At 37.7% G+C, this 72,089-nt stretch overlaps 2 protein-coding genes across 2 annotated transcripts; both read left to right on the top strand.

The window, feature by feature from the left end:
• Window positions 1-15,342: 15,342 nt before the first annotated feature.
• Window positions 15,343-19,579, top strand: LOC131911000 (prolactin-3C1-like). Its single transcript, XM_059262991.1, has 4 exons — window positions 15,343-15,495; window positions 17,042-17,125; window positions 18,509-18,688; window positions 19,376-19,579. Exons 1-4 carry the CDS (start codon window positions 15,343-15,345, stop codon window positions 19,577-19,579), a joined length of 621 nt encoding a protein of 206 aa, XP_059118974.1.
• A 22,373-nt stretch (window positions 19,580-41,952) lies between these two features.
• On the top strand, window positions 41,953-47,634 carry LOC131910418 (prolactin-3B1-like). Its single transcript, XM_059262346.1, has 5 exons — window positions 41,953-41,983; window positions 43,214-43,371; window positions 44,833-44,940; window positions 46,181-46,360; window positions 47,446-47,634. Exons 1-5 carry the CDS (start codon window positions 41,953-41,955, stop codon window positions 47,632-47,634), a joined length of 666 nt encoding a protein of 221 aa, XP_059118329.1.
• The last annotated feature ends 24,455 nt before the right edge of the window (window positions 47,635-72,089 follow it).

Below are 72,089 nucleotides of genomic sequence, written 5' to 3'. Positions count from 1 at the left end.
TAGCAGTTTCTTCCAAGGTTAAAAGTTTGTATCTTGCAAGGAAGCCAATTGAAACAAGGGATATTTACAGGGAAGTAAAAGAAAGGAATGTTCCAGGGGAGGTAAACTTTCTGTCTCACAGGGAAGCATATTATTACAGGAAGTATATAACTCAATTAGCTTCAGAATTTCCATGAAATTGAGCATATTCCCTAAGTACCTACATCCACAAGAGTATATAAGCTGGAAAGCAAACCTGTCTATGGAAGACAGATTAGTCAAGCTACTTGAAATACACAGAGAGGAACCAGGCTATGTGTAATAGTCACAGACCAGCTAAACTTTGTGAAGAGCTCAGACAAAGTGCAAATTCTGAAGAGGATACACTCCAACCCATTGAGCTGCTTGAAGGTTAGATAGTATGCTTCATTGTTCCAGCTTTTGTGAAATGTCGTACATGCCAGGATTGGTTATGGCGGTTTGTTCTTTGACTCATTTCTGCTCCTGTAAGCATCACTTCATACAGATTCCTATAGGTAGCCACAGTGAAACTCATTCATTCACCAAGTTAGACTTTGGTGCTATCCCTACTTTAGTCTGTCATTGGTGAATAGATGTCTATTCAAGTATCCCTAGGAATAGTACACACAACACAAATAAGATACACAAATCTGAAGATTCAAAGCTAATATTCACAAATGAGAGAAATGAAATGTTTGTGGTTTTGGGTCAGGATTAACTCATTAAAAGATGTTGTTTCTAGCTCCATTCATTTACCTGCAAATTTTATTTTTCTAAACTGCTAGATAAGATTACATTGTGCCCCAATTCAGGTCATCTCTCCCCATACTCTCTCTCCCTGTCCGCTCCACACCAACCTGATTTGGGCGATGATGTGGAAACCTAGTGCAGTGCAAAGATCCTGATATCTATGAGGGCAGTCTTAGCAAGGACTTCTAGCAATGAAGAATATGGAGCCTGAACCTGCCATCTTTTCTAACTAGGCAAGTCTTCCAATGGTGGGACTGAGATACCAAGCTAGTCATCAAACCTTCAACCTACAACTTTCCTGACTGCAAGTTGTGCTGGGGCAATGATGGATCAGAACTTGTGGGAGTGACAAACCAATGACTGGTCTAACTTGAGGCTGACACTGTGAGAGGAAGCCCGTGTGCACCACTGTCTGGATGTCCAAGATCCTGAAGCTGGATAGCTCAGAGACCTAAAGGAGAACCAAACAGGACTGGCAAAAGTAAATAGAATCAAATTAAAAAGTCAAGGAGATGATCCCTAATGATATTCTTCTGTAGTCATAGATCTGTGCCTACCCTAATCATCAACAAAGTGCCTTCCTCCTATAGCTAATGGGAGCAAATGCAATGACCCACAACCAACCATTAGGCAGAGGTCAAGCAATCTCATGGAAGATAGGGAGGAAGGATAGTAGCAGTCAGAGGGGTCAAAGACACCAGGACATGGCCCACAAAGTCAACTAAGAAGGGCCCATAAGGGCACACTGAGCCTGCAGGGATGATCGAGGAGCCTGCACAGGTCTGCACTCAGTCCTTGCATACATGCTATAATTACTTAGGTTGAGGTTTTTGTGGAACTCCTAAAAGTGGGTGTGGGGCTTTCTCTGACTCATTTGCTTGCTCTCAGGACCCTTTTCCTCTTATTGAGTTGACTCTTCCAGCCTTGATCTGAGTATTTGTGGCTAGTCTTACTACATCTTCTTATGTTGTTTTTGGCTGAGATTCCTGGGAGGCCTGCTCTTTCCTGAAGGCAACCAGAGGAGCAATGCATCTGGGGACAGTGGAGGTGGCAAGGAGACTGGGAGGAGTGGAGAGGGGGGAAACTGCTATTGGAATATTATATGAGAAAAGAATGAAAAAGGAAAGAAAGAAAATTATACTCTCTAAACATGCCTAGTTTTCAATATTCACACACATGTTGATGTACATCCAGGGTGTTTGCATGTCTTGCGTAGTGAATAGGGCAGCACTGACATGGATGAGTAGATATCACTATTGTAATTGTAAGACATACAGACCTTTTGCTATATGCTGTAAGAATTGTACAGTAGCTTCATGTGGGTTTTCATGGGTTTAGTGTGTGTGTGTGTGTGTGTGTGTGTGTGTGTGTGTGTGTGTGTAGAATGCATTTCAAAGTTTTCATCTGTGTTGTGGCTTTTAAATCTACATCCAGATCTGCACATTTATTTTGAACAGTTTGTTTTATGTTCAGGTATTTTGTGAAGTCACACTCTATTCTTTTTTTTTATGTTGGGACCTAGCTCTGAATCAGAACTATTTGCTTCTGGTGAATTTGAGTGTTACTGGGTTCTATGTATTACCTGTATCTGTGCTCCACAAACTCCCTATCTGATCACCAGAGTAGACCAGCTCAGGCCATCGCTGGACCATTGCCAGTAGTCTATAGTGGAGGTATCTTTGCGGATTTCTGGGGACCTCTCTAGCACTCTGCTTCTTCCTATTCCCATGGGGTCTTCATTTATCATGGTGTCTCTTTCCTTGTTCTCCCACTCTGTTCCTGATCCAGCTGATACCTCCCACTCCCCTAAGCTCACTTTTCCCCGACCCTTGCCCTCCATTACCCTCACTCACTCCCAGTTTGCTCATGTAGATCTCATCCATTTCTCTGTCACTGGGTGATCCCTGTGTCTTTCTTAGTGTCTTCTTTACTAGGTAGCCTCCCTGGAGATGTAAGTTGCAGTCTGATTATCCTTTGCTTTACGTCTAGTATCCACTTATGAGTGAGTACATACCATGTTTGTCTTTCTGAGTCTGGGTTACCTCACTCAGGATAATATTTTTGAGTACATACCATGTTTGTCTTTCTGAGTCTGGGTTACCTCACTCAGGATAATATTTTCTAGTCCATCCATTTGCCTGCAAACCTCATGATATCATTGTTTTTCTCTGCTGAGTAGTACTCCATTGTGTATATGTACCACATTTTATTTATCCATTCTTCAGTTGAAGGGCATCTAGGTTGTTTTCAGGTTCTGGCTATTACAAATAATGCTGCTATGAAGTACTAGCCAGAGCAATAAGACAATATAAGGAGATCAAGGGGATACAAATTGGAAAGGAAGAAGTCAATCTTTCACTATTTGCAGATGACATGATAGTATACATAAGTGATCCCAAAAATTTGAAAAAGGAACTCACACAGCTTATAAACACCCTCAATAATGTCGTAGGATGCAAGATTAACCCAAAAAATCAGTAGCCCTCCTATATACAAATGACAAACGGGCTGAAAAAGAAATTAGAGAAATATTACTCTTTATAATAGCCACAAATGATATAAAATACCTTGGGGTAACTCTAACTAAACAAGTGAAGGACCTGTATGAAAAGAACTTTAAGTCCCTGAAAAAATAAATTGAAAATGTCAGAAAATGGAAAGATCTCCCATGTTCATGGATAGGTAGGATTAACATAGTAAAAATGGCAATCTTACCAAAAGCAATCTACAGATTAAATGCAGTCCCCATCAAAATCCCAACACAATTCTTCACAGACCTGGAAAGAACAATTCTCAACTTCATATGGAAAAACAAAAAACCCAGGATAGCCAAAAGAATCCTGTACAATAAAACAACCTCTGGAGGCATCAAGATCCCTGACTTCAAGCTCTACTATAGAGCTACAGTAATAAAAACAGCTTGGTACTGGCATAAAAACTGACAAGTGGACCAAAGGAACCGAAATGAAGACCCTGACATTACTCTGCATACCTATGAACATATAATTTTCAACAAAGAAGCCAAAACTATACAATGGAAAAAAGAAAGCATCCTCAACATATGGTGCTGGCATAACTTGTTGTCAACGTGTAGAAGACTGCAAATAGATCCATATCTGTCACTGTGCACAAAACTTAAGTACAAGTGAATCAAAGACCTCAACATAAATACAGTTACTCTAAACCTGATAGAAGAGAAAGTAGGAAGTAGTCTTAAACACAATGGCAACGGAGATCATTTCCTAAATATAACACCAGTAGCACAGACACTGAGAGAAACAATTAATAAATGGGACCTCTTGAAACTGAGGTGCTTTTGTAGGGCAAAGGACACAGTCAATAAGACAAAAGGACAGCCTACAGAATGGGAAAAGGTTTTCACTAACCCCACATCTGACAGAAGGCTGATATCCAGAATATATAAAGAACTCAAGAAATTAGACATCAAAATACCCAACAGTCCAATTAAAAAATGGGCTATAGAGCTAAACAGAGAATTCTCAACAGAAGAATCTCAAACGGCTGAAAGACACTTAAGGAATTGCCCAACATCCTTAATCATCAGGGAAATGCAAACCAAAACGACTCTGAGATACCATCTTACACCCATCAGAATGACTAAGATGAAAAACACTGAAGACACCTTATGCTGGAGAGGATGTGGAGCAAGGGGAACAATCCTCCACTGTTGGTGGGAATGCAAACTTGTACAGCCCCTTTGGAAATCAATATGGCGTTTTCTTAGAAAACTGGGAATCAATCTCCCTCAAGACCCAGCTATAACACTCTTGGGCATATACCCAAGGAACGCTCAATCACACCACAAGGATGCATGCTCAACTATTTATACTTTTTATATTATTAATCCTATCAATCAATGAGCATGAAGTTCTTTCCATTTTTGAAGTTTTCCTTAGTTTTTTTTTTCTTCAGCATCCTAAAGTTACTATTATAAGAGTCTTTCAGTTGCTTAATTAGACATTTTTTTCTGAGATTGTTTTGAAGCTATTGTGAAAGATATTGCTTCTCTGATTTCTGGTTTAATATGTTTGTCATTTGTATATATGAAGGCTACTGATTTTTGTATGTTAATTTTCTATCTTATGTTTTGATAGAAGCTGTAACAGTTTCTGGTAGTGTCCTCAGGGTTTCTTCTGTATAAAACTACGTCATCTGTAAATAAGGATTCTTTGAATTCTCCCCTTTTATTTGTATCACCTTGATCTCCTTCAATTGTTGTATTGCTCCAGCTAAGACTTCATACATGGTATTGAACAGGTATGGGCATCTTTGTCTGGTTCCTGATTTTAGTGGAAAAGTATTGAGTTGCTCTCTTTTTATAATCATTTTGGTGGCAGGCTTGCTGTCATTTTGCTTCTTTATTTTGAGATATGCTTTGTGTATCCCTCATCTCTCTATGACATTTTATCATAAATGGACATTGAACTATAAAAGGATATAGAGGAGATTAGAAGCAGAGTAAAAAGAATGAGGTATGTGAGGACAATGGGATAGAGAAGGAAATAAGAGTAGATATAATTAGCAGCAAAAGCCTTTTGAAAAGCCATATGTAAACTTACTACTGTATAAGTGTCCTCAAATTTATACATATATAAAAGGAGCTTAAATGAAGGGATTAATACCCCAACTAGATATTATGTAATATCACATAAAAATGTCATTACCAGTTATTTCTTATATATTTTTGAATCATTGGCCAAAGAGTTCCCATAGACCATCCAAACATTACAGGATAATTGTCAATGCTATTAGAGACTTACACAATCTGATAGTAAGACTCCAGTCTTTAAGACACCATATATTTACATCATAGAACTTGTAGAATTGTAGTGGGTATACAAGTGGAAGCTTCACCCCTAACATGTTATATTTATAATGTTTGCAAGTATTACATATGCCATCAAAGCAGAAAAATAATTATCAATCTCATTCAACTAGGAATCCAGTGAATTAAAATAACAACCTGTTTCTAAGACATGTCTTCTTGTGCAATAATGGAAAAAATGTTTTATAAGAAACAAATTACATTTTTCTTGAACCAAAGGCCTACTCTATGAGATAAAACCCATAACTATTAATGAATCCAGGAACCTGAGAGTATATCAGTCATGTGTCCAAGAGAAAAACATACTACAATTTTTCTGCTAAGAAAGCATAACAATGAAGTGACTCCTAATGACGCTGCTATATTCATACATCTGTATGTCACTGAACCCTCTTTAGAGAAGCTTCTTGCTGTAAGAGATGGTAGTTAACATGAAAATCCACATCTGGATATTGAACACAGTGTGACAGATTTTGGAATTATCAGCTCTAAATGGGATACCTATATCATACTAATCCCATCAGGATTTAAGACTTATGCATAAGAAGGACCAGAAATGCTGTATTAGCCAGAGGTTGTGGTTGACTCAAGGGAATCAAATTATTCCAAACACAACAGGGAAAAGAGACTCCTGAAATCACAGACTCTCTATTAACAATACCTATAGAAGATAAAACAAGACAAAATATCAAAACAGAGGAGGGGAAATGGGCTCAACATACCATACTCAGCTAAGAAAATACTTGATAATTGAAATTGATAGCTGCTGAGAGAGGGAAAATCAATTTTCTTCAATTGAGTGACCCACAATATGTCAACCATTCTTCAGGACAATCTCCATGCTTAGGAGGAGTTGGCCAACACAAATAAGACATGTATTTTGTTATTTTTTTCTTTACTTTATTATTTTCTCCAACATAATATTCCTATTGCTTATTTGGGAATTTCATACAATGTACCCTGATCACACTCACTTCTCATTCCTCCAAAGGCTACCCACCCACTCTTACACCCTCCTCCCTTCCTCAAGAAAAAAAAAGAAAGAAAAAGAAATACACCATGGTCCAATTTGTGTTAACCATATATTCACTGGTGCATAGTCAAACTCCTAGTGGCCAGACCCTTAGAGATAATTGAGTCCTTCCCCCGCACTCCTGCCAGAAGTCATTAACTGTGAAGAGCACCACCTCAGCATCTTTGTTATAACCTTTGTGGACTCCTCTCAACAGCCTCCTGTCTGGACTGTTTCCCTTTTTATTGGGGGAGGATGTCACTGTCTCTCCTTTTCAATCATGAGTGTACAGTCATCTATATGACTGCAAAAGAAGCTTCCTCCCCCTTACCAGCCAGCAGCAGCATGGATTATGGATTCCATTTGGTTTCTTATGGCAGCATGGACCACGGATATCCCCATGGCCTCAGATGGCAGCACAGAACATGAACCTCAACATGAGTCCCTGGCAGCAACATGGACTACGGATTTAAATATGGAACAGAGAAAGAACATGAAGTTGAATGGAGAGGGGATTTAGGGGGACATGGACAAAGGGAAAGTAGATAAGCAAAATAATATGTTTGTAACCATCAAAGAGTAAATAAATAATTATTTTATTTTATTATTTTTATTTGTTTGTTTGCAATACATCCTGACTTGCTCCACTCTTCCTAGTCCCCCACCCTCACCCCATCCCCATATCCCCTCCTCCTCAGTTTCCCTTTAGAAAAAAAGAAGGCCTCCCAGGGATATCAACTGAACATAGATACTAAGATACAAGGCTAGGCACAAACACTCACATCAAGGTTGCCCAAGGCAACCTAGTAGGAGGAAAAGAGTCCCAAAAGAAGGCAAAGTTACCAGAGATGCCCCAACTCCCACTGTTAGGAATTCCACAAAAACACCAAGCTAACAATCATAACATGAATGTGGAGGACCTAGGTCAGACCTGTGCAGGCACTGTGATTGTTGCTACAGTCTCCGTGTACTCCTATGAGCCCGACTTAGTTGATTCTGTGGGACGTGTTCTCCTTGTGTTCTGGACCCCTCTGGCTCTTACAATTCTTCTTCCCCCTCTTCCATGGAGTTCCTCAAACTCCAGGATATTTTTAAAATAAAAAATTTTAGATATCTGCTTCTAAAATAATATTACAGTTTAGTCACTGCTTAAACTTGAGAACTTTTCAAGTTCTTCAAAACAAAGCATCTCTAGAAAGCTGACTCATTTTCAGCAGCTTTCCAAAATGCCCAATAACATCCAGATATACCCATTCTTTATGAAAATATGTCCCAACCCCACAAAACTGATAGGAAAGCAAAAGTGTCCCATAGGGTTTTCTTCCCAATTTCATGTGTCCTGCTTTAAATCACAGAGTACACTAAATGCAGCCTCTATGTTATATGGGATAGGATCAACTACTTGAGCATGGGTAGCCTCTCAAAGGCTTCATACTTGTAGAAAATTCACTCTACTTACTCCATCAGGCATCAACTGCTAATAACTACTCATATGTGGCTATTACTTAGTGAGCTTCTCTCTCATCGTTGATTTTATAATGACAAGCTTGATTTCTTTTTTGCATGTTTTTTGAGACAGGGTTTCTTCGTGAAATAGTACTGCCTTTTCTGGAACTCACTCTGTAGACCAGGCTGGCCTTGAACTCACAGAGATCCACCTGCCTCTGCCTCCTGAGTTCTGGGATTAAAGGTGTGCACCCCCACTGCTCAGCAACAAGCTTGATCTTATGCAGATCTCATGCATACATTCATAGCTGCTGTGAATTAATGTGTCCAATTGCCCTGTCATGTCCAGAAAACACTCTTGAATGATGTCCACTACCTATTGCTCTGACAATGATTCAAGATCCTCTTCTGTGATGGTCGTTGAGCCTTGTTGGGAGATACAGATGCCCCATTGGAAGCTGAGCAATCTATAATCTTTTAAACTCTGCATGCTTACCTGTTGTTAGTATTTGTGTGAATCACCATATAATGCATAAATTTGCTTCTTTTATAAGAATGCTGTTTGAGAAATGCACCATTCTATGTGTTTGAAGAAAAGTATTGAGAGGGAAATTCGTTACTATAAACACTGAACAGAATAAAAATATTATGTTTTTCCTTAAGACCTATAACACACCCATATATAGAGTTTTGACCGTATTAATGGAACTAGGAATGAGTTGATAAGTATTATAGAGTGGACTTTAAATACCATCATAATGTTACTCCCATACATCCATGTCACTATTACAACAGTTGGCAGACCATGTTTGGCTAGTCAATATAAAAACTGATTGGGTTAATAGCTGGGTAAGGATGTTGATGACCTTTTGGTACATGAAATGAGCCTTTATTCAGTTTGAAAGCTAGCAAGAAGGGATAAAAATTCAGCTTTGATACTGACAACCAGCCTAATGGAAACATCAAAATCCAAGATAGATTTGAGACCCTGAATCATAAAAAATGAAGGTGAAGAACAACAGAGGAAGATACTTTATATTCACATTTTCTCTACACACACCTTTATGTACTGGAAATATATACACACATATAAGAATATTATTCTTCTGGATCTTTAACCCCCTTCAAAAAAAAAGTACCAAAACCTTTTATTCAAATTTAAGGTATTTGAGATATTGCTGTATAATGTTAGTCCTTGGAAGAAATGAAAGCATGTTTTTCACACAAAATAAGGAAATGACTATATGCTAAGGGAAAAATATCCAAATTCCACTAGAGTGAACCAATGCTTTCATCATGGCTACTTACAGGAGTGTGGGTGAAGGGTTACGTAGCGTAGGGGGAAGTTTGCTTAATGACAGCTAGCTGCATCACCAGAAGGTCAGCCCAGCATGAGTGAAGGCTCAGGAAACATGGAACACAGTGTACAAGTTGCCATCAGCTCAAAAATTTGGTTATTCTACTTTCCAATTACCCTAAAGGTTTTAAGTATCTTCTGGTTTTCTCAGTTAGGTCTCTTCCTCCTCAAGGGAGCACAGCTGGTTTCGTGGTCTTTTAGGACCCTCATCTGCCTAAAAGAGTACTCATCTGTCTGAGAGTCTGTCTCATCAGTCTTTACAACTTACATAAGCTTTATATATGCTTGGATTATATATATATATATATATATATATATATATATATATATATATATATATATGGAGAGAGAGAGAGAGAGAGAGAGAGAGAGAGAGAGAGAGAGAGAGATCAATTTCCATTTCTTAGACTTCCTGAAGCTGTTCAATTGTTTACTGCCTGAGTTGGATAAACTTCCCAGAAAGATGGAATATTTCACCTTCCCTTAGAGCACCCTATTCTTTCACTTCCCTTTTACATCCTTCATCTTCATGAGCTACTCTCTAAGATGGAAGGCTTTAATCACAGATGAAACTGCTGAACAACAGGTATTTCAATTCATAATACTCTATTCAGAAGAGTCATCTAAATTGAATCCATGGGGCTTTAACAGCACAAATGAGGAGACAAAGATTAAACCAAAGTCTAAACACAAGTATGCCACAAAAGGCTCATGAGAATCCCAACAAACATATGCTGTATTACACGAACCTGAACAAAACACCTATTGAGCAAATGGCATCGATTATTAAATGTACATTCTTTTAAAATGTCACAAAGAGCACAAAACAAATTCAGGTTCAGACCAAGAAAGTGCTCTATATCTCTCCAAACCATGAAATTTAACAATCATAGCATTCTTTATAAATGAGATCAGAAGTCTCTGCTGATAAAGTGTTTGTCATTTAAGCATGGAGACCTTAGTTTCATCCCCAGAACTAAAGTAAAGATCCCCAGCACAGTGTCATGCACTTGAATTCTGTCACTGGGGAAAGACATAGGAATCCTTGAGTCAATGATCAGCCACTTTAGTCTAAGTGGTGATATTCATATCAGTGAGACAACATGAAATAAGGTCTATAGCATTAGACCTGAGAATGAAATCAAGTATGTTCTCTGGCATCTGTATCTACACACAGACACACACACACACACACATACACACAAGCACACATGCACACATGCACGTACATGTTTACATGAACACACACACAAAGACTTAGAAATAAGAGACCATGTCAAAATCAAATGACCCTGCCTTATTTTTCCCTACTTTTTTAATATACATTTACATATAGTTAAGCACCTCAGCTCCACATCAGAACACCAGGGAAAATCTATCATTACATAGGAGTTCAGTGTATCTGACTATAGAGAAAATTGTCCATGAATTTTCCTCATTGGTGATTTAGAAGATGTTATACATGGAAAAGTGGATCCCTTAAGCCATAATATAAATTTCTATGATTTGCACACAAACCAGGAAAAAAAAACATGGTAAAAGAAAATGGAATTGATTCTCTGCCTTCTGACTGAACTGGGGAACAGACAAATTGTAATTTTCTTCTTGCACCCATGCCTTGTGACCATCTTACATTTTAAAAAAGTTTGTAAGACACAGTCATGATCGTATCTAAGTCTGACTCTGAGTCAGAATAAGCAGACCTTTCCCAAGGGTGAGGTGCTGTGGGCCCCAGGCTGTCCCTGTTCTGTACTCTAGATGCCTTTTTTTATGGTAGATTGTAAACTCATACACTGTGGATTTACAGACATTTTTCTCTTATAGCCCCAAAAAGATAATTTCTCGTCATTTTTTGGAATGAGCTATAGATCTCCAGTACGGAAGAACTTACAGAAATATTACAGTCTATTGTGAAAATATAAAGTGTGCAGCCTGACAGCCAAAGGTGGGACATACTGTTCAGAATGTACCCTCTGCTGTTAGAACTCAACCACAGGATGATCTGAGTGATGACGGTTGGTGATGTTTTGATGATCTGAGTATTAGAGCAATCACGATTGGATGAGCAAAGGAAAGTCAGATACTGTGCTCATGGAGGCTAGATGGTAGTTGTTTTTTTAGAATTAAGCAGGTACTAAGGGTGTACTTGCATCAGTATACTATAAAAATTTCTCTCTTTATGCATGAATAATAAAAATTGATGAGTTATAGAGATTATGTTTATAAAATATTTGGGGATGTTTGTTTCATTGTAGATCGTAAAACAATTTCATATAATGTGGGAAATGAAAGACAATGAGAAGTAAATTGCTCATTCATCTGTGTGCCCTTTGAACAAAACAGATTTGGTAAATAAACAACCTGTAATCACCAGACCCATTGACTACGTACATGTCAGACCCCATGAGGCAACTATAGGGGTGAGGGGTAGTGTGTCTAGCATAACAGAATAGGATGTGATCATACTTTACCTTTTAGTGGTCTGAGAGGCACCTCAAATGACTCCATCTGGTCAGAGTGACAATACCGTGCAATATGCTAGGGAGAGGTAACTGTAGGAAAGACAGAATGGCGGTAGACTATAGAAAATTAAACAGAGTAGCATCTTCCATCCATGTTTAGATGTTTGACTGCTTATCTTAGAACTTGATAAGGCTTGAGGTCTTTTCATTTTGTGTGAAAATCTTTGTACACTCTAGATTCTCCATCTTGATTACAATTGCATTTGCTTGAAGCTGTCTTCCATCAATAACATTCCATTATATAAGGCTAAGCTCTCCATGATTTTTTATTTAAAAAATAACCTGGAAAAACAATTAAGATGGTAGTTAAATAATTTGTGTAAAAGTACTCAGCACACATGTGAAAAGACATTCCTGGTGTTAGTAATTTATTGAATCAGATGATAGTGCCTTGGGTCAGGTTTTTTTTTTTTTTTTTCGTTTATGCGTTTGGGGAAAGAGAAGCACATGATACTAGTTACTGTACATGCTGTTGATTGCACATCAGAAGTATATAGTTTGGGCCTTAATACTGAATAAGCTCCATACTGTGGTTCAGTAACATGAAAAATTCATGTTTGCAGTAATGATCTAGAAGCTTCCACCATGTGGCACTGAAAAGACCAAGCAGACGCCATAACAGGCTGCTCAGTCTTCTCTCAGAGATCAAGCCTCAATTTCAGTTTCCTGAGACTTGAGCAAGCTGTAGCTCCTTTTCTGCACGTACTCTGACTGCTCAAAGTTCAGCCAGTTATTTACTGTCTGGGACCCCTCGCCAACTTAGAGCTATGTGCATGAGTCAAGGACAGAGCCTAGACCACTGAGCCAGCCCCCACAGTCAGTACATGCTAGACCAGCCAGCCCCCATGGCAGCTCAAGGACAAAGCCTGGGATTTGTCCAGAACTGCCCCCAAAATGATAATCGTAACCCCCAACCAGTAAATTCAAAGTTTACATATGCTTACCCAATTAAAAGAGAACAGAGACCTTCAAAAATAAAAATAAACCAATCCCAGTTGCACCCAAGCCAAACCCCCAACTGCCCTGAAGGGCTTGTGGTTTTTGCCTTTAAATGGCTAGCCTCACAAAGAAAGAGGAACTCCTCCCAGCCTCACTGTCTTGGGTGTAGGAATGAGTTCCCTGCCTAGGCTTGTATCTATAGAATAAACCTTGCTGTTGCATTCTGAACATCCTCAGTCTTCAGTGGTCTCTTTGGGGTCACAATCTGGGCATAACAGCATCATGGTACCAAAACATACTTTACTATCTGTGTCCCAGAAATTGTCAACAACTGTATTATTCAGCCACGTGAGAAAGCCATAAGAGACTCTGTTGATGTATAACTAATAGTAAATCTAGAAATATAGCCTTACAGTTAGAGGTGAAATCATGGCCTTGCCCAGCAATTGTCAACAACTGTACTGTTCAGCCACATGGTAAAGCCATAAGGGAGTCTGTCAACGTGTATCTAGTAGTAATCTAGCCCACTAGTTGAGTTGTCATCAAGAGCTCTCACATTTGATTAAAGGGCAACCCTGAAGTTCCAACTCCACATGTTATAACAGTGCAAAAACATGTTCTATCAAGGAGGGTATGACTGTTTCTTTTGTTAAATGGATGTGATGTACCTGAAAACAGAGCTGCTAAATATCTGTATTTAGACTTATAGGTTACTGGAACCATAACCAAAATTGTTGAGAGGAGCCTTTTACAATGTTTGGTGGTCACTGTCATAGATTCATGTTTTGTTACGTTTATGAGAATAACTGACTCCTTTTGTGATATGAAAACTCAAAGCTAAGAAAGAATGGAGTGTATTTAACACCACATGAAAGGTGGCAGAAAAAGCACAGGAACCTGAACTAGGAAAACATTATTAGGGAATAAGCACATTACTCCTGACAGAAATGACTATGAGTCATTATGGAACAGAGAAGTCTTTGATATGCAAAATTACTTGAACCCTAGAGATAGCATGACAAAACAAAAACAAAAACAAAAACAAAAGAAACCACATTGAAGTAAGACTGTGGTAAAAGTAGAGTTAATACTCCCTGAAGGAAGAGACTCACTGTGCTGCAGACATTGTTCATCTTGCTCCTTATAATCCCCCACCAAGCTCTGCTTGGCTGTGGGTACAGTTTGTTAGTATATATAGGAGGTGAAAACCTGACTAAGGCAGCACTCAGGTGAGGTAGCTTTCCTGAGCTGGAGGCCACATCATTGTGGTGGAACTTCTTGGAGATGCAATTGCCATTGACTCAACCATGCTCCTGTAAGTGACATTCATCTGTGTTCCTCTAAGTAAGCTTTATCAATGCATTATTTGGTACACATGGGTTTGTATATTATCTTTCCTTTGCTCTTAACATTGCTGTAGTCTGCAGAGAACTGATGTTTTTTTCAGGTCTCACTTAAGATTCAAGGTGAGGGAGCTGAGGATTTTATAGAACGGAATTGTTCAGTGGACCTTGAAATAAGTGGTTCTCTAAGGGGATCCTTCATCTCTGTTGATATATGACAATGCCCAAAGTCATTTGCATTGTCTTCTGTTTTTACTTGAAGATAAATGGAGAGAATGTTGTAGGTATCTAACTGGTACCTGCTCTGAACCATCTTTCAATGCACAGGTTATCTTTCAGAACCATAAACAGGCCAATACCAAATGATCAGTTTCTGAAGTTTAGAACTTGGACTTTATTAAAAATAAGATTAAATTGTCTTATTGCCCCCAATCCAGACAATGATGGCAAGTTTGATTCTTTACCATTTTGATGTATACCAAATAAAATGGCAAAAGAAAAAAAATTGCATGTTCATGACAATCACCTTAAATCTTGGGTGATATTTCAAAGAAAAATGAATTAGTTACAGACATAAGATTTATTAAATAAATGGAAAATGAACTTACATTCCCAAGACATTAAAATATGCAAAGTCCTAGCTAGGCGGTGGTGGCACACACCTTTAATCCCAGCACTTGGGAGGCAGAGGCGGGAGGATCTCTGTGAGTTTGAGGCCAACCTGGGCTACAGAGCGAGATCCAGGAAAGGCACAAAGCTACAAAGAGAAACTCTGTCTCGAAAAACAAAACAAAACAAAACCAAAAAAAAAAAAACAACAAAAAAAACAACAAAAAGCAAAGTCCTGAATTAAAGACTCTAGCTTTGAATTCATCTCTGCTCCAAATGTTTCCAAGTTTTGGAAGTTCTTCCAGAGCAACCAAAACTGAAGGATCACATACCCCTCAAGGTGTGAACTACCAAAATGTATCTTCCTATATTCTTACAGTGGAAAGAGCATATGTACAACTTCACTTGTACAGGACTGAGTTGGTACAGGACATTAGAACAGATAGTGCTTACTATACAGGATAGCTCTTGGAACCTCATTTGAAAAGATCTCAGAATCATTTCTCTGAATAGCAGGGATGAGCCTGTTGCTGCTGATATCAAGTCTGCTCCCTTGGGAACATGTGATCTCCACACCAGATGACCAGATGTTCAATGAAGAGCTGTATAACAAATTGATTTCCATTTCTCATCGCACTCATATAGTTGCCCGAAAAATGTATAAAAATTTAGTAAGTACCTCACTTATTTCAGAATTCTTCCCTAAAGTGAAAGTGATAAAACTGTACTGTTTTAACCATAAAGGATCATGAGTCAAATATCAACTAGTATGTTTTATATGTAGTAGAAAGAATCAATTATTAAAGTGTAGATGAGGGAATATAGGATATTTCATGAAATAGCGAAGATTTATAAAGAAGGCAATGATTTTTTTTCAGTTTTTCTTCTAATAAACCTTAAAAATAAGCATTTTTGTTTTGAACTTCCACTTTGAACACTAAGGCCAGAAAAAATCTCCAGGGAGGAGCTATGATTTCCTGATCTTGTTTGAAGAATGCCTCTGTGGGCATTATTCACATAGGGCTTTACAGATATCTAATATAGGAGCACTGCACTGCAGTGAATAAATTGGAGAAAATAAAACTAAACTGATCTGTAACCATGCAAAGTGGGAAACAACAACAAAAATAGCTGTTCAGAAAGTTCCAAATGCTAAGAATCATTGATTAAGATTTCTATCAGGGAGTGGCTGATTACAGTAGGAGTATTGGTGTGGAAAGGAGTATTTTCTTTCTTTCTGGTGGAGATAATTTTTTTATTTTTTGATTTGTTTACAGTGAGTCATTGTTCTCACTTACGTTCCCAAGACATTAAAATATGCAAAGTCCTAGCCAGGCGGTGGTGGCTTTACATTGAGTCATTACAGTGAGAACAAAAAAGACAGTGCAAACTGAGGAATATGAAGCATATGTCTGTAGAATTGTAGTGACTATGCCTTTCCATTGTCATTTTCATTCATTAGTGATTCTTTCCTTCCAACCTCTTCACTCATAATCTTGCAAATGCAGTGTTCCTAAGGATCCATTAAGCTTTTATAAATTTGTCGATTGTTAATAATTAATTTATATTTGAATTACTAAATAACTCAAGTAAACATAACCTTCAGTTGATTGACATAGTCACATTAAATGCTGTTTTGTGATTTTTATCCTCATTCATTGCTAAATATTTCTTAAAAAAATATCCAGATTAATTTGATGCCATCAATACAACTGAATTACAAATTTACCATGAAGTTAGTATGTTCCAGCTATAACTCCATTTTGCTTGAGAAAAAAGGTAGATATTTGCTGTTATCTACTTAACAGTAGCACATCAGCTTGAATCAATAGGAAAGAAGTTGTTCATAAATATCAATACAAAGGCACTATTTGATGGCACACAACTCAAATCCTCCAGAGTTCTGATACTTAAAACACTAAATGTTTTTGGGTTAGTGTTTTTTATGACTTACTTTCAAACAATAATTTTTAGGAATTGCAAAACAACAAGGGCACTGTAAAGAAGAGAAGTGTGTGTGAGGCCAGGACATCTGACTGCTTATCTAAAGGGAAGAAAGAGCACACATGCAATATTCGCTTCAGTCCTCTATTTCAATTTTAATGCAGTCCTTATGTGATAAAATTGAACATCTATCAAATACATTAATAATCTGGTCATGGATGTGTTGGTTATATTCTGAAACTACAAATACTTGAATCATTTCATTCCCTCCAGGATGTAAAGTTATCCAAGGGAAGATGGTTTAAAAACAGTGGAAACAACACCTGCCGCACTGCTTCCATCCCTACTACAAAAAAAGTAGGTTTTTCTCCATATTATTACCAAAACAACTTCAGCATTTCTCTAGTTATCTGTGCTGTCTGTGATTACTGGGCCTATTGCAGTTACAATAATCTCAGGTCCAATAGAGTGAAGAAAGAAGCATCAAGCAGAAAAGCATCATACCACACGGTAGGGAACTTGCCCACTAATCAAAAGCAAGCTTACATTATAGCAGAAGCCTAAGATGCCCATGTATAAGATCATTTTTCCAGCAACTTGCTAATGGGCTTAAATTTTTTTGTCTGAATTGGATATTAATGGTTGAATATATATCCAAACACATGTGGAAGAAATCAAATACAGTAGTGTTTATGATATAATCCTAAAGACTCCTCCTCTGTCAGCAGGCTACTTAAATCATCAGTGTGCAGTTTATTTTTGAATTTTGAAAATCCCTTGGTCTTATTTCCATTTCATTATATTGTTCAGTACTCCCTGAGTCTACCTTATCCTGTATCTTAATTGAAAATCAGCTTAATAAGAAGGTTCTCTGCATACTATAGTATGTATCTCAGGATAACCTCTAGTTTGCTGGTGTTTATATTTCTCAGGAGCTCTAATATGTGATTGTTTCATCTCTCCTTTCTGATCCCCAGTCATAATCAATCTTCTGTGAATTAAACTTAAACTTCTTAGGTGTAGACCTCTCATATATATTATGTGTTCTATAAAATTTTATCACTATCATCTATGTAAAACTATTCTTATTTAAATGTGACTATAATAGTGGAAATTAAAAAAGAGAGAATTTTTACACAGAGTTACATACCTAGACACTTTCAAAAGCAGGATGTTGGCACTGATACATGCATTAGACACAAAAAATTTCTCTAACATGAGATACTATTAGAAAAGTAATGAACTGAGGTTCAGAAAATTTACAAAGAACTTGTACCTCTTGCATGTCAAGTAAGAATGTGTAGTTGGGCTACATTTCACTAGTGTGAAAACAATTTGGGTGATATTCCATTGTCAGTGTTGGCATTGCTTTGGTCTCAGGCAGATCTGGTGATACCTACTGAGTAAGAGCCAGCAAATCTTTGATTATCATAGACAAGGAATGCAATTAAATAAAAAAAAATCTCACCATAAGCTACATGTTCACATATAGAAAATAAAAAAATTATGATCAGTATATATCATTAGGAAAAATATATTCAGACATGATTAGTTTTATGTTAACAAACTATATTTCAATGGCTTAAATTTCACATGTCTACAATGTGTATCATATTCCAACAAACATTTTTATGTATTTATGACTTAAAAATAGGTATTGCATCTTTTGTCTTTGTGTAAAGACACAGTGTATCTACTCTATTTTGCTTATTCAATGCAATGTTCAATCTGATTACTTAGACTGAAGTTCTTCTGAAAGTGGTCGCCAATGTTTCAAATGCCTGGAAGTACCCACTGAAGCTGCTGACACCTGCAGTGTTGACTCATTTAGGGTCCTATGATGGTATGCTGGCAAGAGCTATACAGGTTAAGAATGGATGTGAAGCAATTCTGGAGGGAGCAAAAGTTTTGCTCAGCAGGGTGAGCCATTTCTTCACATTTCTTTGATCATGTCATGTGTGAAAAAGAAATTAATTTTTAAAAACTTTATTTTCAAGGCTATCCAATATGTTCACAATCTTTCCAGTAAGGGAATCACATATAAAACCAACCACTCATAGAATTCTTTATTGAGAATCAGAAACACAAGTAATCTCAATAGAAAATAGCTGCTCTTCAAAGAAATTTGGGCAGAAGCTTTCCTGGATAGGATAGATACACCTGCATAACACAGAAGACATTAAGACAGTCATGTTTGTGTCTCTTGCACCTTAACTCATTAAAGGAAATATTCATCATGTCTAAGGTTTAGGAAAAATATATAATATGGAGAATAGATTTAGTTGAAAGGCAAAAGAGATCAGGACACTCTACTAGAATCTATAAAGGTATGAAGGACAGACCAAGGAAAGTACTGAGGACATGTTAAAGTCCACAAAGTTAAAGAACTGCCCCCTTCCCTCCAATGTCCTTTGGTTAAATCCATATCTAATGTCACATAGCAATTTGCTGGTTCTCCAATGCGTATTTCTTATTTGACTATAGCAATACATGTATGTAACTAAGTTCACACACACACACACACACACACACACACACACACACACAAGGAATAAGGACCAATCATACCAATGAAGTACATATAATACTTGTCCTTTTGATGTTTAGGTTCAGCCTGGATTTGAAGAAAATAACTACCCTGACTGGCCAGAATTAAAACAATTGAGGTCTTCCAATGAAGACACTCACCTTTCTGCATTTCATACACTCTTCTACTGCCTATACAAGGATATACAAAAGGTTAACCGTTATCTTAAAATTCTGAGAGGCCGAGTCATCAAAAAACAACAAATGCTAAGTATAAAGCCATGACATCTGCTTCTGAGATGGCCCTTGATGAATGAACCAGACCTTCAGGGCTTTGAAAAGTTTAATCTACTAGATTTCTTTTTATAAAATAAAATATGATTCCTTAGAAATGTCAGTTTGGAAGTGAACGTTTATCAATTTCTTGTGTCCATGTAATGTAAAAAAGAACATAGTATTGCATTGTTTCTTTGTAATTTTTACAAATGATCAGGTTTTAGAAAGCAAGCAAGATGGCTGACAAATTACTTTAGAATTAAAGTAAGTAAAGATGAACAAGTTATTTTTTAAAATACCAAGATATTACTATTAATCAGAAGAAATAAGATGGAAATGTACTGCTTTGTTTTGAAATCAAACCACTCTTTTTGAGAAAAGTTTCATGATACAAGGACAGATGAGGTAAGTGCTATAGTTTTGCACTATCCCTAGATATAATGTTTCAAACTTTCTAAAAACATGTTAGGATGCAAGTATGAAATGTATCTAGATTTCTCCAATGAAAATCTTCAACTGTGGTCTTCATAGCACCAATTTAGAAAGATTGCATATACACTGTAGTCTATAGAACAACTAATTCGACAACACTTCATCTCATATTCAAGTTATTCAATACCCTGGCCACACCCTCCAGTTATTAATTTCAGACAACAGGGAACCAAAATTTCATCCATTCTTACAATGTTTCTGCCATTCCCTTTTTCTGCTTATCAGTGTCTGTGACTTTTTCAGAATTCAGCAGATAAGGACAAATGTAAAATGGTGACAAAACAAAGCTGATAAGTAGAGTATTACTGACTAGGGCTAAAGTTAAAAATCTTCTGAGAATCAGGTGTTTCTTCCATGATGCACACTAGTGTGGTACAAACACACCTTTGGGCATACATAAAAGGGTGGTGTCTATCAAGAGCCATGCACTATCTAAATTCCCTGTATCCTTCCCACAGTTACACCATCTATACCCTCCTTTTCAGCTTTTATTTCTGGTCCTCTCATCCTAAGGCATGGTATGTCAGAATATATATATATTATTTTGCAATACAGTTCAATTCTATATATCAGCCACGGATTCCCTTGTTCTCCCCCCTCCCGCCCCCTCACCTTCCCCCCAGCCCACCCCCTATTCCCACCTGCTACAGGGCAAAGCCTCCCCCACAGACTGAGATCAACCTGGTAGACTCAGTTCAGGCAGGTCCAGTCCCCTCCTCCCAGGCCGAGCCAAGCGACCCTGCATAGGCCCCAGGTTTCAAATAGTCAACTCATGGAATGAGCACAGGACTGGGTCCCACTGCCTGGGTGCCTCCCAAACAGATCAAGCCAATCAACTGTCTCACCCATTCAGAGGGCCTGATCCAGTTGGGGACCCCTCAGCCATTGGTTCATAGTTCATGTGTTTCCATTCCTTTGGCTATTTGTCCCTGTGCTTTATCCAACCTTGGTCTCAACAATTCTTGCTCATAAAAACCCTCCTCTTTCTCACTAATTGGACACCCAGAGCTCCACCTGGGGCCTAGCCATGGATCTCTGCATCCAGATCCCTCAGTCGTTGGATGGGGTTTCTAGCTCGACAATTAGGGTGTTTGGTCATCCCATCACCAGAGTAGGTCAGTTCGGAGAAAATAGGCGGAAGGCTGCTTTTCATCAAAGTCTGACACAAAGTCTCATACATTAGACCTACTCCATCAGTGGAGCAGCAGCAGCCTTGGGTCTCCAATGACAACTTCCTCCTGTATACATTCTCTTGTATCATTATAGATCCCAAATGGAAAAGAAAGTCAAATTCATTATCATACATTTATTGTAGGAATGTACATCTATTATTTCCTTCTTTTGAACTCCAAGAGTCATTTTCTCTATTGACAGTCATCTGAGGGTGTGAATGTATCACAGTGCCTTAAACTAAAACAAGAACAACAACAACAACAACAATACATTCTATTCATTCCATCTAGAGAAAAAAGATTGGGTCAATGTAACTGAGTTTGTTGACTGCTTCTAAGCAATGTAGGACATGGATAATTTCATAGCCTTCTCTCCTTAGAAGTCAGTGGGCTTGCCAACCTGTCTCACTTATAAGAGATTTTCAGATACTCATAGACAGTAGATGCTCAGAAATGACCGAATTCAATTTTTATAATCAATGTCCAAACCCATTGCTCTTTGATTTCGGTAACATGGCTAGCTACTAAGCTCTAGGGACCTGCCTCTGTGCCCTGCTAGCTTTCTCATTCCAGAACCTCAACATTTGTTAATGTCTTTGTCTTTGTTTTGTTTTTGGTGGGGGTTGTTGTTTTGTTAGTTTGTTCGATTTTATTTTTGACATTGCTTGGTTCATATTTTGTTTATTATATATTCAGACACTACAATTATGTATAGTATATGCATATATACACAAAAAACATATGTTCTTAAATTAATTTAATTTTACATATCAGTCATGGATTCCCCTATCTTCCCTCCTCCCACCGCCAGCACTCCCCCCCAATTCACCCCCCATTCCCACCTCCTCCATGGCAAGGTCTCCCCTGGGGATTCAGCTTAGCCTAGTAGATTCAGTTGAGGCAAGTCCAGTCCCCTCTTCCCTACACCAAGGCTGAGCAAAGTATCCCAGCATAGACCCTAGGTACCAAAAAGCCCGCTCATGCACCAAGGACAGGTCCTGCTCCCACTGCCTGGGGTCCTCCTAAATAGTTCAAGCTCATCAATTGTCTCACTTATCCAGAGGGCCTGATACAGTTCCATGGGGGTTCCTCAGCTATTGGTTCATAGTTCACGTGTTTCCACTAGTTTGGCTATTTGTCCCTGTTCTTTTTCCAATCATGGTCTCAATATCTCTTACTCATATAATCCCTCCTCTCTCTCACCAACTGGACTCTTGGAGCTCCACCTAGGGCTTGGCTGTGGATCTCTGCATATGCTTCCACCAGTCACTGGATGAGAGATCTAACATTACAGTTAGGGTGTTCGGCCATCTGATCACCAGAGTAGGGTCAGCTCAGGCACTCTCTTGACCATTGCCAGTAGTCTATAGTGGAGGTATCTTTGTGGATTTCTGGGGACCTCTCTAGCACTCTGCTTCTTCCTATTCCCATGGGGTCTTCATTTATCATGGTGTCTCTTTCCTTGTTCTCCCACTCTGTTCCTGATCCAGCTGGGACCTCCCACTCCCCTTAGCTCTCTTTCCACTGACTCTTGCCCTCCATTACCCCCTCCCCACGTCCAGTTTGCTCATGTAGATCTCATCCATTTCTCTGTCGTTGGGTGATCCCTGTGTCTAAAACAACAGCCTACAGAATGGAAAAATATCTTCACCAACCCCACATCTGACAGAGGGCTGATATCCAGAATATACAAAGAACTCAAGAAATTAGACATCAAAATACCCAACAGTCCAATTAAAAAAATGGGCTATAGAGCTAAACAGAGAATTCTCAACAGAAGAAGCTCAAATGGCTGAAAGACATTTAAGGAATTGCTCAATATCCCTAATCATCAGGGAAATGCAAATCAAAATGACTCTGAGATACCACCTTACACCCATCAGAATGACTAAGATCAAAAACACCGATGACAGCTTATGTTGGAGAGGATGTCAAACAAGGGGAACACTCCTCCATTGTTGGTGGGAATGCAAACTTATACAGCCACTCTGGAAATTAGTATGGTGGTTTTTCAGAAAATTGGAAATCAATCTACCTCAAGACCCAGCTATATCACTCTTGGGCATATACCCAAGGAATGCTCAATCATACCACCAGGACACAAGCTCAACTATGTTCATAGCAGCATTATTTGTAATAGCCAGAACCTGGAAACAACTTAGATGCCTTCAACCATAGAATGGATAAATAAAATGTGGTGCATATACACAATGGAGTACTACTCAGCAGAGAAAAACAATGGCATCATGAGTTTGCAGGCAAAGGGATGGATCTAGAAAATATCATCCTGAGTGAGGTAACCCAGACTCAGAAGGACAAACATGGTATGTACTCACTCATAAGTGGATACTAGATGTAAAGCAAAAGATAACCAGACTGAAACTCTTTTTTATTAAAATTTTTTTATTCATTTTACATACAAATCTCCCTCTCTTCCCTCCTCTTGCTTCCTCCCAACCTCTCCCCTCAACACACACATTCCCTCCTCCAAAAGGTAAGGCCTCCCAGGAGGAGTCAGCAAAGCCTGGTACATTCATTGAGGTAGGTCCAAGCCTCTCCCCCTGCATCAAGGCTGTGCAAGGTGTCTGACCATAGGTAATGGGCTCCAACAATGGGTAATTATTCTTAGATAAATTGTCCATTCATACTTACTCAATTTTTCTCTTGCTTTCCCCCAACACATCAAGTCCAGCTTGCATTGTTTGTACATTCATGGATATGTGACCCTCCACTGGAATATGGTGAACTTTCCAAGGACAATACTCTTAAAGAATATTTCCTCTCCTTTTCTCAAGAATTATCTATTGACAATAGCTCTTCAGCCAGTAGTGGACATGTTGTCCAACTTGTGTATCCATGTTATGATTTGGTTTGGGTTAATCTTGCATGGAGTGCATACATGCTTTCATAACTATTGTGAATTCATATGTACAATCACCCTGATGTTCCCAGAGGTCATAGTTGGTTTTTTCTTTAAATATTCATTCAACACTTCAGGTTTTTACAGTATGCTCCTCCACGCAATTATCTCTGAGCTGTCTATATTCTCTTATATGTGTGTTCACATATCTATGGGAGCTTCTATAGTCCTATGTCAGCTTCCATACAACTCTTTTGAGAGGTATTTCAGGTTATTTATCCCTGTCCCTATTCCTTCTCCTACCCTCTCTCCCATGCCTGACTCCATTATAACCCTTCCTATTTCATTACACCCCCCATTGATTTTTTATTTCAGTACTTTCTATACCAGATTTTTGTGTCAGTGCTGTGGATCAAAACTTTGATCCTGATGCCCATAGAGTAAGAACTTTACTGACAGAGATATCTCCCCATATAGAAATCCTTAGATCCTGAATGCACATTCCTTTCTCATGTACTCCTTTTCTCCTCCTGAAACTTTCATCCATGTTACAAGGATTCTTTAACTTTGTGTACACAGTATCAGTGGCAGTATACATAAGGATAACTTCAGGTTTCTGCAAGTGAGAGCTCAAGACATTTGGGGTGGGAAGTTCTTTATTTTTCATTTAAAAACAAAACCAAAACAAATAAACATCAATTGGCATCCATTTATAGAAACACATTGTAGGAGACTAGCATACCAGCCTAATCCCTCATAGCCACAGCAGCTTTTCCCTGAATTTCTTCTTGCCACTGAGACTGCCAAATTGTTCAGAACAGAACAATTGAGTTCTTTTCACCAGATCAATTTATTATCATGTTTATTCTTTATGAATGTATGTCAGCTTCTTTCATCTTTCAGCATTCTGGAATGCTATATTTTATATTTTTTAAAATAAGTAATTATCCAGCATGCATTATTATAACTTCATAGATAGTCCTGAAAGAGATTTGGCCCATATCAGGAGTGAAAATGGCAATAAATGAGAGTAAAAATCTATGGAGTATAAGTTACAGAGAATGTATTCCAACAGTGAATTTAAGATTTGTAAGCCGGGGCTGGAGAGATGGCTCAGTGGTTAAGAGCACCGACTGCTCTTCCAGAGGTCCTGAGTTCAATTCCCAGCAACCACATGGTGGCTCACAACCATCCGTAATGAGATCTGGTGCCCTCTTCTGGCCTGCAGGGACACATGCAGGCAGAATACTGTATACATAATAAATATAATAATTTAAAGCCGGGCGGTGGTGGTGCACGCCTTTAATCCCAGCACTCGGGAGGCAGAGCCAGGTGGATCTCTGTGAGTTCCTGTGAGTTCAAGGCCAGCCCGGGCTACCAAGTGAGTTCCAGGAAAAGGCGCAAAGCTACAGAGGAGTAAGTGGTAATATGCTTTGCTTGATAGTGATATTCAAGCTCAACTTTCAATTATTCAAGCAAGATAAATGTTGAGAAGAAACGTAAATGTTGTATAGTGTATCCAAAGTGAATGGAGAAAAGATACTTATGAAGAATCTAACAATTACTTACCAACCAGGAGTCCATTTTCATTCAACTATGTCTATGGTATCACTCCTTGTAAGAGTGTATTTGAAGCAATGGTCTTACCATAGCAAATAACTACAGTAATGTCAAAACATAAACAAGCCCCATAGATATAGGTGATTGATACACACTAAATGAATAATAAGATAAGGGAAAAATCCATCTTCTATGTGTTTTCACTGAAAATGTCAGAGATACATAAACATACAAACTGCTACACTAAAGTCATTAAAATAGATGATGTTAAATGAAACATAAGCTGGGCAGTGCTGGTACATGCCTTTAATCCTAGGACTCAGGGAGGCAGAGGCTGGAGGATCTCTGTGAGTTTGAGGCCATCCTTGGAGTGAGTTCCAGGACAGCCAGAGCTACACAGAGAAATCCTGTCTCGAAACAAGCAAACTAACTAACAAACAAAATATTAATGAATAAATTTAATCCAACAAAAGATAAATGGAGATGGAAAGCTGAGTTTCAAATTCTGATAGTTTTGAGGTACAGTTCTGAAGGTACAAAGATCACTACCAGCTAAAACAGAATGACAGTATAGCTATCTATCTACAATATTTTAGAATATCTTATAATATAGACCTATCATATATCTTTGAAAAACTTGATACATTCATATATAGTCATTTTAAAGAACTGGTAAATAATCAATGGTCATTAAATTGAAAGTTGGTGTTTCTGCTAGTTTTATAATACGCACATTATTGTGCAGTTAATATGGGCACACAACAGTGAGGTACGTTTTGCATTGCAGATGACTAGTTTAATCTTTGTCCCCTCATTTATGTATTGAAACCATATGGACTCATTTTAGATGGGTCTACTATACCAAAAATGATGATTTAAACAACTAGTATGTATCTGTTTGAGTGTGTCTGTATGTATGTTTAGTTGTGTAAATACATATGTGCATATATATGCATATTTATATAATTTATATATTTATACTATATATGTATATATTTTTATACAACCAAAAGTGTTAATTACATTTATTGTTGGTCATATATTTATATATTTACATCTGGCAACTTGGGGTTGGATAACCTATCAGCACTCTCATCCATAAAGATTTATTCTGCCTCTCTAAGCGGCCATTGACTGCCTTTAACTCTTCATCTAGGGGTGGGTCCTTGAAAGGTTTTCTCCATCCATGTTGAAAATGTCAACTAAGGTCATTTTGCAGATATCATTTAGATAGCCATATTATTGATATTTCATGAGTACCCCTTCCCTGTCATATACAGAAGATGTGACTTCGAAGCAAGCATCCTGGCCCTCTAAAATTTCATCTCCCTTACTGGTGACATCCACTGACCCTGAGGTGTTTTGTTTTGTTGCCAATCCTTTAATTCTTTTCTTTATAGTTCTTCCAGATGAATCCCCAAATCAGTTAACCATGTAGAAATTAGCATTATATCATTGAAAGTTTACAAACAAAGGTCAGTTTCAAGATAGTGTACATTGTAATAGGATTTAGTACCTTTGGGGAAAGTAAAATAATAATAATAATAATAATAATAATAATAATAATAACAATAATAATAATAATAATGTTTTAAAAGATCTCAAGAGCATGTCAATGTTTTCTTCAAAGGGCAATATTGATTGGCATGACATGGATGGTACACACTAATCCATTTAATGTTTGTAATCTATCATCATACTGCATGAGCCTCAGTTTCTTCACCCTGGCATGTTGAACTGGTCTGGTGATCCAACTAGGTTGAAGGAGCTAAGATGGTGCTTAGCCTGATAAGAAGCCAAAAGCACCAGGGCCCATTCTATTCTGCTACATTCACTGCCTCTCCACCAAACAGGTATTGGAAGTTTTTACATCGGATTGCAGACTAACAGACAATTTTTAAAATTATAAATGTGTGATGAAACAGCCAGGGATAACTGAGCAATCTATCAGGCTCCCATGTCTCACAATAAACCAAAATAATTTAAAAGGAAAAATTCCTCAAATATTATATGAAGTATATGTCTCTAAAGCTCACTCATCTTCAATGTATATACAATAAGAGAGGCATTGACAATGGAGTCTGATACAGGGATAATTCTCCAAGATTCACACTAGTTTGTTATCAACACAAATATTGCACCATTTGGATTCCAATGGTAATTCTTTTCCATTTCTCACACCATCTTGATTGAGTTTCTTTTTATTTTTTATATTTAAAATATAATTACATCATTCCTCTTCTCTCTCTCCTCTCTAAAATCCCCCCCCATGTTAGACAATACATTTCTCTCCCAAATTCAGGGCTTTTTGTTATTTAATGATCTATATGTACTGCCTTTACACATACATATAGATGAATCAACATATAAATACAACCTGTTGAATTTATTCAGTGTTTTGGGGCTGACAACTTGGTAGTAGAAAAGCAATCATGGAGTTCATCCTTAAGTAAGACAAATTCTCCTTCTCCCCAGAGTTGTTAATCACTCGTAGCTCTTAATCTAGAAGTGAATTCCATGAGACTTTTCCAATTTACATTGGGATGTCAACTATTGTTGGAATTGGTCAGGTCTTGTTTAGGCAGCCATGATGTTCAGATTTTAGGAGTCTATGATTCTTGTAACAGCTAGAAGACATAAAACCACAGTAGACTGTATGGGCCTGTGGATCTTACATTCTTATCACCCCTCTACTGTTATGTTTCCTGAGCCTTGGGTATAAAATTGTGTTGTAGATGTACTACTTGGAGCTGAGCATCCCGGGGCCATTTGTTCTCTACATTTGACTAGGTGTGCCTTTCTGTAATGAACCCCCCACTACAAAAAAGTTTTTTTGATGAAGATTGAGATATATATTTATATCTGAAAATTTGAAATTAGAAAATACAAATGAGAGAGAACATGGGGAGTTAACGTCTGAGAATGGATTATTTCATTCAGTATAATATTTCCTAGTTTCATATACATACTTCTGAAATTGTCATAAAGAGATTAATACAAACCAAGCTCAACACTTAGAAAGTTTAATAAGATGTTTCCAAATCATAAAATTAAAAAAAAATCAGTATTTTTTTTTTTTTACAGATAATACCAACAGGCTGTACTGTTGGTAAAGTGTTTGCCTGAGTTTGATACCAACAACTGAAGTAAAGATGCCTGGCATTTGGTATGCATTAGACACCTCACCAAAGAGACAGGCACTGCAAGATCCCTTGGTCAGTGGCCAACAGGTTTAACTTAATTGGCAAGATTCAAGTCAAAGAGATAGCCTTTTCCAAATGAGGTCAAGAACATTATAAGAATCACGCCAAGGCTGCTTTCTAAGCTCTATAGCTCTGCAGACATAACCATAAACGCACATGGAGACAGCAGGGTGGGGAGAGGAACAGAAATACCCTAGATCATGTCAAAATCAAAGGATTCCCCCTTATTTTTATCCATTTATCCAATATTCACTTATATAAAAGTGGCATATCAGTCCTCATATCAGAACACCAGGAAAATCTTATCAGCAACTAGGAATTTCCTGTCTTCCAATCCTGGGGAAATTTGACTATGAGTTTTTTTGGTGGTTGGTTTAGACCAAAATTGTTGATGGACAGGTGGATCCATAAACCCATAATATGAATTTCTCTGGTTTGTACACAAAGAATAAAAGTGTTGGCAAAAAGAAATGGGCTTGCTTCTTTACCTTTCTTCTGAGCTAGAAGAGAAAGAAAAGTATCGTTTTCTCCTTCCACCCATGCCTAGGGCCATCCTGTAATTCAGAAAAATTTGTAGGACATAGTCTAGACCATATCTAAGTTTGACAATGAGTCAGATTCTTCAGTACTTTCCTGAGTCTTTGAGACTACAGACTCTATATATGTTCTCTATAGTGGACACATTTTGTAGGATAGAAAAAACTCACACATGATGTACTTGCAGAGTTCTTTCATTTGATAGGTAGAAAACAGCAGCAACTTGTCTCTCTTAGAGATTTGCCCAACTGCTTCATTAACCCAATAAAATTTGTCATAAAAAAGATGACATTCTGCTAGCTACAGGGTGAAGCACACCGTCTGTGTTCATAATACACTTCCCTCGCTAGAACTCAGCCACAGGTTGTGATTACAATGAGGCTTTTGCTGATCTGAGTGTTAAAGCACTCAAGATGGTCTGAAAAGCAGATAAGACTGGCTGCCATGGGGGGCTATTGGAAAGCAAATTGTACAATATTTGTTTTGAAATCAAGCAGTTCCTAATAGGGGACAATTATTCCTGAATCGGAGTACAGTATGAACTTCTTCCATTGAATAAAGTTTACAGAAGGTGAATAAGCTATATAGACATTGCTAATACCATATTTTGGAAAATTATTTGGGTGTAATGTAAGGCAATTTTGTGTTATTTTTGGGAAATAGGAGTATGATGGGGTAAATTGTTGACTCCTCCATGGGCCCTTTGAGCAAATAGTTTGGTCTATAAACAATCTGTAGTCACTAGACTTGTATAATACCTGTCAGAATCCATAAGGCACTAGAGGAAGCAGTCAGTACAGCAGGACAAAATAAGCTCTGGTTCAAGTTGGCTTCTTAATGGTCTATGCACAACCCCAACTGATTTGATCGACTCAGACTGTGAGCATCATGCAAGATGCAAGGGTAAGAAAATTGAGGCTCAGGAAGCATGATGGTAGATTATTTACAACTAAATGGAGTAAGGCCCACTATCCATGGTGAGATAATGAAGCTGTTGTCTGAATCTTGATAAGTCTTGTGAATTTTTATTACTGTATTAACCTATGTTTAAATTTTCTTTGCATTCTCACAGTTTCTCAATCATAATGACAGTTTTCTCTTTAAGGAAGATGATCAGCATCTGTAAACTTTTCAAGATATAATATCATCTTTTACAAAGCATATCGATTTAGTAAATTATCTTGAAGAACAAGAGATGATATTTATTAATAGTGAAGTAGTTGAGGAGTTTGTACAAGGGTGTGCAGCATACGTGAGAAAACACAAGTGTGGTAGTTACAGGTTTCTTCAGTAAAATCCCTGTGTCTAGGGTCAGTCTTCCCTAACGAGTGTTGGAAAAGTGAGGCATATGACATTTGTAATCTGTACACACTTTTAGTTTCATACAAGAAACAAATGGTTAAACCTGATTGTTGAAGAAATTGTATACTTTAGTTCAACAACATTAAAACAATCCTGGCTATATTGTGATCCTGAAGCTCCCACATATAGAAAATATTTCATCCTGCCAAAGGATGGCAGGTTGTTTCAGGAGAAATGTCCATGATTGTTAGTACTCAATCACATGGTAAAACAATCAGCAACTCTGGCAATGTGTCCACTAGTAAAAATTAAGTAAATACTTATGGTAGTAACAAGCAATGTCTTGATTTATATTTAAAGCTGACAATGTATATTGCAGCCATAAGGTCCAGCCTTCAGCATCTTAGGGATTAAAGGGGATCCACGGAGTCAGTGAACTAATCACTCAACTTGACTTTTTTATCTGAGGGAATAAAACTTAATTCTCTGGGGCAGGTGAGGGTGGCAAAATTTAACTCTCTGGGGCCAGTGAAAAGGGGAAACACACACACACACACACACACACACACACACACACACACACACACACACCTCCAACATTTCAGGATCTCACCTGGGGTACTGATGAATGGCAAGTCTTCTGCAGGTCAGAGAAACTGAAGAGGAGATGAAGAACAGGTGAACTACTAGACAGACAGACAGACACACAGGGACTTTTCTGATGGCCAAAGCTTAGTTCTTCGATTTATTATTCTTTTTGTTGCTTGTTCTACTCTGTTCTTTTTCTGTTCTGTTCTTTTACCCTCATGTTTCCCTTCTGTCTATTCGTAATTTTTTCCTTACAAGTGATACACCTCAGCAAAATCTCTCAAGCAGTATAAAAATTACAATGTGGTTACATTCTATTTTTTAATTGAATAATTACAATGAATATAAGTAAAAAATAGCATGTTTTCCATATCCCTTACATGATTAAACATTTTACATGTTACAGGTAAAAAAACAAGTTGTCCCAAGAACCCACATACATTCAGGCCCAAGCAACTTGGCATAGACTAAGAGAGTGTAAACAAGCAAGCCATTTTTCTCAGCCAGTTCTTTTGCTGGCAGGCTGCATTTTGTTGTTACAAAGAAAGGATCATGATTGGAAAAAGCACAGGGACAAATAGCCCAAACAGGTGGAAACGCATGAACTATAAACCAATAGCTGAGGAGCCCCCATGAAACTGGATCAGGCCCTCTGGTTAAGTGAGACAGTTGATTAGTGTGAACTACTTAGGAGGCCCCCAGGCAGTGGGACTGGGACCTGTTCTTAGTGCATGAGCTGGCTTTTTGGAACCTAGGGCCTATGCTGGGACACTTTGATCAGCCTAGGTGAAGGGAAGAGGGGACTGGAGCTGCATCATCTGAATCTACCAGGCTGAGCTGAATCCCCAGGGCAGTCCTTGCCTTGGAGGAGGTAGGAATGGGGGGTGGACTGGGGGGAGGGGAGGGGTGGGGTGGGAAGAGGGAGGACAGGGGAATCCGTGGCTGATATGTAAAATTAAATTAATTATAAAATTTAAAAAAATAAAAAAGAAAGGATCAGTTACTTTATTATTTATCTCAAAAGGTAATCTTATAAGAAATCTTAATAGAATCACAAATCTAAACTTTTATTTATGAAAAACAGTCAGCTCTACTTTAAATCCTCAGAGTGCATACCCACTCATCAACAGTTTTTTTTTTTTCATGTTAGAAAGCTGAGGCAAGAAATGGGTACAAGGAATTAATCATCGCCCTTCTTCACCAACCCATCCTAGCAAGAAAGGTGCATCAGCCAGCAATAGCCAGGTTGCCATTATTCCTGCTCCCTGACCTCAATGAGTGCCTTGTTCAACTATTAAAAGTATGTCTTTATAAACCTTAAATTTTTCCCCAAAATTTTCTACCTCAAAACCATTAACAAAAACATCTTAATTTAACCTTGTCATTTTTAAAGGCTTTGTTTTAGCTATGATACACACCAAAACCAACGAACACATCTCCCAACTTAAAGATTAAAAGAAATTGAGCTATCTTAGCTTCTGGGACTGAACTGTTTTTTCTTAATAATTAACCAAAGCCATAGTCTACACAGCTCCTCAAGGGAAACTCAAAAGTTCTAGCTGTGTGACACTTTCTTGTTCTTATTTTCTATCCTCTACAGCTTCTGCTTTATCAGGGGTGAGGGCAACATCATATCCTGCATTAATCTATATTAATTTTCCAATTAAACTAACCTCTATCATAGTCCTTTAATATATTTATTAAAAAAACCCTCAATTATCAAAATTCTTTTTAAGCTACCACTATTATTCCATAAAATAATTGCTTCAGTTAAACAGTACAACTTAAGAGGAAATCGTCTGCATAATAATCTACAGAAAAAAATACCCAGTAGAACGAGATATTTTCGTGAAATAATTACACTATATTAAAGGCAGTGTGGATCACCTCACACCCATTCACACCATACCAGATGCCAAATAAAAGTAGCAGTAGCAAACATGCAAAGACACAGCAGTAGTAAGAGACATTCTGGAGCTGAAGTCCTCAGGGCCTTGCCTATCTGAGATTCACCCATTAGTAACTTGCATTAGGGTGGATCAATCCCCTGAAGTCAAGTACGACTTGATGCTCCTCTGACACTGCCACTGGAAAATTCAGGTATAAATCCATGTGTGATATTGTAATACAGGGCAAAATCAATGCCTGAGATGGTCATTGGCTCCATTAAGGAAGCTACAATCAGATTGCTGTTAAGTAGATGCAACTGGTCTGTGAAAACACCTTGTAAACATTTCTGCTTAAGTCTATAGATTCCTGGAACTTTCACATACTTTGTGATGCATTGTTTTACAATGTTTGATAGTTACCAGCAGAAAATCATGTTTGGTTAAACTGTAGAGAATGAATGATTGTTCCTGTGATATGATGATCCAAAAGTCAGATGAGAATTGACTGCATGTATAACCACCTAAAACACTAAGGGAACATTGTAGAAGACATGACAGAACATATATGACATCATGAACTAGAGACATGAACTAGAGACAAGGTATTAGGAAGTACTCATATTTTTCCTTCTGTCCATGACTGTGAGTCATCATGGAATGGAGATGACTTTAGTAATTTGCAAAGTAGCCTCAGCCCTAGATATATTATTGCAAAATGCAGAATAACATGAAAAGAGATAAGAATGTGGTAAAAGTCAAGAGGATGTTAATGCTCCATGAGGTAACAGAAGCATAGTTCCCTTAATAGGACAAAGGAGTGCGTCAATCTGTCCCAGTTTTTCTTGGGACTGAGTACAGTTATTCATGTATGTACGATATATGTTTATTGTAATATATATGTATATATACATATATATAGATATATATGTATATATACATTATACAGACACACACCTATTATATCTGAGGTGGAAACTTGACTGAAGATAGTATTCAGGTAAGCATTGTCTTGAATTTGAGCACACACTATGGTGGAACTTCTGAGAGATGTAGACATCTTTGACTCAGTCATGTTCCTTAAGTTGGCCTTCATCCATGTTCTTCTAATTAAGCATTATCAACACATTATTAATCCATAATAAGTCTGGAAATAGTAGTTTCTTTGGTGCTACTGATGCTGACTCTATGCAGAACTGATGCTTGAATGTGCCTCAACTGGATTCAAAGGAAGAATGGAAAATAAATTTCTAGAATGTGATTACTTGACCAATTTAGAGATCTGTGATTTTGTAAGGGGATTATTCTTTTTTGGAGACTCATGGCAATGCCTAGAGTCATTTATTAGGTTTATGTAAGTGAGCAGACACACAGCCAATCCATAGTAACGTAAAAAATTATAGCTTCTTGCTTATTGAGTGGAAGCAATCAAGTTGGACCATTTGATTTCCTGATCTCAATGAGTCCAAATTTGCAATTTCAACAGCTAGTCATTTGAGCTGTTATATATTTTCTGGAAAGTATCTCATGAAACAGAAGAAGTTTTCGCGTAGGTGCCCATAGAAGCCTGTAGCACTGCTCCCTTTTACCCTCATGTCAATAAAGAAAAAAAAATAGAATTTAAGTTATACTAAAATTCGTATGTGTATCCATATCATGCAAATAGTCTATTCTCCTTTCATGCTGTTATTGATTGCACCAGTAATGAATACAAAACTCTTCTCATTAATAAAGTGTGGTTATAAAAATTGAAAAGAGAAGAAAAGGAGAACATTTACTCATATTATTTCAAGAATCCCCCAAAGCACTCTATTAACACTGATGCATTTAACCCTCAAAAAATTCTCTAACACAAGTATTGTTAGGCTGACAATAAACCAAGGCTTCAACAGGTCAAACTAAAGTTGTATTACATACATGTCAAGTAAGAGTGTGAATCTGGGATTCATGAAACTCAAGCCCCCACTCTTAATCATTATGCCACAAAGATACCAGCAGCCAATTTTGCCATCTAATTTGTCTGCTCCTTTCCTTCATATTCATTACACATTTTTCTCACAATTCCCATGGTATCCCTCACCTTTTTTCATTTCAGAGATAGCTTTCATGTATGAGTCTGGCAGTGAGTGTATGTTAAGCTTATCTATAGTCTGTCATGATTCCTTCTCATGTTGATATTAAAGACAACACTATATCATTATTATTCACCTGTACTATTCACCCAAAATGGGCTGCTCTGCTAGAGTCAAGGAGAAAGAAGTTATTTAGACCCAGAAACATATATTTTTAAATGCAATGTTTTTCAGGGTATTTTTGTTTAATAATCTGTAATGCTGTATGAGTCACAAGTAAATACATAAGAGTTCAATTTGATTCACCAGTGTGAAAAATCATTGGGGGCACTGAAGACTGAGAGTATTAGTATCTCTTTCACCTGTGTCAGGTCCTTTGGACTTCTACAAGGTCTCATCAAATGGCAATGGAAACAATCAAACAGATATCACAAGGGAAGATGGTAGAACACAGAGGGAAAACATACAAAATCAGTTTAGCTTCATATTAGAATAAATAGTTAAGACTAATTACCTTTATTTTAGCAAACTCTCCTCCCATGGCATTAATTTTCCATTTCTAAAATGTGCATTATATATGGAAAACTTCTGTACATTTATTAATTACAAATAGATATTACAGGATACAATTTGGCACAAACACTGTATGTATCTACCATACTGCAAGTTACTTATTTTAAAGCAATCTTCTACCATGATTGCTTAAGCAGAAGACCTTCTGAGAGCAGTTATCAATATTTCACATTCCTGGGATACCTGCTGATGCCCCTGGTATCTGAAGTGACTGCTCTTCCAGGAGACTCTGATAATATGCTGTCAAAAGCCAAATATGTGCAGGATAAAAATCAAGAAATGCTAGAAGGAATTAAGACCTTACTTAGCAGGATAAGCTGGCTCTTCACATTTCTTTGCTTATCTCCTGTCTGAAAGAGGTGATTTATAATAAGAGAAGAATTTTGCAATATTTATTTGAAAGAATGAAATTCAGGCATCCAATTTATGTGTAGTGGTGTTCTTAAAGATACGCTTGCAAAGCAAAACCCCCCTAAGGTTTGTTAGTGAGAAACCTAATACCAGTGATCTCAATAGAAAAAAACTTTACCTCAGAGTAATTTAGATAATAGCTTTCTGGGTGGGGTGGACAGTCATGTTTAGACTCTACGCATCTTAACCCATTAAATGAAATGTTCATCACGTCCAAAGCTTTGGAAAATATATATAATATGGAAAACAGATTTATTTGAAAGATGTAAAGGATCAAGAAACTCTACTAGAACCCCAAAGATAAGAGGACACATCAGGGAAAATAAAATTCCCTGAACTGAAAGAAATGAGACTAGCCCCTACATTACCCTTTAATTAAAGCTATATCTACAACCAAATAACAATGTCAGATTCTCCATATGTCTATTTCTGCATGGACATACCTATATGGGATCAACTGCACATAAAAAAATATATAAACATCTCTTCCTGTTTTACTTGGCTATTGTATTCATAATATGTTTTGATACATGAAAATCCTTGATTTCTATTTCTTAATTTCTCCCAAACTCCATTTAAAATTTAGAAAGAATATGCACTGGTGTTGGGGAGAAATTTCAGTCTGTACATGCTTTCTTTCTAATTATGAGTAGCTGAGTGATCCCCGAAAATATATATAAAAAAATATGTGCTGGCTTCTCTTCCAATTACAGGAAAGGGGAGGTAGAGGTAAGCAGATCTGTCATGAGTTTATGTAAAACATAAGAAGGGAAAGTAAGAGTGTCTTAACCACACTCCAGGGCAGGCACCTTGCCAAAGAGTACTAAGCCCATACAAAACAGACTCCGTGTGTGTGTGTGTGTGTGTGTGTGTGTGTGTGTGTGTGTGTGTGTGTTTGCATTTTTTGTTTCTTTGAATTTGTCTTTGTTTGTTTGTTTCCACATTTGGTGGCTTTAGTTATATTTCCTGATATACTTTTAGAGAATGAGAGAGAACATGAACATGAAATTGGATGAACAGGAATGTGGGAGGATCTGGGTGAAGTCGGAGGAAAGGGAAGAATATAATCTTATAAAATATATTATATGTCACATGTACATATATAATAACAATTAATTAGAAAAGAGAATGTATTTGAAAGAGAGCCAGGAGGAGACTATAGTAGAGTTTTAACAGAAGAAAAAGAAAGATGAAATGATGCAATTATATTATAATCTCAAACATAACAAATAATTAAAATATGCTATATGTAATTTTTTAATTTAAAAAAACATAGAAAGTGGTCACTAGAAGAATTTTCCTAAGGTTGACTATTGATCTCTAAATGCTTGGACATACAAAACTACACAGATTCATGTTCATTCGTGTACATACAAATGTACACAGACACAAACATAAAAAAACACACAAGAAATTAATAAGGATTAATAAGTATTAATAATGTGACTAGTACCTGTCTTTTGGTGTTTAGGTTCAGCATGAAAGCAAAGAAAATTACTGCTCTACTTGGTGGTGATTGGCAAATTTGCAATCATCCAACAAAGACGTTCACCCTATTGACCTTTACAACCTATTCCAGTGTCTACTCAGGTATACACATAAGGTTACCATTTATCTCGATGACCTGAAGTGCAAAATTGTCCATGACAAACCTGCTAATCACACAGACATTGCATTTGCTACTGAGATGATCCTAGATGAATCACTTTCAAGGCTTCTAATTTTTACCTTTTGTGTTCATGTATGGCTATAATGTACATCTTCTTATAAAAAATGACTCTTTATAAATGTCAAATTCTCGACCATTGCTAGTAGTCTATCATGGAGGTACCTTTGCAGATTTCTGGGGACCTCTCTAGCACTCTGCTTCTTCCTATTGCCATGGGGTCCTCACCTATCATGGTATCTCCTTCCTTGTTCTCCCACTGTGTTCCTGACCCAACTGGGACCTCCCACTCCCCTAAGGTCTCTTTCCCCTGACACTTGCCCTCCATTAACACCCCCTCACATCCAGTTTGCTCATGTAAATCTCATCCATTTCTGTGTCGTTGGGCGATCCCTGTGTCTTTCTTATGGTCCTCTTTACTAGGTAGCCTCCCTGGAGTTGTGGCAATGGTTGAGAAAAAGCCCGAGCTGACCTACTCTGGTGATCAGATGGCCGAACACCCTAACAGTCATGATAGAACTCTCATCCAGTGACTGATGGAAGCAGATGCAGACATCCACAGCCAAGCCCTAGGTGGAACTCCAGGAGTCCAATCTGCGAGAGAGAGGAGGGATTATATGAGCAAGAGATATTGAGACCATGATTGGAAAAAGCACAGGGACAAATAGCCAAACTAGCAGAAAGACATTAACTATGACCCAATAGCTGAGGAGCCCCCATGGAACTGGATCAGGTTCTCTGGATAAGTGAGACAGTTGATGAGCTTGAGGAGGCCCCCAGGCAGTGGGACCAGGACTTGTCTTTGATGAATGAGCTGGCTTTTTGGAACCTAGGGCCTATGCTGAGACACTTTCCTCAGCCTTGGTGTAGAGAGGAGGTGACTAGATCTGCCTCAGTTGAATCTACCAGGCTGAGCTGACTCCCCAGGGGAGAACTTGCCTTGGAGGAGAAGGGAATGAGGGGTATATGGGGGGGGGGGAAGGCTTGGGGATGGGAGGAGGGAGGACACGGGAATCCATGGCTGATATGTAAAATTAAATTAATTATAAAATAAAAATAAATAAATAAATGTCAAACTCAAACTGACAGCTTTTTACAGTTTCTTTTGCGATTTAATAAACAATTTAGCAATGTTATGACATGTCTATAAGTTTAATAGAGATTCAAGATTCTGATTCACTTGAGGAAGACTTCTAAGGGCTGGATAGAAAGCCCGTAGACAAACTTGGAGGACAACATATGTAACAATTTATTCATACTATTTTCTGATATGCTCTAGTTTACACATTGAACACAAACTCTAAGACATTCATGTATAAACATCACTTAAATCCCACCTGACCATGGCTCACAGCTCAAGAAACCTGGTCACCTGGTGGAGCCCACTGTGAAACTTACAGAGAGCTCAACTGGATACAGAGTCATCCTTCTAGGCAGACTCCTGGGCCTTTGCTTCTTTCAGAGACCTCACTTAACCTCTGTTTTTCTTTTTCCAAGCATTTCAGCTCATGTGTGCCTATTCCAGGTAAATCCCATGGTCTGTTTCTTCCAGGCAGTGCAGCAGTTCTGACAATAATTTAGGTAGCTCATCATGTTGGAGAGTATTTCTCAACAATTCTTACCGTGTATATGTGTTTTCCAAAAAGAGGTTCCTAATTAATTTGGCCAGGATCATGTACTGAAGCCTTTGAATTGTTACTTCCTGAGTATAACGAGTTTTCCTGCTGCACGGAATGTTTCCCTCTCCATAGAACCCATGTTGTTTCACCTGCTCCCATTTTAACATCTGACATCATAAGAAGCTTCCCTTCAAAGAGGGAGGTTTAATCTCAGAGGAAACTGTTACAACAAAGGGTTCACTTCCATTCTTCCATAACAGAAATCTCATCTCAGATGAGTTCACATGGTTTTCACATCATACATGAGAAGACAAAAATAAAACACATTCATATTAATAGACATTTAAAATAACAGAGATTTTATCAAAATCAAAGGAGTCCTCACTTCTTTTGACCCCTTCATCCAGTCTCTGCCTTACATCATAGCACCAAGGAAAGCTTACCAGAGCCTGGAATGTCCTATATTCCAACCACAGAGGCCAGTTGACATAATTTATAGAGAAGTATATACTTTTCTACTTCCACCGTTTCCCTGCAGACATCCTATATACTATAAAATATACAGCACACATTATAGCTCATAACAAATGGAACTATGAATGAGATTAACATTTTCTGGGGCCAAACACTGTGAGATTAAGGTTGTTTCTGTTTTCTACTGTTGACAAATTTTTGTGGGATCTAACAAATTGACCCACCCTGGATTTGACATTTCATTCCTTATTAAGAAGATAATAGAAATTTGTCTGTGTTTGGACGTCAGCAATACAGCCTAACTGCTTCCTAGCTGATAGACACATCAAAATTTTTCAGTAAAAAACTTGACAGTCAGTTAGGCAAAAGGTGGACAATGTCTGTGCTCAGAATATATTTGCCAACACTAGAACACACAGAGGATGATGGCTACTGTAGCAGAAGTTTTTTGATTATTGAATATAAAAGCAAAGAAGATGCCATGGAAAAAAGGAAAGGGGTCATTAAGGGAGTCACTGGAAGGCAAATGGTAAAATATTTGTGTTGAGACTAAGCAGGCTATGAAAGGTTCAAGGTTAACTCTGCATCTCTGTGCACTTTACCCTTTGAGGTAAGTACACTCAAGGTGAATGAGATACACAGACATATGGTTCACATCATATGTTGAGAGATATCCTTAAGGGTGAACTGTAAGTGGGATTTGTGTTACTGGGAGAAATGGGAACATGGTACAGTGGAAATTGCTGATTCATCCTTGGGCAGTTTGAACTGAAATTTCAGACAATAACCAGCCTATTCCTACCGAACCACACATCTATCAGAACCTATATGGTAGTTAGTGGGGCAGTAAGCATAGCAGAACAGAAAGGGCAATGAATATATTAACTACCTTAATGATCTATGTGTGACACTTCAACTGATTTAATTTAGTCATTACTGTGCCTGGTGACAGACAGTATGAAGTAAGGGTCTCAGGCAGACTGAGTCCAAAGTATAGACAACTAAAGAGTTCAGTATCTCACCCAAGTTAATAGTCTATAGCTCTCAATCCTTGTTAAGAAATGAGGCCTCTTTTTACTCTGATACCTTGATACAATGTTTCCTGGTACTCATAGAGATTCTCCACATACAGAGCAAGGTAGAGAAAATTATATATTCTCTTGAAGCTGGTCACTGTGTGCAAACTTTTCATGATATAATGCTATCCTCTTCATGGCTTGTTATTTGCAAAATTATGAAGAAAAGGAAGCAAAATAGAAATTAAAGGAAGATTAGAAGGTACCGATCATATTGGAAAAGCATCACATCAGATACTTTCAAGTTAACTGAATGTATTAAAAGTACCTTTTAAACATTTGTTTTTCTGCCTACTTAATACTGAGAAAGTATTTGCCCTGTGAGAAGAAAGCTTTTTTGGGGAGTTTGCAGGATACATCAATAAATTCATATTTTGATAAAATGTTGAGAATAATTGATTGTTGTTAGGACATACTGGCCAAAAACTCAAAAGATAACTGATGGAGAGCATTTGTCAAGACCTGGAAAACTCATGGAACTTTACAGATGACGTGGCATATAAAAATATAGAACTCTGGTCTAGAGAAAAATCATGAGGAAATACATACGTTTTTCTCCATGACATGATTCTGAGTCATTAAGGAACTTAGATGACATTTGTGATTTCCAAAATATTTGAACCCTGGACCTTGTTGCAAAAGGCAAAATTAATGCATACAGTGACAGAACTGTGGCAAGAGTGAGGATTATTTCAATACTTCCTGAATGGATAGAATCTTGCAACTTTTACCTAGACCAAAGGCATTGCTTCCTTCTGCTCCTAGACTTAAATGGTCATGGGTTAGTGTATTCTATTAGTATATATAGGAGGTGATGAGTTGAGAGAAGGCAGACTCAGGTGCAGCAGCTTTCTTGTGTTGGAGTCCATCTCGCAGTACATCTTCTCAGAGATGCAGCTGTCATTGACTCAACTGTCCTTCTGTAAGTAGCACTTCATCCATTCTCCTCTACGTTATTAGTGTATTATTTCATGAAGATGAGTTTGGATAGAATACGTTCTTTGGAGCTATCGGTGCTGTAATATTTAGGGAACTGTTGCATTTTATAACCTGAAGTCAAGTCACCAGTGTGCTGAGAGTTACTTTCCTGAAACCAGTTGCTAAATTAACCTGGAGATCAGTGGCTCTCTAGGGGAATTCTCCTACCTTCTTCTGTGAAGACACATGCCAAATAACGTCCATGGACATTATATATTACTTTAACTTTGTTTATTTTTATTTTTGATTTTGACATAAGGGTATCAGGGAACAGTGTTACAGGTTTCTAATGAACACCTGCTTCTAACCATCTTCCCTTGCACAGGCCACTTTCTAAAATAAAGAAATAGTACAACAAAAATAAGCAAATGACCTGAAATTGAGAAGTAGAACTTTTTTGAGAACTTAGGACTCAATGGCATAATGGTATCAGTCACAGAGGAGGAAGTAAATAATGGGTTGCCAGGATTAGGATGCTTTTCTCCTCAAATAAATCCACCTGAGAAAGAGTTAGATTTTGGAACCTTACTTAAACAAGGAGAGTAAGTTTGTGACTTTACCGATTTGTTGCATGCAAATAAATGATGAATGGAAAAGCAAGTTTATTTTAAAAAGTCGTCTTAATTTTCCAGTGATATTTGCATGAAAATAAATTAGTAAACTATTTAACCTTAATGAGATGGAAAACAAACACAAATTACCATACATTAAAATCTGAAGAGAATCGGCCGGGCGGTGGTGGCGCATGCCTTTAATCCCAGCACTTGGGAGGCAGAGCCAGGCGGATCTCTGTGAGTTCGAGGCCAGCCTGGGCTACCACGTGACTTCCAGGAAAGGCGCAAAGCTACACAGAGAAACTCTGTCTCAAAAAAAAATCTGAAGAGAATGGCTTAAAGACTCTGTCTCAGAACCAATTTTATCTCAAATTTTTGCAAATTTTTGAAACTCTACAGGGGCAAGCCAAAGCCGAGATAATTCTCCTACCTCACAAGCTACGGTTTTGAGAAACATTACTATTCACCAATGTTTTCACATTGGACAATTTATTCCAGTTCCATGTTTTCATGACCAATTATTGTAGCACAGGGACCTCAGAACAAACAGTATACCCTATATAGCATCACTAATGTACCCTCATTTGAATGGGTCATCTCAGTTTCATTTCTCTTTATAGCTGGGGCACTGCTTTTGCTGGCCATACCAAATCTGCTTCTTTGGGAGCATGTGACCTCCTCACCAAGTCCTCGTTTGTCCACTGGAAACCTATACCAACGTGTGGTTGAATTGTCACACTACACCCACGGTCTTGCCTCAAAAGTCTTCACTGACATTGTAAGTACTGAATAGTCTCTGAATGGACAATCAGAAAACCCAACTAATTAAACAATAACCTATTATGAATCAAATTTCAAACAATACTTTTAATGGTGAAATATAGACACTGAATCATGGGCAAGGAACAATGGGATGCTTCATGAAAACTTAAATCTGTAAAAGATATAGTAACTGTACAACTTTTAACAGAGGTTTTTTTTTTAAGCAACTTGTTAAGATATAAAGTCCAAAATACATGGATCAGGGCACTGTGAACTCTTGTCCTTTGAGAAGGAGTCCTTTCTATGTGGCATTTTCACTTAGCACTCTGTAGATATCTAGTGGAGGAGAAATGTCAAGTAAAGGATTGGGGAGTAGATTAAACCTAAACTACACAAAATCTTATTAAGCAGAAAGAAATCGCAACTCATAATTCTAACGTCCTTAAAATTATTGTTTTCAAATTTTCAGGGGTGTCTCATTGAAAAGTACAGTCTTGTTTTCAAAAGAAATATCATCTCTATTCCTACTAACCATACTCGATTTTGTCAGGGGGAGTTGTAGCTACCCCCTACAGGGAATCAATTGTAGAAAAGAAAGAATTCAGTGCAAAATTAGAATATAGAGCATACATTACAGAATTGTGGTGAATATGCCTTTCTTTGCCATTTTCACTCATTAGTCTTTCTTTCATTAAAAAACCTATATCCGTAGTTTTTCAACTGTATAATATTCCTATAAATTCATTAAACTTTTACAAATTTACTAATTGTCAGTATTAAAAATATATGCTTTTGATAATAAACTCCTTAAGTATATATGTCAGTCAATTGAAGATTGTATTTATTTTTATATTGTTTATTATATTTATATTATGTATTCTATTTATTTTATATATGTATAGGTAATAGATATAAAATAATGTTTTAATTCTTTATTCACTCACTGGTGAATATTTTCTTGAATATGCCTAGAATTTATGATTTATTTTGACATCATGAATAGGATTGCATCCTGCCTTTATCGTGTGACTGGGTACTTAAAGTAAATACTTATTTTACAAAGTATGCCTAAAGGAAATAGGCTACTGAGTATCAATGGGACCATAACAATGAACATGCATGTGTCATAAATGTATGACCTTTACCTCCATAAATAGAAAAAGTGATGCTTAAACCTTAGGTGTTTTTACAGTATGTGTGTTTCTCAGTGATTTCTTTCTAAACAATACCCTTTAGGAAAGACAAAATGACAAGAGAATAGTAAATAGGGGAAGAATATTGGAGGGTAAAAAATAGATTGTTTTTTCCGACAGACAGAAATTGTAGGCAGACCATTTTCACTTCATTTCTGTTTCAATTTCTCTATATTTATCATTTGCTAATAATAATACATCTGTGAAATTAGTTACTGATGTGGTTATGAATATATTTGTTCAATGTTTAATGCTAAGAAATCAGACCTTTCTATTTCTTCCAGAATATGAAGTTTGGCAGGAACATTTGGAAACAGAGCCTGATGTTGGGCACCTGCCACACTGCTGCTATCCCTACTCCAGAAAACAGTGAGCAAGTCCACCAAACAAAAGTAGGTTTCCTCCCTGATTCTGACAAAAACAATTGATGTAATATACAGGGTAGCTCTGCTGTGTGTGGTTACTGGGGCCATAGTGCGTGTGGTAATCTCAGAGTCAAGAGAAGGGAAGAAGAAGGATCAAGCAGACAATGACACCATATGGTTGGCAATTTCTCTCTAAGATAAAAGCCTCTTCTCATGATAATAGGTTAACAAATTGATCATCCAGAGCACCATGTTTTAACAGCACATTGTCTGTGGGGTTATCTTTAATATTATCTGGGAAGCTTTAATATGAGTTGAACATCCCCAGTTGACTCTACATTTACATGTGTGTTGAAGGGTTATAGATATAGTAGTGTTTATGGTATAATACTAAACTCTCCTCTGGAGGAATGTTACTTAAGGACCAATGATTCATTTGTTTTTTTTTGTTTTTTTTTTTTTTTTTTTTACTTTTAAAGTTTCTCTTGGTCCTACTTCCATTTTTTTTTTATAATTTATGAAGACTTCCTCCACAATTACTCAACCTTCTCTTATGTTCCAAGTAAAAATTAAATTAAAAGTGGTTCCTCTGAACATGTTATCTTATTCTCAATGATAAACTATGTTATGATAAACACTGATTATCTCAGAACATATGATTTATAACTGTTTTAACATCTTCCATCTCACTCTTTGTCATAAAAATTCTAAATATGATTTACAAAAAATTCCTTATGTGTACTCATCTCACATATATATTCTATTTCCCTTTCATGTTTATTACTAGAATGAGTAACCTACACACAAACTCTTCTCATAAATAAGTGTGAGTTATTAGTGAGAAGGTATAGAAAGAGGTCAGCATTTCCTCAGATCTACTTACATTGAGACCCCCCCCAAAGCAGTCCTTTGTCACTGATTCTTTTAATCCTTACAATATTTCTCTTGTACATGGTATTATTAGGACCATAAGGAACTGAGGTTCACCAGGACTACAGATGGTAGAACGTACAGCAAAAACAAAACATGAGCTATTTGACATGCACCAGAAATCATTGTGAAGGAATATCAATTCTATTTGAGAAAAATTATAATTCTTTGATAGAGTATTGCTATTCCTATATTGCAGATCATGTGCTAAGAATGTTTTCTATACTTCTATTAATATTAAATCAATACTGGAGCTCATGACCTTCGTCCACCCACCACTTGTATTAACCTGTTGTGTTCCAATTATTTTAATGAGATGTTCTTCATGATTATTTAGTCGGAAGATCTTCTGAAAGTGACCATCAATGTTTTACAAGCCTGGGAAGAGCCTCTGAAGCACATGGTGGCTGCCGTGGCTGCTCTTCCAGATGTGTCTGATGTTATGGTGTCAAAGACAAAAGAGTTGGAAGAAAGAATTCTAGGCCTCCTGGAGGGACTGAAGACCATACTCAGTAGGGTACGCCCATTCACTCTTCATATTCCTTTGCTTATCTCCCATATGGAAGAGGTGATTTGTTTAATGGGAAATGGATTTTTTCAATACTTCACTTCTGACAGTGAAATATATATATATAATCCAATTCATTCCCAGCCTTGCCAATAAGAAGAGGGCATCTGTAAATCCTATCTTCTTCAGGTTCTTTACTGAGAACCACCCACACCCATACTCTCAATAAAAAGTAGCTGCTTCTCAGAGTAATTCAGAAAGTAGCTTTTATAGGTGGTATGGATATTCCTGACTAATTCAGAAAATATGATAACAGTCTTGGAACTCAACCTTAACACATTTTGGAAATGTTTGATATGTTCTTGAATTTGGAAGAATACATTATATAAAGAATAGAATGACTTTAAGGACAGAAGATTAAAGGACTATTCTCCTCAAACCCACATGTATGAATGCTGCCTCAGAGAATAAGCTGAGAAAACATCAGCCTTTACGTTGGCCAATTGCACGTATACCATGAAAAAATATCTTTCAGTTTATTACTCAGTCTACTTCTATATGAATAAACCTCTTCTGGGACCAATGACAAATCAGAAAATATGCATTCCCAAATGATATTTACTTTAAAACGCCTAATGCCTTCAAGATAATATATGACAAAACTAATACATTTCCTTCTAGTATAACTTAATCTTTATTAGTTTTGTAGAATAAGGCTCAGGATAGAATCAGGCTATAAATGCCTTCTTTGGCAGCCAGAAATGTGATTCTAGAATTCACATGAAAGTAAAGAGATGTAGTGAATATTCTGTAGTGTCCAAACATTAGGCAGGCACAAACATGGACGTTCCTGGTGAGTGTCTGCTAAAATAAGAGAAGTTGCCTCAAAAAAAATAAATAGAGAAATTCAGAAGTCAACTGTGGAGGAAGTTTAAACAACACCCTTTCTGATCTACAAATGCTGCAGAATGAATTCTGGTGCATGAACGTGTACCGTATATATACGTGCATATATATATATACTCCTTTACAAGAAGATATTACTTCCAAGTAATACTAACAGTGTAAATAATTCTTTTCCTTTCCATGTTTAGGTTCAGCCTGGAGCTGTTGAAAATTATTATACTTTCTGGTCTGGATGGTCAGATTTGCAGTCATCTGATGAAGACACTCGTAATATTGCTTTGTATACCCTGGGCCGCTGTGTGCGCAGGGATACACACAAGGTTGACAATTATCTCAAGGTCTTGAAGTGCCGAGATGTTCATGACAACAACTGCTGAGCTCATATCCTGCCCTTTGCCACTGAGAAGGTCCTTGATAATTCAGACCTTCAAAGCTCCATTGAGTCTACATGTGGTGTATTCCTAGGTTTAATGGGTGTATTATTAAAAAATAAACATTGGTTCTTTGGAAATGTTGAATTCAAAATGAGGATTTATCAATGTTCTATGGGAATTTGATGCAGAATTAAGTAATGATATGATATTCATATCCAATATTATCCACAAGTTTAGTTTATAGAAGTCAAGAGAGTACTTATATTAGTCAGAAAAAGTGAAGATTATTTAACATATTAGAACCAGAGCAAGACTCTCCCAGTAATAAGTAGATCCATTCTGCCAAGAAATTGGAAGTTTATGAAAACAACCTAGAGAGAACGGCCACTTTCTCAAAGTCTCATCACAGAAAATATAATTTTTATACTAACATTAAACACAAAAGACATTATACACACACACATATAAATATATATATATAATATACACAAATATATTGAGATTATAATATATTATAACATTTTCCCCTTCTTTTTCCTCTCTCCAAGCCCTATGTATTCCCTTCATTCTTTCTTTCAAATTTGTGGCCTCTTTCCTTCATTAAATGTTATTACAGTTGTATACACACGTACACACACACACACACACACACACACACACACACACACACTCCTAAATATGACCTACTCAGTCTGTATAGTGTTACTTCAGTTCACGTTTCCAGTGTTAAACATTTTTCTGGTCCTTAGCATTACTTAGTTGCCTCTAGTCCTATTTGTAAGATTGAGGCCTTTATTTTGATTTTTTTCTTTTTTTTAAATTTATTTTATTTTATTTTACAATACACTTCAGTTCTACATATTAGCCACAGATTCCCTTGTTCTTCCCCCTTCCGCGCCCATCCCTTTCCCCCCAGCTCACCCCCCATTCCCACCTCCTCCAGGGCAAAGCCTCTCCTGAGGACTGAGATCAACCTGGTAGACTCAGTGTAGGCAGGACTAGTCTTCTCCTCCCAGGCTAAGCCAAGCGATCCTGTATAAACCCCAGGTTTCAAACAGCCAACTCATGCAATGAGACCCGGTCCCACTGCCTGGATGCCTCCCAAACAGATCAAGCCAATCAACTGTCTCACCCATTCAGAGGGTCTGATCCAGTTGGGGGGCCTCAGCCATTGGTTCATAGTTCATGTGTTTCCATTCCTTTGGCTATTTGTCCCTGTGCTTTATCCAACCTTGGTCTCAACAATTCTCACTCATATAAACCCTCCTCATTCTCGCTAATTGGACTCCCAGAGATCCACCCGGGGCCTAGCCATGGATCTCTGCATCCAGATCCCTCAGTCATTGGATGGGGTTTCTAGCAGGACAATTAGGGTGTTTTGCCATCCCATCACCAGAGTAGGTCAGTTCGGGCTGTCTCTTGACCATTGCCAGCAGTCTGTTGTGGGGATATCTTTGTGGATTTCTGTGGGCCTCTCTAGCACTTTGCTTCTTCCTATTCTCATGTGGTCTTCATTTACCATGGTCTCCTATTCCTTGTTCTCCCTCTCTGTTTATGAGTTTTGCAGGCAAATCAATGGATCTAGAAAAAATAATCCTGAGTGAGGAAACCCAGACTCAGAAAGACAAACATGGTATGTACTCACTCATAGGAGGATACTAGATGTGGAACAAGGATAACTGGACTGCTACTCACATCACCAGGGAGGCTACCTGGAAAACAGGACCCCAAAAAAGACACGGGGATCGCCAAATGACAGAGAAATGGAAGAGATCTACATGAAGAGCCTGGACATGAGTGGGGGTAGTGAAGGGCGAGGGTCGAGGGAAAGAGAGCTTGGGGGAGCAGGAGATGCCAGCTGGATTGAGGCCTTTTTAAAAGCTCTACATCCTGTTAGGGAACATGCATGTTACATGACTCAGTACCGTTAGCAAAAATCATGGAACTTCTGCAACATCAAGAGCATCCACTAACATAAGACCATATAGGAAAGACAGCTGCATGGTACAGCATGGATGGTCTTTATTGAGCTATTGCTCACTCAGTTGCATACATGACTGATCTTAGACACAACCCCACAGTCACTGTTCCCCAACTCATTTTTGGTTGGAAGACTCCTGTTCAGGTGGCAATAAGTTGTGAGACTGAGGAGTCCTGAGGAAACACTACGCACATACCAATCCACTCTTCCCAGACAGAGATTCCTTGACAGATCAAATTACAGATCACCTTGGTGAACCAATGGAGTTTATTATGGTTACTTTCAAGAATATGGGTAAGAGGCACAAGAGCAGAAATGCCCCAAACACAGATGCATCAGCACATTGCACCCCAACATGTGTGACACCTAATAAAACCTGAAAATGAGGAGCACACCTCATAGACAGCACACAACCCAACAGGATGTAGCCTGAGCTTTCCAGGTGACTCAATCAGTCTGATCCTTTTGGAAAGCTCAACTGGTCTGTATTTCTGCTATGCTGTTGAGATGGTCTCTGCTAATTGTAGGCTCTTTGGCTCTTTCTTGCTTCTTCCAGGCTGCTCCCAAGTCTCTATCTCTTTTCTGCACCTTTCCTCACCTTAGAGTAAATTTTGCAACCATTACTGCATACATACTTTTGAGAATGGGGAGGCCTAATTAATCTCTTCAGTTTCAGGGACTTCTGAACCTCTTTTGAGGAACCTGCTTCCTGTCCTAAGAAAACATTCTTGCACAGTGTAGAGCTTCATCTCCCCCACAGATCATCCTGTTGTTTTACCTGTCTGTATATGTCCTATATTAAATACTCTATTCTTTCACTTACCTCTACTTCCCATTTCTTAATAATGTTTCCTCCAAGATGGAAGGCTTTAACTAACTCAACAATTACACATATTTACAAATATAAGTAAATAAAGTAAAATATCTACGATTAAAAATCATTCATACCACTTAATTGCTCTGTCAAAATGTACAGAATTTCAGATAAGAAAAGAAAATTGGCTGGTCCTGTTGTCTAAATTTCCATTTCAGTTATTATGCTGTTTGTAAAATTTTAATTCAAAGTCATAATGTGTCTACCCTCAGAAAGAATATAGAAGTATGTTCTAGCCATCCTTTTGTTCATAGAGGACAACATAATTTTCATGAGTCTGGTCAAATCCAAGTTCTCAGACACTTAGTCATATTCCCCAAAGCAGTTTTATTACCTCATAGCAAGTATGAAACAATAGGCAAATCTTCCATAATTTTTTTTTATTTTTTGAGAATTTCAGTCACAATTTTAATGTCTTTTCATCAAATTATGCCCAATCCCTTTCATCCAATGTCCTTTCTATTCCAACTACTACTTTTTTTCCATAGGCATGTGCCATGTTAGTTGTCTCAGGAGTTCAGTGAATGCTATTTGTATGTGGCAGGTGAAGAGGATTATCTCCTAGAGCATGGAGAGCATCTCAGGGGCTGCATCATTGAAAAAAATGTATTGCCTCTCCCTCAAACTAATTAATTGCCAATACTGCTTCAATTCAGTATGGCTTTCATGGCTCTATCCCCTTCCACCTGGATTTATATTGCTTGAATCTGTGTAGGTTTTACATATGCAGGCAAACCTGCTGTGAATTCATAGCTCAATGACCCCATCAAGTCCAGGAAATGCTGACTCTCTGCAGTTGTCCACTACCTCTGCCTTGTGAATCACCTGAGCCCCTCTTTCCTTATGATTCCTGAGCTTTGTGTGTAGAGTGTTTGATATAGGTATCAATTTGGATCTAAATAATCCTCAGTCTCTTACACTCTGCACATTATTCAATTGTGGTCTATGGTGATATTTTAATTGTACTGAAATGTGATTTTATTTGTATGTTAATAAATAAAGTTGCCTGGGGATCAGAGCTAATAGCAAGCCATAGAAGAAACTGGCTGGTGGTGGTGCATGCCTTTAATCCCAGCACTTGGGAAGCAGAGTTAGGTGGATCTCTGTGTGTTCAAGGATACAGCAGGATGGAGACACATGCCTTTAATCTCAATACCAATCATAGAAGACCTGGAGGTCTGTACAGATAGGTAGTGACGAGGAGGTCATGTGGTTGGGTTTACAACCAATGAAAAGGCAGAATAGAATGTCTACAAAAAGACAAACAGACAGGAAGTAGGTCTCTTGCTGAGGAAGATAGCAGTGGCAGTGAAGGGTAAGGTTTTTACCTCTTAGCTATCACTCTGACCTCTTGGGCTTTCATCTTTGCATTGGCTCTGTGTATCTCATTTAATAATACGGTTACTTCTACAGAACACTGACCATCTTATTAAATGATAAACACAGAACCAATGCAAAGAAGAAAGCCAAGAGATCAGAGCTAAGAGCCTTACCCGCCTGCTGCAGCTATTCTCTTCAGCCAACAGACCTCTCCGAAAGAGAGCTAATTTCTGTCTGTTTGTCTTTATATAGACTTTCTGTTCTGCCTTCTCATTGGTTGTAAACCCAATCACGTGACTGCCTTGTCACTGCCTGTCTGTACAGACCTTCAGACACACATTGAAGCATGTGTCTCCAAAGCTGGCTGTATCCTTGAACACACAGTAATCTACTTAGCTCTGCCTACCAAGTGCTGGGATTAAAGGCATGCGCCAGGAATGCCCAGCTCTGCTATGGCTTGCTATTAGCTCTGACCCCCGGGGCAACTTTATTAACATACAATTAAAATCATATTTCATATTTCAGTACAAATAAAATGCTGATATGAATCAGCATATACTGGGAAAAAATTCTCTGATGAGGGTTGAGGCATACTATAATTTGTCATAATAACTGCAATAACTGACACTGCCTTGGTATTTCAAGTAAACAGTATATTACTATTATATTCTCCTCTAGAATCCACAACATCACCAACATCAGGTTTTTGTTCTGGCTAATGGAAGCATGAGTTCCATGTTATGGAGAGGCCAAAAATCATACAATAACACTATCTAACACACCTACCACTATTGCAACCATTGATATGATTCATATTTGAGGAATGTTGTTGATGTCTTTGGACTCTGGTAGTATGAATTGAAGCTTCCAATGACATGAAAGCCATCTAGTAAATATCATCATTCTATGTTGATACAGGATTTATTTCTCCATATTCTAGGTATCAACACTATGGTGCCAGCTAGCCTTCTGATAACATCAAGCTCATGACTAGATGAGAGACCATGTCTCATGAAAAATTTGGGGGACTGATACATATAAAGAATACAACTGGTAGAAACACACACACACAAACATGAGTACAAACATATACCTACACCAGAAATGTAAAAACAACAAACTGTGAGCCTTTTATTATTACCCAATTCAATGAAGCTTATACTCCAATCACTACCCAAATCTTAAATAGTTGAGGGTTTTGTTGTGAAATCCTATTCCTGGGGAGACATGAAAAAAGAATACAAGAACAACAAATGCACTATTCAGTCCAGGTTTGGATTCTGTGACAGAGCAAAGAAATCACACCAACAAATTCCAATTGTTAAACCATTCAATTGTTGGAGTCACTTACAGGAATAAGAGCAAAGACATATTTATATACCAACTTATCTTAAAAGACGGCTATAAAACCGATAGCCCACCAAAGTATGGATAGCAGTTCACAAAACCTGGAAACTCAGAGCACAACATCAAACTTAGACAAAGCACAACTAGTTAGACTCCTCATGGGTCTCAGCCTGTTCCAAGCAGCAACTGGTCTCTGAGGCCTCTGGGCAGTTCACATGGTCTCTCTTTTTTTCTTTTTCCAAGCAGATAAGCTTGTGACCTCTTCCAGATATCAGATGATCTCTGCTTCCTCCATGCAGCAAAGCACGTCAGAGAGTGTCTCTCAGCACTCTTAAAGGTTATACATGTGTGGGATTAAACAGACCTAATTAATTTAGTCCTATGCAGGTACTTTCTGAATTTATTCAGATATTTCCCCAGGAGGATAATGAGCTTTCCTGTAGAAGAGAATGTTTCATTCCCTTAAAGCCCTGTTGTTTCATCACTCCCCCATCTAACAAGTGACATTCATAAGATGCTTCCCTCCAAGATGGAAGGCTTAATCTATGATAAAACTGTTGCAACAAAGAGTTCACTTTCTAACTTCTGTGACAGTATACTTATCCTAGACTGGGCCACAAGGTTTTGATACCACAAATGAGGAGACAAAGATAAAACCAAATCCAATCACAATAAGGTCAGAGAGGATATTTAGAATCCAAAGAGAGTGTGCTCCATCACAAAACTTGAGCTTTCTTGTCCCATGGCCAACCTCTCCCTAAGCAGATGGCTCAATAAACGATGGAATGTAAACGTTCTACAACTGTTACAAAGAGAACAAAATAAATTAAAAATCAAACCTAAAGCATATCTTACAACTGTGAAAATCATGAAATTCCCAACAATCAGGGTATTCTTTATATAACCACCAGCAAGCCAAGAGGATAGATCTTAGGATAAACTACTTCCCTGTATCATGAAGGCATACATTTGATATGTAGAACTGAATTACAGACAGATGCTTGGCATGCTAGAATGTATCTGAATCCTAGCCCTAGTGCAATAGTCACAAGAAGATCTTGGGTAACACTCCAGCTACTTTATCCTAATTTATGAGAGTCAGGCTAATACAAACAACCTTTTAAAAATGAAGTAATTTTTTTTTAAAAAAAATGACATGAAGTTTGTACTCTGGACCCTGTCTTTATGCATGCATACTACTTTAAAAAAACACACAAAAGGACATAGAAACACTGGGATAACATCAAAATCAAAGGCCCCCTAATGCTTTTAAATCTGTCCATCCATTATGCATTTATATAAATGTGAAAACTTCTCTCTCAAAATATAGCACCAGAGAAAATCCGCCAACAGCTCCAAATTTCTGTATTCCAACTACATGGACCAATTCCAATCTACATGGATTGCTCTGTACACCAGGCTGGCCTCGAAATCACAGTGATCCACCTGCCTATGCCTCCTGAGTGCTGGGATTAAAGGAGTGCACCAAAACCACCCGGCACCATAAGATTTCTTGATGGGTACTTTTGAACAAAAAAGTCCATGGGCAAACAGTTGGATCCATAAACCTATAAAATGAGTCTTTATGATTTCCATAAAATCATGGAATATACTTACAGTTAGAAGAAAAATGAATTGCATTGTTTTCTTTACTGAAAGACTTGAGAAGAGGAGAGAGAAGTAAACTTTTTCCTAAAATTTCCTGCAGGTATCCTACATTTATAAATGTCGATATTACAAGGTATTGATCGTATCCAGGCAGGACTGTGAATTGGCTAACCTGCCCTTTCCTGTGGATTAAGAGATGTGGGGCCCAGGTTGTTCTATTTGTTACTATAACATGTGATTGCTTGTAGGAATTTCACATTCCTGTTTGCCAAGTTCCTTCCTTAAGTAAGGGAAGGAAAAGAAATTTCTTATCTCATTTTGTAGGTCAGCTGTGGATACCAAATGTTACAGAGCTGAGAAACATTAAAAAATTTCAATGAAAAGGTAACAATCTGGTGGTCAGAATGGGGATTACTATCTGTTTTTATAATTTATTTCCCCCAACTATAACTAAACCACAGAACAATGTTTAAAGGAGAAGATCTTGGCTTCTCTGACTATTCACACAGTCAAGATGGACAGGAAAAGGGGGGAAAGGTTAATCAGGGGAGTCACTGGAAGCAAAGAGTAAAATACGTGCATTGAATTTCAGCAGGTCATGATGATTCAAACTTATCTCTGCATTATACTGCCCTCTGCACTTTTCCCCTTCGAAATAAGTACACTGAAAGGAAATGAGCCATGTAGACCTATGATGCACACCATATTTGAGGCTATTTGCTTGAGGGTGAACTGTAAGTGGGGCTAGTATTACTATGAGAATCAGTAATATATCAGAAATTGCTGGCTCATCCTCAATCCTTATGAGCTAAACATTTAGACTATAAAGAGCCTATATTTGCCAAACAATCTAATAACCTAAGATAGAACCCATAAACACCTAGAACCCTTAAGATAGCTAGAACGGCAATGAGAGTAGCTGAACAGAATAAGGAATTGTTTGCTTGCTCCATTAATGTTCTGGGCAGCACAGATGAATCCATCCAGTGAGCACCATGGAAGATGCCAACATAAAGAAACAATTTCAGACATAATAAAGGTAGTGTATAGAAAACTAAATAGGACTCAATCTCTCACACAGGCTGATCTATTGTAGGTGAGCACTCAATCCTTGTTAAGTCTTGAGACCTCTTTTTAATTCTACTATACCTTCATACATTTTTGGTTGTTTCTCCTATAGGTTCTCATCTTCAGTGGCAATTTCTATTCTTTGAAGCCGTGCAGTCCACAAATGTTCTGTGATATAAAGTTTTTCATACATGGCTTATTTAGTTGGAAAAGCTTAGGAAAAAGAAGCAAAACAGAAGTTAATGGATTAGAAGAAGTTTCCCACCGTTCAACATCATAGTTTCTGACTCTTAGAAGTTAATTGAATAGTGGCCCAGTGTAGAGGTTAAATTTATTTCCTACTAGTATTTGAAAAGCTGTTCAAGGAAGGATCCTACTCCAGACAAACTTTTGGTTGCACACAAGATTGAAATGGGTAGAATCTGGTGTCAGTTGAGACTGCACTTTGGTTCAATGGTTGAAGAATCTAGGTTTCTAAATAAATCAAATATCCAAGGCAAGGACAGCTTTACTTGGTGTCAATAAGAACTTTGCAGTCTATAGAGGTTTATTATCAAAAAAGTGCTTTTACTCAGCTACATTGTAAAAGGATCAGCTGGCTCATAATGTACGTATACTGTTACTACAGCGGAAATGAGTTAGGGTCACAAGAAAAAATATCCTGAAATGATGTCAATCTAATAATATAGTAGGCAATCCATGCAGCACATTCTATGACATTGTAAAATATATATCTTTGAGGAGGCCATAGGCATCATCTATGTAATTATTATAGCTATTTTAAGTGCATATCACATGGCTTTCAAAATTACTTTTAAACATTTGTTCTTCTGCCTACTTGGTACAAGAACAGTGTCTACTTTTTGAAAAGAAACTTTTCATAATGTTTGCTGGTTACAGACAGAAATCCATGTTTTGATAAACGTTAATAATTGACTGTTGCTGTGACATGCCAGCCCAAAGCTAAAAAAGAGTTGGTGGAGGGCTTTTTTCACCACCTGAAACAATAAGGGAACTTAAGAGATGACATAGCAGAAAGAATATAGAACTCTGATCTAGAGAAAAATATAAGGAAATAAATGTATTTTCCTACATGACCTGATTCTGAGTCATGATGGAACTGAGATGACTTTTGTGATTTCCAAAATAATTTGAACCCTGGACACTGTTGGAAAATGCAAAACAATGCATGCAAAAACAGACTGTGTCAAGAGTAAGGAATATTTATCTACTTCTTAAGGGGACATAATCATGGAATTTTTTTCCTGGACAAAAACATTACAAATCTGACGAATAGATGGTCAGATCTGTAGTCATTTGATGAAGCTACGCACTCTTTTACTATTAGTACTCTGTTCCAGTGTGCGTGCAGGGATACACACAAGGTTAACAATTATCTCAAGGCCTTGAAGTGCCAAGATGTCCATGACAATAGCTGCTGAGGTCACATACGTATCTTCTGTCACTGAGAAGGTCCTTGATAATACAGACTTTGAAAGCTCTATTGAATCTCCACCTCTTTGGTGCATTCCTAGTTTTAATTGGTATCCTATAAAAAAATAAACATTGGTTGTCTGAAAATATTAAATTCAAAATGAGGATTTGTCAATGTTTCATGGACATCTAATGCAGAATTTAGTAATGGTTATTGTGATGTTCATATCAAATATTCTCCACAAATAAGTTTAGTTTACAAAAGTCAAGAGAATACTTATACTAGTCAGAATGAGTGAAGATAGCTTAACATATTACAACTATAGCAAGAGTTTCCCAATAATCAGTAGATCCATTCTGCCAAGAAGATGAAAGTTTATGAAAACAACCTAGAGGGAATGACCACTTTGTCAACCCTGACAATATAATTGTTATACAATCGGACTATCATTAAATATATTACACACACACACACACACACACACACACAAACACACACACACACACACACACAAACGCACAATTACGAAATTTCTCTGTTTTGCTTCTTGCAAGCATTGTACTATTATCTTCAGGGCCACTTATTTTAATTAATTTTTATCACATGCTCATACACACACACACACATAAAAGTATATATAGTCACTTGCTGCTGACACATATGTTTTCAATATTGAACATTTGATATTGGATAGCCAGTTAGTGTGCCTTTCCTTAGGGAAGAATATTTATCTGACATTCAGCATGCCTTAGTCGCCTGCAGCTCTATCTGTAGCATTGATGCCTTCTTAAACATTCTATAGACTGTTAAGATACATGCATGAAGCAGCTATGCATTTCTCTATTAATTTTTTAATCTTGCTCCTCCAAAATGCCATCTTAGACAGATTCTGTAGCTAAAAGTTTTTCTGCGTCCCGACTGGTCTGCAGTTGGGACAAATCTTTCCCACTAGCATCCCCCAAGTAAACACACACGGGCTTATTTTAATTAAAACTGCTCAGCCATTAGCTCATGCTTACTACTGTCTACCTCTTGCATTTAAACTCAGCCCATTTCTGTTAATCTATAAGTCGCCATGTGTTCTGGGCTTTACCTGTGTGACATTACATACTGCTCCCTAGATGGCAGGCTGGTGTCTCCTGACTCAGCCATCCACTTCCTGGAATTCTCCTTATCCGCTTATCCCACCTATACTTTCTACCTGGCTACTGCCCAATCAGCGTTTTTTTAAACCAGTGTACAAAAGCATTATCCCAAGGTAAGATTCTGTATATTTTATGGTTCTGTATTAGTATGCATCTAAGAACACCTCATCTCATATTAAAGGTTTTTAACAGCCTACTCTCGTGCTCCAATTATTAATGTCACAAATCAGGAAAGGCAAATTTCATCTTGTCTTCTAATGTTTTCTCTCTTCTACTTGTCAATGCTTGTGAAGTTCTCAGGACTCAGTAGTTAAGGATATGTGACAAAAGATGCTATTACCCCCCTCCCACAGTTTGCTCATGTAGATCTCATCTATTTCTCTTTTGCTGGCAATTCATGAATCCCTCCTAGGGTCCTCCTTGCTGGCTAGTCTCCTTAGAGGTGTGTGTTACAATTTGGTTACCCTTTGCTTTACATCTAGCATCCACTTATGAGTGAGTGCATACCATTTTTGTCCTTCTGAGTCTGGGTTTCCTCACTCAGGATGATATTTTCTAGTTCCATCCATTTTCCTGCAAATTTCATGATATCATTGTATTTCACTACTAAGTAGTACTCCATTGTATATATGTGCCATATTTTCTTTATCTATTCTTCAGTTGAGGGGCATCTAGGTTGTTTCCAGATTCTGGCTATGAAGAATAATGCTGCAATGAACATAGTTGAGCATGTGTCTTTGTGGTACAATTGAGCATTCCTTGGGTATATGCCCAAGAGTGGTACATCTAGGTCTTGAGGTAGATTGATTTCTAATTTTCTGAGAAACCATCATACTGATTTCCAAAGTGGCTATACAAGCTTGCACCCCCACCAACAGTGGAGCAGTGTTCCTTCCCTTTGCTCTGCATCCTCTCCGACATAAACTGTCATCAGTGTTTTTGATCATAGCCATTCTGAGAAGTGTAAGAGGGTATCTCAGATTTGATTTGCATTTTCTTGATAACTAAGGAAGTTGAGCAATTCTTTTAATGTCTTTCTGTCATTTGATATTACAAGTGATAAATAAAGTGACTAAAGCTCAAGTTATATTCCTCTGAGAACCAGGGCCTTCTGCTCTATACACACCAGTGTTGTCCCAGCACAAACAGGGTCCATGTATAAAAAGACAGTTCTTTATCATGAGATATGCCCTGGTTGTTCTCTTCTCCCCAATTACCCCACTGGTTATGTATTTTTTAAGCACCTGCTCTGATCCCCTCACCCTGAATGCCCACTACCACAGAAAACATTAGTTCACAAAACACTTTCCTCTAACAGATGCAGGAATATCATGCACCAGTGCACCATAGCAGTAGAGCAGCAGTATTGGATCACTCTCAACCTCTCTAAAAAAAAAAAAAAAAAACTAAAGCACCACAAACAATACTACAATAAATCATTCAAAGGTATATTGGCTACTTCTTGAGTTGGTTATTTGGCTGCAGTAATAACCTAGTCTCATAAATACAAATGTTGATAAGCACCTTAGCTTTCACATCTCACTCATTTACTAAGGCAAGAGCAAATGGAGATTTACTTGGGTCTGTAAATGAATACACTGCTCACAGGTTTTGTCTAAGCTCCCCAAAATAGCAGTGAATTTCTACCTGTGGAACTGGCAATAAGTCTATTAAGAAATACGATTTTGAGTTTTATTTATTTGATTTTACATGTAAGGTCTTTTGCCACATGTGTACTCAAAGCCTGAGGAGGTCAGAAGATGGTTTTGGAATCCCTGGGACGGTAGTTATGGGTGGTTCTAAGGCACCATTCATTTCCTGAAAAAAGAAGCTAGTCCCTCTGCAAGAACATGTGGACCTTGCCACTGAGCCATTTCTCATCAAATCCCTCCTTTTGGGGCTTTGGGAACTTTGTAAAAAGGGAAGTAGAAAGCCTGTAAGAACCAGTGTCCTGTTTTCGTATCCATTCTGTAAGCCTATGTCTTTTTATAGGTGAATTAAGTCCATTGATATTGAGGGATATTAATGACCAGTGATTGTTCACTCCTGTTATTTTTTTTTTTTTTTGGATTTTTACAAAGTACTTTTATTTTACAAATGAAAATATACTACATGGTTGTATTAAAAGCATGGTTACCTAGTATAATTTTTTTTTAAATTTTTATTTTGCAATACAATTAAGTTCTACATACAGGCACAGATTCCCTTGTTCTCCCCACTCCCGCCTCCCTCACCTTCCCCCCAGCCCGCCCCCCATTCCAATCTCCTCCAGGGCAAAGCCTTCCCCACAGACTGAGATCAACCTGGTGGACTCAGTCCAGGTAGGTCCAGTCCCCTCCTCCCAGGCCAAGCCAAGCGACCCTGCATAGGCCCCAGGTTTCAAACAGCCGACTCATGCAATGAGCACAGGACCCATTGCCACTGCCTGGATGCCTCCCAAACAGATCAGGCCAATCAACTGTCTCACCCACTCAGAGGGCCTGATCCAGTTGGTGACCCCTCAGCCATTGGTTCATATTTCATGTGTTTCCGTTTGTTTGGCTAACAGGACCCATCTTTCTGCTGCATACAAGAAACACATCTCAAATTCAAAGATAGACACTACCTAAAAATAAAAGGCTGGGAAAAGACTTTCCAATCAAACGGTCTTAAGAAACAAGCAGGTGTAGCCATCCTGATATCCAGCAAAATAGACTTCAAACTAAAATCAATCAAAAGAGATCAAGAAGGGCATTACATACTCATCACAGGAAAGATCCACCAAGATGAAGTCTCAATTCTGAACATTTATGCCCCAAACACAAGGGCACCCACATATGTAAAAGAAACATTACTAAAGCTTAAATCACATATAAAACCCCACACATTAATAGTGGGAGACATCAACACCCCACTTTCACCACTGGACAGATCTCCCAAATTGAAACTTAACAGAGAAATAAAGGACTTAATTGATGTCATGACCCAAATGGACTTAATCGATATCTACAGAACATTCTATCCTAACAAAAAAGAATATATCTTCTTCTCAGCACCCCATGGAACCTTCTTTAAAATCGACCACATACTTGGCCACAAAACAAATCTAAACAGATACAAAACAATTGGAATAATCTCCTGTGTTCTATCAAACCACCATGGTCTAAAGTTGGATTTCAACAACAACAAAAACTACAGAAAACCTACAATCTCATTAAAAAAAAAAAAAAGAACCAGTGTCAAAACCACCAAGGAAAGAAGGCCTTCAAGACACAACAGGGCAGATGCATATAGTAACTCTTATGCATAGTTCTATCTAAGCCCTATGGGCTCTCACAACTAAGAGGGGAAGTGGACACAGCCCCCATTCCTAACCCAGAAACTATTTTAATTAATAACTGTTTGCAAAGGAAAATTAGTTTTCTCTGATGGAGTCTCACTGGGTTACAAACCACATTCAAGGTAGGTCACATGCCCAGCAGTAGATAGAAAACACAAGCTGAACTCAATGGTATTTTTGGAGGTATTTCAATCTCATAATGCTATGGTTTGTTTGGGCTTTTTTTTTAGTTCCTTATTTGTTTTCTAATGTTAGAATTACAGAAATGCGGTGCATTTTTGTAAGTGGGGACATGAAGAGGATCTGAAAGACTTGGGGGAGGGAAAACAGTGATCACAATACATAACATGAAAAATCTATTTTCAATAAAAATATAACTATTTTTTAATCTGATTTAATTCTTAACTGCTTGTGCCACATTCTTGTTTAGCACTTCTATCGTTAAGCATAAACAATCAACAATTAAGTAGGACACTCAGTGATATTTCTCCCCAGCACACTTAGAAGCACCTTCCAGGGATACAAGAGCTAGAGCACAGAGGGAACACTTACACCTCACCCTTAGACATATTTCCCCAAGTACTGCGAACAGTATATACAGCATCTTAAGCAATAAGGTCTTACCATACAGTTCTGGAAGAGAACCAACAGTAATGGCAATAGTCTTTATTGTTTTAGGAATTTCTAGGGCAGTGATTCTCAACCTATGGGTCATAAACCCTGTGAGGGTTAAACAACTCTTTTCCAGGGGTTGCATATCAGATATCTTGCATATCATATATTTACATTACAATTTATAACAATAACAAATTTACATTCATTAATTAGCAATTAAAATAATTTTATGTTTGGGGGTCACCACAACATGAGGAACTGCATTAAAGAATCACCACACTAGGAAGTTTGAAAACCACTGCACCACAGAGTAAATATTTTATTTTGACTAGTCAAAGAAAATAAATTACTGTATGCTAGTGAGACTGGATATTTATAACTATGAAATGCATGTATTATTGTACAACTCTCACCTTAAATATAGAAAAAAGTGATGATTTTTGGTTCTCTCAGTATTTTTAGAGTATGTGTTTTTTTGGGCTTTATTCTGTTTAGGAAGGGAAAATCAAGAGAACAGGAAAGAAGGGAAGAGTATTGGAGTATAGAGACATATTGCTTCTCTAATGGGAAGGAAAAGTAGGCATATTTGTTTCATTTCTCCTATTGAATTTTGTATTGTTATCCTTTGCTTAAAAATTACATCTACAAAATGTATTGCTAATGGGGTCATATATCTATCCATTCAATTTCACCCTAAGAAATCAAATCTTTTCCAATCCTTTTAGCCCTCAAAGTGTGGTAGGAGAATTTTGAGTCAAAACATGTTAATAATCTCCTGTCACCCTGCTTCCATCCCTACTCCAGGAAATTGTGAACAAGTCCATCAGACAAAAGTAGGTTTTTCTCACTTGTTTTCACAAAACAACTGAAGTAATGCACAAGCTAGTTGTGCTGGGACCATATCAGGTATGGTAATCTCAGATACAACAGAAAGGAAGAAGAAACAGGGGAGTCAATCTCTTCATACAGCTGCTGATTTACACTCTAAGACAAAGGCTTCATCACATGATAGCAGATTTATCAATTGCCAATGCAGAGCACCATCTTTTACCAGGATAATTTCATTGGCATTATTCTTAATATTATCTGGAATGCTTTAATCTGGATTGGACATTCCTGGTTGAATATACTTTAATATGCATGTGAAGACTTGAAGATACGGTAGTGTTTATGTTATAATGCTAACCATTGCTCCTCTGGTGGCATTTTGTCACTGTTTGTGCAGTCCTCCTTGACTACTCCCCTTGTCTTCTACCTCAAGTGAAACACAGGTGAAAGGAGGTCTCTTCTCTACACTTTACATTACTCCTGATGGTGACTTGTGCTATGATGAGGATTGCAACCCTCAGCATCTACAATGTAAAATTCTCATGATCTCTTATCTCTCTGCCTCTTTCATAACCTGAATATGATTTTCTCAAAACTTCTTATTTGTATATCTCACACATATCATCTATTTTCCCGTCATATTTATTATTAGAACCAGAAACACATACACATACTATTCTCATAATTAAAGTGTGAGTACAATAATGGCAAATGAAGGAAGAAGAAGTAGAGGAAGAGGTCAGCATTTGCTCAGATCTACTTATCTAGAATCCTCAAAAGCAGTCCATTGGCACTGATTCATTTAATCCTCATAAAAGTTCCCTAATACATGGTTTTAATAGGACCATAAAGAATTGAGGCTCCAGTTCTTTATAGAGCTTATATAGAGACTGTAACATATGAATCCTAAGTAGAATATAAATCTGAGATTTAGTCACCTCAAACCTTCTTTCTTAATCCCTTGGCAGAAAAGATTCATATTTTGCTATCAACACTTAGCCTGCACTGTTTTCCTCCACAATGGATACATGTTTCCTCTAAAATGTGCATGAGATTCCCTCAGTACTTAAATTTCTTTACCAAGAAACAGATATGGCAGCAAGCAATCTAAATCAGAGATGACACTCATATATTTTTCTGACACTGATCATAGAATGATCAGATCAAAATTCCCTTGTTTTTGTCACTGATTCTGGCATTAAAAGCAACACTGAGTCATTGTCCTTCTCCAGTACCTACCAAAAGCTTATTGCTAAGGGCAAGAAGTCATCTATACTGAAGACACTATGATTTAGAATGTATCCCTTTCTTCCTTGTAACTCTATTTTAATATTCAATAGTTGTATATAAAATAAAAGTAATATGAGTGAGCAGTTGGTTCATTAGTGTAAAGAGAATTTGGACCACTGACCACTGACTACATTGACATCTGTTTTTGTCTCAAAGTTCTGTGGACATTTACTGTTTCTAAGCAGTACTTGGTTTCTCATGGACAATAGACGCAATCAAATAGAACAATCTCACCTGGAGTTCAGATGGTAGCAGATACAGAAAACAAAACAAGATCCGTTTGACAATTATCACAAAATAATTGTTAGGGTCTATTTATTTTTCTTGGAGAAAATTGCAGTTTTTGAGAGAAAATTAACATTTCTACAGTGAACATCATGTATCAAATAGATTTTCTAAAAGCTTATTAATAACAAATAGATACCGGGGCTCATGACCTTTGTGTAGCCACCACATGTATCTACCCTGCTGTGTTTTTTTCATTTTCATGAGACTTTCTCTAATGATTGTTTAGTTGGAATACCTAAACATGGTCATCAGTGTTTTACAAACCTGGGAAGAGCCTCTGAAAGACATGATGCCTGTACTGTCTTCTCTTCCAGAAACATCTGATACTATACTGCCAAGAACAAAAGATTTGGAGGGAAGAATTCTAGGACTTCGGGAGGGACTGAAGACCATGCTCAGCAAGGTAAACTCACTCAATCTTCACATTTCTTTGCTTATCTCCTGCCAAAAAAGTAATTTCTATAGTGTGAAACAAATTTTCTTGTACATTTCCAAGGTTGCAATTTAAATATACAATTCATTCACAGCTTTGCCATTAAAGAACTGCTGGTTGTAAATCCTACCTTCTTCAAAGATCTTTAATGAGAATACCACACACCTGTAATTTTAATAGGAAGTAGCTGGTCCTCATAGTAACTTAGAAAGTAGCCTTTTTAGACAGAATGTATATTTGTACCTAACTCAGTCCTGCCCAGAACCCCTAAACCTTAACACAATTATGGAAATGTTTGTTATGTCTAAGATTTGGAAGGAACACATCATGTGGTAAGCAGAATGAGTTTCAAGATAGAGGAATTAATTTTTTTCTCCCATAACCCTTAAGGATGAATGACATGACAGGGAATAGGCTGAGAATACACTAGCCCCTTTGTTGTCCTTCAGTCAAATCCAAGACTACAAATTAGTATGTATTCCAGATTCTTAATTATTCAGTCATTTCCTTATGAATATAAATTTTTGTGTCCAAGGTACAATAAAAATTATGTATTCCCTTTCTCATGTTAATTTTAAAGTGCTAATGTCTTCATGATACCTTGGCTCACAAATGAAAAATCCATTATTTCCAATCAAGCTCTACACTCACAAATTTTCTTTCTAAAATTTATAAGTTTTACAGAATGAGCCTAAGGAAACACCTCTGTACATAAATGCCTTCTATGCCAACATGGAGGATCTGAATTTGATCCCAGAACCTCCAAAAAAGCAACGATGTAGTGACTGATCTTTGGTAGCCAAACATTAGGAAGGTAGGAACATGAAGATCCCCCATGAGTCTTTGGCAAAATAAGAGAAGATGTCACAAAATAATAAAATAGAGTGAGAAATTACCTGTTGAGACTTAAACAATATAGACTTCTTATTTTGAAATGCAGGCTCATGCCTTCCCATACATGAGCAAAACCATGCATATGCATTCCCTTATACACATAATCAAGAAGGGAATAAGGACCAAATAATACTAATAATGTAATAATCCCTGTCCTTTCCACATTTAGGTCCAGCCTCGAGCTGTTGAAAATGACTATACACTCTGACCTGGATGGTCAGACTTGTAGTCATCTAATGAATATCCCTGCTATTTTGCTCTTTTACACTGTGCCACTGCATTATCAGCATAATCAGGAATACACATAAGGTTGACAGTTATCTCAGGTTAAAGTGCCCATATGCTATAACAAAACTGCTAAGCACACAACCATGTCTTCTGTCACTGAGAAGGTCCTTAATGATTCAGACTTTCAAACCTCCATTTAATCTTTACTTTTTTGGTACATTACTAGGCCTGATGGAATACTTTTTCTAAAATAAACTCCAACTTCTTTAGAAATGTTGTACTTGATTGAAGATGATTGAACTTATTAGAACTGAAGCAAGATTTTCCTAGTAATCAGTAGATCCATTCTACAAAGATGATGGAAGTCTGGGGATAGGTTATGAATACAAACCTCTGTTTTTCTGCATATTTTCATGCCTAGTAGCAGGTTGTTGTATTCAAGTTCTGTTCTGGTGTTCTATATCTTAAATATAGCATCTTTAAACAGTAGGAAACCATTAGGCTACAAGCATGGTTTACCTACATACTTCTTTTATAACTATTTTCAAATACTGTCTTCATATTGACATCTTAGACTGATTCCATATATTTGAAGACTCTATAGAACCATAAGTCTGTCAATACTTCCTCCCATATTCAAATTTGAGTTTGCTCTATCCATTCTCAGTCTTAAAATTTTAAAATTAGATGTAAAATGGCTCTCATCTGTTCTTAAAATATTTCTGCCATTTTCCTCTTCTACTTATTAGTGTCTGTGATTTTTTTTTCAAATTCAGTAGATAAGGACAAATGACAAGTGATGACTGTAGGAGTTTGAATAAAGATGTACCCCATAGGCACATTTATTTAAATGTGTATTCTCTAGTTGGTGAGACTTTTGGGGTAAGGATATAGAGGTTTGACATTGTTAGAAATGATGTACCACTAGGAGTGTGCTTTGAGGTTTCAAAATCCTAGTTCATTCCTTGTTATCTGTCTCATACTTGCAGATGTAAACTCTCAGCCACTGCTTTAGCACCTTGCCTGCATGCCTGCTGCCATGCTCCCTGCCATGATGGTCATGGAATTTAACCCTTTGAAACTGTAAGTGCTAAATAACCTATTTGTCTATACATTGCCTTGGCCATGATAACTTTCCACAGCAATAAAAATGTAGCTAAGATACTGGTAACACAAGTTATAAAATCACCAGTGGCCAAGTTAAATTTCCTCTGAGAACCAGATACTTCCATTGTATGTACAAGAGTGTTGACCCAAAACACCCAGTGTCCATATATCAAGGGTCATTTGTTTATGAGATATACCCTGGCTAGATTCTCCTTTCTTCTACCATCTTCTATCATTTGTGACATCACTGTCAGCTTCTGTTCTGCTGATGTCCTTGCCTTGAACCCACAAAGCCCCCCCCAAAGTTGTCACAGTATGCTTTCCATCAACTGACACAAGCATCTCATGCAGTAGGACCCTTCAGTAGTCAAGTGGCAACAGCATTGACCCTTTCCTGGGGTCTCTAACAATTCTCTTTTTCTTCTATATTATAGATGGAGAATGGATCACAAAGTCACATACAACAGTAGATACTCAGCAGAGAAATGTGTAACATTTCTTTTTAATCCTAAAGTAAATTTGCATGTTGGTCAAAATCTGAAAGTGACAGACATTCTTTACCTGGACTTAGGAGAGTACTATCCTCCAACAAATCAGCTAATATTCTACTTGTTAAATCTGAAGGGAAATGATTGGTTTAAGGTAGCTCAGTTTGTTGACTACTACTAAGCAATCCTAGATGTGGACTAATATTATTTCTTCTTTCTACTCCTTCTGAGACAGTGGATTTGTAGGCTTTTTTCATATCATTCATAATGTGTTTTTCAGGTATTTATAGCCAATAGACAATGAAGGATGACCAAATAAACATCCTCAATAATATGAAACAAATGTAGTATAATAAAGAGAAATATAGCAAGTAGAACAGAAGGAAGAACTGCTGTGGGATGGTCTTTCTGTGTACTGTGAATATATGATGCTATCATTGCTTAATAAAGAAGCTGCTTTGATCTGTGGCAAGAAAAGGGACAGCCAGGTAGAAAATCAAAGAAAGATACAGGAAGAAGGAAGTCAGGGTGGGGAGATGCTGCAAGCCACCTCCTGAGAAGCCAGATGTAATGGAAATCAGGTAAAGTCGCAAGACACATATTGATACATAGATAAATGGAAATGGGTTCATTTAAGATGAAAGAGCTAGTTAGTATAAGCCTCGGCCATAGAACAAACAGCTTGCAATTAATATAAGCCTCTGTGTGATCATAATGGTCTGAATGGCTGCAAGACACAGGAAAACTTATGTCTACAAAAACAGTAAAGAATGGATGAATAAATGACAGGTTATGAAGGATAAGATAAGAAAACTTACATTTAACTCTGTGTGTGTATGTGTGAGAAAGAGAGAGAGAGAGAGAGAGAGAGAGAGAGAGAGACAGAGACAGAGACAGAGACAGAGACAGAGACAGAGACAGACAGAGAGAGAGAATTTGTGTGCATTTACAATCTTGTATTGTATTCACATGTCCTTGAACATGAGCATACACTGGTGTGCACGTACATGTGGAGGTCATTGTTGCCAGGTGTCTTTCTCTATGGTAATTTACTTTAGTCTTGAGACCCATTATGAAACAATCTGACTCTCTATGCTTTGCTGGCTCTGTGGTTACATGTCACAACTTCCTTGCCCAGATTGTTATGTTGGGTATTAGAAAACCTCCAAAATCGGGACTTCATGTCTACAACACAAATCGCTTAATGACTGAGCAATCTACCCCATTCCAAATATTTAGAACTTAAAAGTAAATTTTATCTAATAAATATACTTGGTTCCCCTTCTGTTTCTTTCCTGAAAGTCATTTGTATAAAAAGTACCTCTGACCTTCTCTATTGAATTTCTCAACTAAGAAAAAAGTACATTCTGACTTCTCTGCAGGAGGTCAGAGTTCACCAAAATGCTTGAGATTGTAAAAGCAAATAACAAACAAACAGAAAGTCCTTCTTTTTTAAAAGTTAATTTAATTTAATTTTACATATCAGCCACAGATTCCCCTGTCCTCCCTCCTCCCAACTCCCGTCCTTCCTCCAAATCCTCCCCCCATTCCCACCTCCTCCAAGGCAAGGTCTCCCATGAGGATTCAGCTAGGCCTGGTAGATTCAGTTGAGGCAGGTCCTGTCCTTTCCTCCCTACACCAAGACTGAGCAAAATGTCTCATCATAGGACCTAGGTTCCAGAAAGCCAGCTCATGCACTAAGAACAGGTCCTGGTCCCACTGCCTGGGGGCCTCCTAAATAATTTAAGCTAATCAACTGTTTCACTTATCCAGAGGGCCTGATCCAGTTCAATGGGGGCTCCTTAGCTATTGGTTCATAGTTCATTTGTTTCTACTAGTTTGGATTTTGTCCCTGTGCTTTTTCCAATCATGGTCTCAATATCTCTTGCTCATATAATCCTTCCTCTCTCTTGCCAATTGGACTCCTGGAGCTCCACCTGGGGCTTGGCCCTGGATCTCTGCATCTGCTTCCATCGGTCACTGGATTAGAGTCCTATCATGACAGTTAGGGTGTTCAGCAGGCAAATGGATGGAATTTTTCACACACTCAGGATTCCAAAATACCACAAATCCAGAAGCTTCACCCCACTCACGTCCAGGAAAAACAATGACATCATGAGGTTTGCAGGCAAATGGATGGATCTAGAAAAAATCATCCTGAGTGAGGTAACCCAGACTCAGAAAGACAAACACGATATGTACTCACTCATAGAAGGATACTAGATGTGGAACAAGGATGACTGGACTGCTACTCACAACACCAGGGAGGCTACCTGGAAATCAGGACCCCAAGAAAGACACAGGGATCATCCAATGACGGAGAAATGGATGAGATCTACAGAAAGGCCTTCTTAACATCTGTAAAACAAGTGCAGTGGACCACTAGGCAAGACCTAACCCTTCCAGTCACTGCTGTTTGATTCTGACTCCTCCTGAGTGCTAGGATTAAAGACTTGCCCCACCACACCTGGATAATCCTCTTTACAAATGTTTGTGTGTGTGTGTGTGTGTGTGTGTGTGTGTGTGTGTGTGTGTGTGTGTGTGTGTATTTTAGGAAGCTTTTACAGTGGTAGTTTCCCATATGGCTCTTTAAAGGCCTTCAGTGTTTCTTTTTCCCTGCTCAGGTTTTCTGCTTCTCTGCATTTCCCGGACTTGGCTTATTCCTTCCTTTTCCTTTATTCCCCTTTTGCTCGCCATACCACCTGTGTTCCTTCCTAACCTGTTAACTGCAACTGAAGGACACATTAGCAATACTGTTGCTAAGGAGGACCATTAAAACCACAAACTTTTGGTTAGCCCAGAGTTCTCTTTTTCCCACATAACTAATATTATAACACATAATACTCAATGGATGTTGTAATTCCATGCTTACAAATCCTTCATTAGACATACACAAACATTTATCGAAATTTAACTATAAGAAGGAAAGTTGGGGTGAATTATAGCTCTGTTGAGGTCTCTAGAGATGGAGCAGTGAGTCAAGTACAGAAGGATCTGAGTTCAAGTTTTGAGCCCAGGGGAAAAGGAAAGTGTGGTGATATATGCTTTTAATCCAATTACTTAGGGTGAGGTGAGTCTGATCAAGATGACTGGGCTGGACAGCCAACATAATCAAAGCAGCAACCTCTGGGCTCATTAAGAGACCCTCCTTAAAGAATGTGGACAGTGGTAGTAGAAGACATTTAATATTCACCTCTGGTTTTCACAGGCACGTGTATATGCATAAGACCCACACATATATACAATACTAATACCAATACTAATACTAATACTGATAGTACTACTAATAATAAGTAAATAATAATCAGGTCAAAATCAAAAGCCTCCCCATTTTATTTTACCAACTTATCAATGTGCATTTTTATGCAAATGACAGGGTTGCCTGTCCTCAGAGGACCAGGAAAAACATCCCTGCATTCCAAACACAGGTGCCAGCCAATTACAAGTTTTCCTCATCTCTGGTGTAGACTAAAACTATTCTTGGGCAGGTTGACCCATTAACCCAAAACATGAGTTTCTGTGATTTTCACTCAACCTAGGAAAAATAAATTGTTAAAGAAAATGGGTTTCTTTTCTTTTCCTTCTGACTAACCTATGATAGAGAAAAATGTGTAATTTATTTCCTTTATTTGTGGAGCCATACTACAAATTATAAAATTCAATAAAACACAGTGTACATCATATTTAAGTGTGACTGTGAGTCAGACTAACTGGCCCCTTCCTGAGCATTAGGGAACATTGGCCTCAGATTGTCCTTGTTGTGTACTGCAGACACATTGTGGATGAGATGTAGAATCCTTTATGCATTTTTGATGTGCCAGAATTCTTTCACTTAGAGATAGATAATAGGAGCTTCTTACCTTTTTTTGATCTCAGGTTTAGAGTCTAACTGCTATATATCTTTCAAAGACATTGAAATTTGTAAGTTAAAAAACTAAAGGTGAATGTCTGGTAGCCAAAGGGTGGAGCATATGGTCTGTGTTCAGAACATATCCTCTTCAAAACAAAACTTCACACAAAGAAGATGGCTACAGTAGGAGAGGCACTGGCATATATGGGAACTAAAATGGTGGAGATGTGTAGTTGGAAGTTTTTCTGTGTCTTACCTGGACCACAGTCAGGACAAATCTCTCACTCACAGTCCCACAGCCTTTTATAAAATAAACACACAGAGGCGTAATATTAATTAT

This window comes from Peromyscus eremicus, chromosome 5, assembly GCF_949786415.1.
Source record: "Peromyscus eremicus chromosome 5, PerEre_H2_v1, whole genome shotgun sequence".
Taxonomy (NCBI): domain Eukaryota; kingdom Metazoa; phylum Chordata; class Mammalia; order Rodentia; family Cricetidae; genus Peromyscus; species Peromyscus eremicus.
Note: the sequence above shows the minus strand (reverse complement) of the source record. Positions and strands in the feature narration are given on the sequence as shown.

Bases quoted from the DNA above. Each gene is read 5' to 3' on its own strand.
- LOC131911000 (XM_059262991.1), top strand. From the start codon at position 15,343: ATGAGCCTGTTGCTGCTGATATCAAGTCTGCTCCCTTGGGAACATGTG. The intron at 15,496-17,041 runs GTAAGTACCTCA...CATTCCCTCCAG, and splicing joins GAAAAATGTATAAAAATTTA to GATGTAAAGTTATCCAAGGG. The intron at 18,689-19,375 runs GTGAGCCATTTC...TTTGATGTTTAG, and splicing joins CAAAAGTTTTGCTCAGCAGG to GTTCAGCCTGGATTTGAAGA.
- LOC131910418 (XM_059262346.1), top strand. From the start codon at position 41,953: ATGCAGCTGTCATTGACTCAACTGTCCTTCT. The intron at 43,372-44,832 runs GTAAGTACTGAA...TATTTCTTCCAG, and splicing joins CAAAAGTCTTCACTGACATT to AATATGAAGTTTGGCAGGAA. The intron at 44,941-46,180 runs GTAGGTTTCCTC...ATGATTATTTAG, and splicing joins AGCAAGTCCACCAAACAAAA to TCGGAAGATCTTCTGAAAGT.